The following is a 51556-nucleotide window of genomic DNA, read 5'->3' on the forward strand; positions in this document are numbered from 1 at the left end:
CATTATCTGTCCTCACAACACCAGACATTTTCAAACAAATGAGTTAATGTTTGCAGAAAGTCCTTGAGATATGAAGATTGTAGGCACAGTATGAATGTACAGCATTGTCCTAAAGCCTGAACAGCTGTCAAAGGGTCACAGCCTTGGAGAGCTTTCCTATGAAAATGTCAGATCTTTCAAGTCATGGAGATGGAGGCAGGAATGGAGCTGGTCAGGTCCAAAAAAGCCGTCTCTGGTTGGGGGATGGAATAGATGTATAATTCAGAGATGCCAAAGGGGATTCCACTGGCAACTCAGATCAATTATTAATCCTGCTTGACAGGCTGAGGAGAGGTGGATTTCAAAGCCTAGGCTCATTGGCAATGAGTAGCAACGGGAATGAGTAGCGATGTTTGCCATGTGGGTAGAACTGAGAGTTGGAAGCATATGTTCTAGGAATTCACCATTCTTGAGATCAGTGATTCTCAATCATGGCTTTATACTAGAATCATCTGAAGAGCTTTAAAAAATACTAATACCCAGGTGTTGCTCCAGATCAAATGAGTCAGAATTGCAGCAAGTGGGGCTTGGTCATCTATATATATTTTTTAAAGTGCCTGGGTAATTCTAACTGGCAGTTCTAATCGAACTCTAAGTGAGATTCAAGTGGTGAGTCTAACCTAACTATAATTGAGTAGCATTCTCTAGGGCAGTAGTTCTCAGCCTTGGCAGTACTTTGAGATTCACGGGCTCTATTAAAAACTTACTGATGTCTAGGTCGCACCTCATATATCCTGAGGTAATTGATTTGGGGTTTGGCCTAGGCTTTGGGAATTTTGAAAGCTATTGGGTGATATTTTTAATGCAGACCTTATTTTATTTTATTTTATTTTATTTTATTTATTTTATTTTATTTTTCCAAATATACGATTGTCTGGACCTGTTCCTGCATCTTCTCCAGAAGCTGGACACCTCTGCACTAGGTGTTTCTGGTGTAAATTATTTGAGCTCTGCGCACTGAAACTAGTTTGATAAGTCTGTTACTAAACGGCTCCTAAAAGGCTGCCCTGGACAGACAACTTTTAATCTTCAGTCTCTCAGAGACCTCATTTCGGGTTATAAGCTTAATGTTGGGACTTCCTTACTGAGTTTGTCACATGTAGCTTTGTCAAACAAGACGAGGTTATTGAGCTTGTCCCAAACTTTGCCTTTGGACCGCTTCTTCTTTCTGTCCTTGGAGCCACCAGATTTGTTCATTGGGTCTCTGTCTTTCTTGTCTGACTTTCCAGTGTCTTTCTTCTTCTTGTCGTCCTTGGGCAGCATCGCAATGCCCAGGGAGCAGCAGCAACCACTTCAACCTCGCTAAGATGTCAGACAAAAAGCTATTTAGTTTTAAGATCACTTTTAAGTTCACAGCAACATCGAACTGAAAGTAAAGAGGGGTCAGCTCACATATACCTTCTTTCCCCACCCCCAACCCTGCAGCCACCTCCATACACACAAAATCTCCCTCACTTCCAACATCCTGCACTGGAGCAGTAAATTAGTTGCGACTGATGAACTTCCACTGACACATCATTACCACTAAAAGTCCATAATGTACATTAGAGTTCACTTGCTGTTGTATATTCTATCGACTTGCACAAATGAATAATGACATATATCCATCATTATAATGTCATACAGAGTAGTTTCACTCTCTTAAAATTCCTTTATGCTCCACCTATTCCTCCCTCCATCCTCACTAACACTTGGCAACCACTGATCTAGTTACTGTCTCCATGGTGTTGCCTTTTCCGTGGCATTTATAGTTGGAATCATACCATATGTAGTATTTTCAAATTGGCTTCTTTCACTTCATAATGTACATTTAAGGTTCCTCCCTGTCTTTTCATCACTTTATAGATCATTTCTTTTTAGTGCTAGACAATATCCCACAGTGCAGAAGTCCAGATGTACCACAGTTTATTTATTCATTCACCTACTGAAGGACATCTTGGTTGCTTCCAAGTGTTTTGGCAACTATAAATAAAGCTGCTATAAGCAGCCTTGTGTAGACTTTTGTGTGAATATAAGATTTCTACTTATTTGGGTAAATACAAAGGAGTGTAATTATTGGATTGTATGGTAAGTGTATATTTAGTTTTGTAAAAAACTGTCAAACTGTCTTCTAAAACTGCATTCCCATCAGCAACGGATGAGAGCTCTTCTTACTCCACATCCTCACCTGTATTTGGTGTTGTCAATGTTAAGGACCTTGACCATTCTAATAGGATTATAATGGTATCTTGTTTTAATTTGAAATCTCTAATGATCTCTGATGTTGAGCATCTTTTAATATGCCTATTTGTCTTCTGTGTATATTTTTTGATGATATGTCTGGTCAGGTCTTTCACCCATTTTTTAATCAGGTTGTTTGTTTTCTTATGTTGAGTTTTGAGAGTTCTTTGAATATTTTGCATAACAGTACTTTAACAGACATGTATTTTGCAAATGTTCTCTTCCAATCTGTTATTTGTCTTCTGATTCCTTTTGATAGTGTCTTTCATAGAGCAGAAGATTTTAATTTTAGTGAAGTCCAACTTGTCAATTATTTCTTTTATAGATTGTGCCTTGGGTGTTATATCTTAGAAAGTCATCTCCATAGGTCATCTATGCTTTCTACAATGTTATCTTCTGGGAGTTTTATAATTTTACATTTCACATTTAGGTCAATGATCCATTTTGAATTAATTTTTGTGAAAGGTATAAGTTCTGTGTCTGGATTCTTTTTTCTGGCATGTGACGTTCAGTTTTTTTCAACATCGTTTATTGAAAAAAAAAACTGTCTTTTCTCTATTATATTGACTTTGCTCCTTTGTCAAAGATCAGTTGACTATATTAATGTGGGTCAATTTCTGGGCTCTATTCTGTTTCATTGATCTATTGTTCTATTCTTTCACCAATACCATATTGTCTTGATGACTGCAGCTTTTATAGTAAGTCTTGAAGTCAGACAGTGTCAGTGCTGTAATGCTGCTCTTCTCCTGCAACATTGTGTTGGCTACTGTGGATCTTTTGCTTCTCCATATAAACTTTAAAATCAGTCTTGACACCCATAAAATGACTTGCTGGGATTGCATCAAACCAAAAAGCTTCTGCACAGCAAAGGAAACAATTGACAAAATGAGAAGGCAACCTATGAAAGGGGAGAAAATGTTTGCAAATCATATATCTGATAAGCGGTTAATGTCCACAATATATAGGGAACTTAATAGCAACAAACAAACAAACAAACCCAAGTAGACATTTTTCCAAAGAAGACATACAAGTGGCCAACAGGTTTATGAAAAGGTGCTCAGCATCACTAATCATCAGGAAAATGCAAATCAAAACCACAATGCCGTATCACCTCACACCTGTTAGGATGACTATTACAAAAAAGACAAGAGATAACAAGCATTGTCAAGGGTGTGGAGAAAAGGGAACCCTTGCACACTGTTGGTGGGAATGCAAATTAGTACAGCCATTATGGAAAACAGTATGAAGCTTCCTCAAAAACTAAAACTAGAACTGATATATAATCTAGCAATCTCAATTCTGGGTTTAATACATTCAAAGGAAATGAAATCAGTACCTTGATGAGATATCTATACTTCCATGTTAATTTCAGTATTAAGTGTCCATTGACAGATGAATAAAGAAAATATATATATGAAATATTTTAAGTCATAAAAAATAAGTAAATTCTTCAACTTTCAACAACATGGGTGAACTTGGAGAACATTGTGCTAAGTGAAATAAGCCAGATACAGAAAGAAAAAAATACTGCAGGATCTCACTTATATGTAAAATCTTAAAAAGTTGAACTGATAGAAGTAGAGGATAATGATGGTTGTCAGGGGCCTGATGGTGGGGAAAATCAGGAGATGTTGGCAGAAGATACAGAATTTCTGATATAAGATAAGTAAATTCTGAGGATCTAATGTACAGCATGGTGCTTATAGTTTATAATACTGTATTGTATACTTGAAATTTGCTAAGAGGGTAGATTGTAAGTGTTCTCACTACACACATACACACACACACACACACACACAGAAATGGTAACTGGGGAGTGATGGATGTGTTAATTAACTTAATTGTGGTAATCAATTCACAATGTATATGTATATCAAATCATCACATTCTACATCTTGAATATATAAAATCTTTATTTATTCAGTTATACTTCAATAAAGCTGGGAAGAAGAATCCCAAAGTCCTGTGAGGAAGGGGAAAATGGGGCAAGAACTAAGGAGGCAATTGTATAATAGAACTACAGTTCTAATTTTTTATGGCCAAAATACTCATATCTGACCCATAACTTTATAGTTTATGATGAATTTTCATATGGGATCTAACTGAACCATCCCAATCTCGGTAGGCAGGTAGAGGTAATATTATAATCTCTATTTTACAGATTAGGAAACTGAGGCTCAGAGAGAAAAAGTGACTTGTCCAAGATCAGCAACCACGACCCAAACAAAAGGTTCTTGAGTGAAGCCCAGCACCCTTTCTGTTTCTTCAGTTATTCAAATCCTATGGTTGCTCAGCTACTTAAAGCTACTTTCTATGTACTTCACAGTTGTTATTTAATTCCCTGTGACATTAAGAACACAGTTGTCATTTAATTCCCTGTGACATTAAAGAGAGAATAATTTCCAAAGAAAAAAATTAATATTCACAAAGCCAAATGGGAAAAAAAAAACATCTACTTCCTGTCTATGGGAACTGTTTAGTTTGCTGTACCTTCAAACCTGTTTCTGAGTGTTGCCAGTGGAAGAGTGGAAGATGGGGAGCCATGGAAAGGGTGGTGGTTAAGGAGGACCCAGGGAGCCTCTGCAGCCCTCCTCATTATTTTTCTCTGTACCTGAGCCCAGTTCTCCCACCTGGTACGGCTCTACAACCATGAAACTCTGATGCCCTCACATGCGTAAGGAGCCCTGGAGCCCTGACAATGTGGACATTTCTCTCATTCTGCAAAATGAGACTCACGATGGCCTGCAGTATGATGCTTCTTTGGGCCAAAAAAAAAAAAAACAAAAAAAACACCCGATTGCCTTCAGGTTGCCTGACTCACAGGGCACCTTGATGCTCTGGCCAGGGACACTGAAGACTGAATCACCTAGCTTGCCTTTGCAGAAACTGTTTGCTAGTATGTCATTTCATTTCTGTCTTTTTCCAACCTTAAGCTTTGTGTGCCCCTCATCCACAGCATGTCCTTGTCCCCCATACCTCTACTCCCATGCATAAAAGGATGCGTAGGCAAATGTACATGGAAGTCTCTTTTCAACCTCTGCAGGGGATTGTAGGTGACGTATACTATTGCCCACACTTATGTACAAGGATACCCTATGATAAGCGTTATTGGGATTAAGAAATATTGAGTGGTATTTCTATCTCTGAAATTCTGTTGTCTCTCCCACTTAGAGAAGACTCTTACAAGTCAGCTACAATAGGACTTTTTTTCTCCAAAGTTGTGACATTGGAAATCAGGTCTCCCCTTACAAACCCAGGTAGCTGATTTGTTTAAAGGACATATAGTATTTTCCTAGAGAATTGGAGCAAGAACAACAGGGTAGAAGCCCTGCAGGCCTGTTTGAGTACAGAAGACACGGACAAAGCATATCCGTGTTCCCATCCATTGAACAGGCAGCAGCTAATAATGTAATGAATTTTTTTCTCTCATCCTAAGCTTTTGGTTGTCATTGAAGTACTCTTCTGAATTCCACCTATTGTCATTTAATGAGAGTTTGCTATGTTTCCGGCTCTGTGCTTTTTGTTACATCTGCTATTCATTCTCTTTCCAAAGCTGTAGCCCCACGGTCTCATAGTTAAATAATTCAGATGTTTTGACTTAAATAGGTTTTTACAACAAGACTTTTCAGAGCTAGTGGAAGGTCCATGTGTGTAGTGAATCTCTGGGAAGATTTATTTGGTACATATTATTTCCCAGATTTTTTCAAGGGCATCTCATAAGACATGTTTAGTTCAGAAGATGCTACTGAGGTCTCAGAGACTGCTATCTCTTTCTCTGTTATGAGTTGAGTTGTGTCTTCTTAAAAAAGACATGTTGAAGTCCATACACTTTAGAATGTGACCTTTTTTGGAAATACAGGCTTTACAGAGGTAATCAAGTTAAAACGAAGTCATTAGAGTGAGCCTTAATCCAACATGACTGGTGTCCTTATAAAAAGGAAGAAATTTGGACAGAGAGGCAGACATGAGGGAGGACAATGTGAGGAGACACAGGGAGAAGATGACCATCTACAAGCCAAGGAATGTCTGACGTTTCCTGAAGCTAGGAGAGAAGTCTGTAACAGATCCTTTCCCAGTGCCTTCAGAGGGAGCATGAGCCTGCTGACACCTCGATTTCAGACTTCTGGCCTCCAGAAACATGAGACAATATATTTCTGTTTTTCTAAGCTACCTACCAGTTTGTCGGACTTTGTTTTGGCAGCCCTAGGAAACTCATATATTCTTCTAGCTGGGTCATGGGTAAATCAGGCCCAGTTTCTCCCTTCTTTACTTCTTTATTTAAAAAAATGTATTTGAAAACTTCTATCATAAGTCTAAAATTAACAAAAATACCCATTTACCTCCTTTTCCATTGTAATAGAAGTATCCATTTTTATCTAGGCAAATAGCCAGCTACATTAGAAACAAACTTTTTCCACAAAAGACCACAGAATAAATATTTTAGGCTTTGTGCGACATGTAGTCTCTGTCAACTGTTCAGCTCTGCCATTATAGGGGAAAAGCAACCATACACAACATGTAAACAAATCAGTGTTGCTGTATTCCCATAAAATTCTATTGACAAAGCAGGCAGCAAACCAGATTTGTCCCGTGGGCCACAGTTTGCTGACCCCGGATTACTGAGCACCTACTATACGCCAGGCACTATTTTAGAATTTGGCAATGCAATAGTGAGCAGCATAGTCAAGGTCTCTGCTCTCATAGAGCCTGGAAAATCTTGTTCACAGCTGAGTCCTCAGCACCTTGTGCAGTGCATGACATACAATGAGCAATCCATAAATACTGAATCAGTGAGTGACTGGAAGTCCCCCGGGCAGGAAGAGAGGAAGAGATAAGCCAAACCTTGAGAGTACTAGGCTAGAGGAAAACTCTGGGAACCCTGGGATGCTAACTAATGCAAAACAAAAGAAGCTCCACTAGCAGTTTGATTCCTTGACAACAAACAAACAAACAAGCAAACAAAAATCAATGAGTTCTCATATGCACCGAATGCACCGAAAGACATGTACAAAAATGATCACAGCAACATATTTCCTAAGATCCCTGAAAACAAATAAGATCCCTGAAAACAACTCAAATGTCCATCGATAGAATGATGGATATTATTCTACCCCATTGCAACATTTCACACGCAAGTTTTGTGTTTTATTTTTATTTATTTATTTTTCATGTCAATGAATTCAAAGGAATCACACATAGGTTTTTGTATAGAAACAACACTACATTTCTGTAAGAGGTGCTTTTTCAAGACATCTATGTTCACTAGTTGTAGCCTACAACTAGAAGGCTCTGTGTCAAAATTTCCACTTGCTACTAATTCCTACCACACCCCTCTTCGTTCCCAGAATATTGTATCCCACATGTACCCCAGAACTTAAAGTATAACAAAAAAATAAAAATAATAATGAAAAAACTTAAAAAAAGAAAAAATGAAAAGAAAAAGAAAAGGAATGGTGACAGGAGATAACTTTGCTTTGTACACAGTCTTAGTGGGAAAGTTCCTAGTTCCTCACCTTTAAGTATTATGTTAGCTGCTTTTTCATAGATGTTCTTCATCAAGTTGAGGAAGTTCTCCTCTATTTCCAGCTTGCTGGGAGTTTTTATCATTAATGAGTGTTGAATTTTTTCAAATACTTTTTCTATATCTAGTGATATAATCACATGATTTTTCCTCTATAGCCTGTTGGTGTGATGGATTACATTACTCAATTTTCAAATGTTGAACCAGACTTTGATACCTGAAATAAATACTATTTGGTCATGGTGTTAAAAGGAAAAAAAAAAAGAAACCCAAAGACAGGAAGCCTTCAGTAAAGATTATGATATGATTGTTTAAGACTGGGGGAAACAGCAACACAGGACTTTGAGGTAGGGGGTTCAAAGGCTCTTGAGATACAAACTGTTGATGTTTTCTATTGAGGAGATGGTGGATCTTTCAGAGATCCCAACAATAAATAAAGTTATTTGCTTAGGAAAGAGTCTCCTGGAATAGTAAAACTGTGCTCAAGAAGAGTATGGAATAATAAAATCATGATAATGTTAACAGTAAGCTGTGGAGCAGTTTATGGTTTTGGTTCTCCTTGCCCAAGTTATGTGAGTCTTGGGGGAGGAGGGAGTAGATGGTTTGGGTTCTTAATATTTGTGGGATTCTTTCATGTATTGAATATATGACAGTTTATTATATGGACATCATCTATCATCTGAGACAGGAGTGGCCATTTCAATTGGCCCTTAGTCTTGCACACGAATCAAGGATATCTGTACACATGTAACAAAGAGGAGTGTGGTGAGAATTAGTAGCTAGTGGAATGCTTGACACAGAGCTTTCTAGTTGCAGGCTGCAACGACTGAACACAGGTACTTGAAATGGCACCTTTTGGGAACTGTATTATTGCTCCTATACGAAAATCTGTGTGTGAAATGTTCATAAGAGATCTACTGTCTCTGTCTCAAGGAGTTAGCTACGTTAGCTGAGATTACATCCAGAATTGGGGAGCAGTGAGGGAGGAGAGATTGTTTTGATTCTCCTTATTTATTTATTTAAGACGGATTCTCGCTCTGTTACCCAGGCTGGACTGCAGTGGTGCCATCTTGGCTCACTATAACCTCGACCTCCTGGGTACAAGCGATTCTCCTGTTTCAGCCTTCCCAGTAGCTGAGATTATAGGCATGCACCACCATGCCCGGCTAATTTTTGTATTTTTAGTAGAGATGGGGTTTCGCTCTGTTGGCCAGGCTTGTCTTGAACTCCTGACTTCAAGTGATCCGCCCGTCTTGGCCTCCCAAAGTGCTGGGATTACAGGCCTGAGCCACAGCGCCTGGCCTTGATTCTCATTATTTACAAGATTCATCCACATTGTCTCATGCAGCAGTAGTTTGTTCTTTTTAATTGCTGTATATTAGGAAAGTGTGTGTGTGTGTGTGTGTGTGTGTGAGAGAGAGAGAGAGAGAGAGAGAAAGAGAGAAAAAGAGAGAGAAATTAGAGCAAATAATTGATTCTAGGAAGTAACATGAAATCCAGCTCCAGAAAAACCTAGTGGACTTCTTTAACTACAATAATTAAAATATGTGTCTAAATTGGCCAGGACTTGCATACACAAACTATTTAATGTTAAAAAAAGGAGGGCCGGGTGGGGTGGCTCACACCTGTAATCTCAGCACGTTGGGAGGCCGAGGTGGGAGGATCACGACGTCAGGAGTTCGAGATCAGCCTGGCCAACATGGTGAAACCCTGTCTCTACCAAAAATAGAAAAATTAGCCAAGAATGGTGGCGTGAGCCTGTAATCCCAGCCACTCGGGAGGCTGAGACAGGAGAATCGCTTGAACTCAGGAGGCAGAGGTTGCAGTGAGCTGAGAAAATTAAAATAAGGAAAATCCAAGCTGTAGTACACAAAGCCCTGACAAAAAGCCAATGTTCAAAGTAAAGGTATGCCATTTCATTTTAAAATACAGAAAACAGATACATGGTTGATATTTGTAAAAAGTCTTACTTAGTGGCTAGTCTAAAGTAGAAACTGTGCACTTAACATTTCCCAAAGACACAATTGAAATTATGGGCTCCCATTATATTTTTAGCCTATGGTTACTGCCAGCCTCACCTGGCCCATCCCTTCACCTAATTGCAGGCATAATTATTCCCCCGTATTTACTGTAGGATGACTCCTCTGTCCAAGCACAAGAACAACGGTTTTCTTACATACTTGGGGAGTTTCCCATAAAGACTGCGGGCTGCTCCCTGAATTATTTTAGGACTGAATCTTTCTTCTCATCTCACTTTTGTTTTATTTCTAAAAGTAATACGTGCTTATGGTAGAAATTTCAGAAAGTATAGATAAGCGAAATGAATCAAGACAAAAATCACATTGAATCTGATTGAAATTCCTTTTCAGTAATATATTTAAATGGTATTTATAATATACATATACCTAGTAGAGAGAGATATAGAACCCTTCTTTTCTGTGTTTTCGAAACTTTCTCTTTCATGTAATGTTGTGCGGTTCATACATTTACCCTGATTTAACAGCCACTGACTACATTTATCAAATCAATTCCTTGTTATCAGAGATTTAGGCTCTTGTCATTTTTCCTGGTGTTACAAACAATACTTCCATAATTATTACTGGAAACTGAACTGTTGTGAACATCCTTGATGATTTTCTTAAAATAAATTTCTACAAGTAAAAATACTTGGCTAAAGGATGTGTAGGCTTTATATATTGTTGACACAGATCACCAAATAGCTTCTCTGAAAAGTTGCATCAAATCCCATACCCGTTCTTAACATGGGTAAGCGTCAGAGAAAACAATAAAAAAGATCTCACACACATACAAGAAACTCATACTGTGGTAAAGGTAACATTCTATCAATTGTCTGAGATTTCAATGCCTGAGATTTCCTTTATGTAGGAATGTATTTGTAAATTTGGTAACTATGGCAAATTGACACTCAGAGGCCGTGTGTACTATTCAAGTGATTCAGATTCTACAGTAATTTTTATTGTTTTAATGTTGTCAGGTAAGAATGAGCTGTTTTAGTACAACCCCTGAGGGAGTTTCCAGCCAAATTGAAAGGCCTAGAATATTACAAACCAGGAGTGTAGGCTATAAACAGAACTTAAGGAGGGTGTAAGGTAATTTGTGTAAGCTATTTCCTTCAGGTGATGACAATGTCTACTATTAAAGGATTCACAAACAAGGGGAAATGTTGAGTCACTCAAACTTAGGCTCTAGGATAGGGATGACTGAGGCTCTCAGGGGCCTGTCAAAGTCCCCATTAGGTGGGTGGAGTATCTGAGTGCCAGTGTAGGATAAGAGGAAGACTCTAGCCCCTGGGCCCTGGTGGCAGAGCAGGTAGATGAGGCAGAGGAGAGGAGCAGGGAGAACACAGTGTTCATGTTACACCGACTTGGATTCAAATCAGCTTTTTTTTTTTTGCTACAGTTTTTTTCATTTGCTAAAGATGTGGCCTTGGACAGATTACTTAACCTCACTGAGCTTTGAGTCTATAAAATAGAGAGAAGTAATACCTTCTAGGACTGCTGAGAGATTGCAGTGGAATAGTATGTGTAAAACTAATTACAGTAAGTGACATACTGAAGGGACTCAAGAAATGGTTGCTGTTATTATGATAATGGTTGATAATTATTATTGCCATGTCCTTTGAGGATAGATTTAGGAAAAAATGATGCTTATGACTGATTGTTTTGCCTTTTTTCTTGGATCCTGTATGCAGGAGATTTTAATCTGGTGTCCAAGAATTCCCAAAAGACCCCGTGGATAAATAACTGGGGGAGTGGGGTGTTAAATTTAGATGGGAAAAAAGTGTCATTTTTTACTAACTTATAACAAAAATTTAATATTTCCTTTAATTATGACTATGCAACAAACCAAAGTAGCATCCGTAATACTGATCATACTTTGATCTACAATAAAAATTTGCTTATGTTTTCATATCACATTAAATTTGCTGCAGGTATCTTGAAATATCATTTTAATTGAAATTGTATTTCAAAAGTACAGTAGTTAGGGGGCTGGGGGGCAATGGGAGGGAGGGCAAATACCTAATGCGTGTGGTTGATGATGGGTTGATAGGTGAAGCAAACCACCATGGCACATGTATACCTATGTAACAAACCTGCACGTTCCGCACATGTATCCCAGAACTTAAAGAAAATAAAAAATAATAATAATAAAAATAAATAAATAATAAAAGTGCTCAGCATATTGGCTAACTCTGCTCAGTAAACAAAAAAAAAAGTAGGATAGTTCTTAGACCCACTCATTAGAAGGCTGTTAGGACACACATTATTGCTGTTTGTCCACAGGTGTTGAAGTGACAGAGCTGGCTGTCAAGACAACTACACTATACATTTAAAAAAATTTTTCATAAAATATTCTAGTGTATTGTTTTCTTCATAATTCTATGCATTTTATGTATTTATGAACATTATTCTTCGAAGGTGTCTGTAGGTTTCACCAGCCTGCCAGTGGGACTATGGTACAGAATAGGCTGAAACCTTCAGTCAGGAGCCGCCCACTGCAGGGCAGCTTGACCATAGGAGGAGCTCTGCTGTCTAATAGCTGGTTATGCTTCTTTATAAATTTGCTTGTCTGTTGTCCAGACCAATGAACACCAAAAACAGAACATTTCTATAGAAAATTCCCAATAAGTCCGGGAATCCCGTGACTTGAAAGAGCCTAACCCTGTACAGTAAGGAGAAAAATGCCTGTTACCCTTCCAGGGAGGCTGATACCTGCAGCACCTGGTAGAAAGGACCACTGCCCAACTGGAGTGATGACCCCACAGGTACAGCAATGGCAATTTACAGACAGCAGAGAAAGAAGAGGAGAAAGAGGATGAGAGAGTAGGATAAGGAAACAAAAAGACAGGAAGCTGTTAGCAATAGGGGCCACATAACTTGCAAACTGGAAAAAAAAGGGGGGGGGGAGAAAAAAGAGAACTTTTAAGGACAATGAAACTAAACAACAACAACATGGTAGTGAATACTTTATTTTGTTGTAAACAAGTTAGTTTTGAAGGTATTTCCTCATGGTCCTCCTGCCCTCACTCCTCCCCGTGTTCCAATGATGCTGATCAACTGCTTTATTCAGTTTCCCATCTTTCTTCTTGCCCAGTCATCTTAGCCTTTCTTTTTTTAAACACATGATCCCTAGTACTCGTCTTTGGAGGACAAAAGGCTTTCCATATGTTAGAAAAATTTGAATCTCATAGTACTCACAACAACGAGCAGCATTGTAAGTTGTGATGCATTCATTTGGATTGGAACATTCTCAATCAGTCCTTCCACGCTAAGTAAATATTTGTTTCTCACAGAACACAAGGCAGTTCAAAGGGCCTCTTGTTAGAGATTTATAGGTGTATGAATGGGAAACATCATATAAGCAGTGAAAACAAAAATCTTTCCAGGTTGTCGGATTTTCTCTTCTTGGTCTTATAAAAAGCTGCTAGACATCTTTAATTTAAGAAATACATGCACATATATACAATAGTGATTGGAATGTTATTTTTATCCAAAACATTATAGAGTTTATCTCAGATATACTGAGGACTGTCACTTAGTCTGTAAATTACCCCCAGAGGGTGGTTTGTTTCCTCATTCCTTAAAAAAAAACAAAAACAAAAAAAGTTTACTAAATTTGAACACTGACGTCCTGTGAAGATGCCAGTCTTTATAGGCGTTTGTAAAAGTAGACTATGGGGAGTATATTACACTAATACAAAGTTTTACAAATGAATACAAGTGAAATATATAAATTACAATGAAATAGAGGAAGATTGTGGCTCTGTCCTGGGGTGGTTCTTTTAGCAGTCATATTGCTGTAAAGAAAATAAAATACCATTAGGTTATAATCAGGATAAATAATGATGACATTTTAGTCCTTTAAGTTCCTATTTTAAGCAAACATAAACAGACTGATCCCAGCTTCAGCAAAGCTTAGGCCAACCATACTTAGGGCTTGGACAATGCTCACAGAATGTTTCCTAAACAAACCCAGATCCCTTGTCTTCCATGAGTAAAGGCCGCAGAAAGGGCCCATAGAAACTGCAGGATACTGATGTTGGGTTGCTTTGAGTGCATTTGTGTGGGGTTTTAATCTTAGAGATTTAAAAGATAATGCCATGGAAGTTTCACACTGGTATGAGCTCAATGTGGGTAACCTTTCAAATTAAATGCTACCGAGTTAGGGACCTGACTCTTCTACATGAAAAGCCCTGCCCTTTCAAAGTGTCTTTTGTCTTATAAACAAAGGTAACAGATCTTCCCTGTAGTATCTGGGAAGAAGCCATCCCTACAGTGACCCTGCTGGGAAACCCGGTGTATTTACCACCCCAAATCAGAGGAGAGTCTCATTCCCTGCCAAATCACTTCAGCCATTTTGGTCATTGGCTCTTTATGTTTGTCCCCAAAATGTACTAAGTGAGTACATTTAGTACAAGTAATCACTTACTTTGAACTCTGCCTTGTATGAAATTCAAGGCTAAAGGTAAGCTGCATGACAGCAATCCCTAGAGGATACTTCTCTGCCCTTCCCCAACCATATTGCTTGAAAGAAGCTCCATATTGAAGGTTTCCCACTCCCTTATTTTCTTGGAAATTTGCCAAAGAAATTATTAATCTTGCTATACTGGCCTGATAAGGAAAACTAGATTTTCATTTTAACCTTCCCCCAAAATTACAGAGAGTTTCCTTTTATTTTCAGCAAAGTTTTTCATGGTAGCAATGGACTTTCAGTTTTCATTAGGTTTTTGTCTTATTTTTAAAAGAAAGTTAACAGATCTGGCACCAGAGGAGTAAATGGTTTGAAAAATATAAGACATAAAATAACCCTCTCAAAGATAGGATCAAAGCTGGACTTTCATCAATTCAATTATATATATATATATTAGGAGGATATAGAAACAAGAACTTTCACTGCTACAAACAAATGCATTTTTTTCTCCTAAATCATATCCCCAGGAAACAAGTGCTTCCTGGTTTTCTTTCACAATGAAAGGCTTTTCATGAGCTGCTGTTCAAAGATTGCTAGTGATTCTCCATACTTACTGCTTAGGCATTTTTATGACTCCTTATTAGGAAGGAATTGCAGAAAATCCAACCAAACAGCAAGTGTGGAATACAGGTTAAAAGTAGGAGCTTTTGCACAAAATGACTCAAGGTTTGAAGCCTGTTATTTCCTGAGTAGGTGATCTTAAGCCTATTGCTTAATATTTGAGTCATAGTCTCATCTGAAAAATGGGTTTAGCATAGTACCTGATGCATTGAATGGTTGGCTATTACTTATGTATACTAGTTGGGAATATAACAGCAGACAAAGAGCAGACATCTCTTTTTTTCTGTCTCTGCAGCGAGAGCAGAGGCAGTGAATTAGATCCTGAAGGGAGCGCTGTGTCTATGGGCAGCATGTTCTTGTGTACATAGAGCCAACTGCAAAGAACTAAGACAATCCTGTGACTGTGAGACTCGAGGAAGCTTGTTACTGACAGCTGAAGTGAATGCTATAATTGTATTGCTACAAAGATGATATCAGAATAAATGCTGGTAGGTCAAGCATGTTTGGTTTTGCCTTTTTCTTTATGATGAAAACAATGGTATATTAACACCAGGGCCAGACTACGACATTTTCATGCAGGTTCTTACCTGTTGGCGAGAGCAGCAAAAGCCACATATGCCTCCAAGCACTCCATTTATTACTTGAATAAGACACAAGATGAATTCAATTCCACCAAGAGCCAAGAGGATAGAAAACAGAGACACATTCCACTCCACAATGTGCTTGGGTTCAGTGCACTGGGACCATGTGGAGGTGTCCAGAAGGTACCTGCGGGTAAAAAGAGAAACTTCTGACACATGGTCATACTTAAGGGGTTACTTCATAAACTACTTTTGTTTGGTGGTTTTTCATTCAGAAAAAAGGAATGAATTATTCAATATCCTGTGTAAGTTTCTTCCAATGCATGTCATTCCACAAAATGGAGGAATTTAGCCCAGATCCTACTGTAATGATAAACATAAAATTATAGTTTATAATTTTTGACCCCAATCTAGGATTACATGGTCAGAAATTCTCACCTTATAATGATGTTTATATTCCCTAACAGGCATCTGAATTCTTATAAACAAAAATAAAAATGCAGAACTGTATTTGTGCTGTGTTTAAAGCTAGGTAAGATTCATGTATGTATATGGAAGTAAACTACGAGCAAATGCAGAAAAATGAAAATAATTCATGTGCTAAAGTAGAGTACGTGTATGTGTTTTTTAAAACTGTTTTCCAATTTTATTGTTGTTATTGGTATAAAAGATGGGTATTTGTATTGAATATTGAGTGAATACTTAGAAAATAAAATCTCTTTAGGCTAGTTTTTTTTTGAACTTTAAAATATTAATTTAGATCATTTTATTACATCTCAATTTGTCACTTTTGAAAATTATCCAAATTCTGGCAAGTTTGGATATTTAATATGCTGGAATTTTTCAACTGAGACCTTTGGAACAAAGCTATTTTTTGTTTTTAAGGAATAAATTAATTTGCAACATGAAGCAAATTCATGGGATTAAACCCAACTAATTTGATAGCTCTTTACTTTTTTTTGACATGGAGTCTGGCTCTGTTGCCCCGGCTGGAGTGCAATGGCGCAATCTTGGCTCATAGCAACCTCTACCTCCTGAGTTCAAGCCATTCTCCTGCCTCAGCCTCCCAAAGTGCTGGGATTACAGGCGTTAACCACCACGCCCGGCTGATAGCTCTTCACTTTCATGATGCTGTGCCCAAGTGTTGGTAATAGCATGTAGCGCACTGCATTCGCTCATTCAACAAAGATTATTGAGCACTCAGTGTGAGTCTGACACTGAGCCAGAGCTGGGGATATAATGGAGCACAGGGCACGGGCTCTGTCCTGAAAGAGCATAGCTTCTAAAGGCAGAGACGAGTCACAAGTAATCTCAGTGCAACAGATATGCTGATCGGTAAACAAAGTACGGAAGAGCCACAGAGGAAGGGCACCTAACCTAGTCCAGGGAGAACACCTGCTTATGTATCTATTCAGTAAGGCTGAGCTCCATGAAGGTAGGAGCCAGACCTATTCATCATTGTATATCCAGCCACTAGAACAGTATCTGACACACAATAGCCACTCAACACATTTTAAAAGCAGTTGAATGATAAATAACAACATGAAGTTGCTTTGTGAAATGTCAGCAAACCATACTGAGGTGATATCTGACTATAGATTCTAGGATTTAGTCGATTTTATAAATACCTGGATATTCTTCCAGTCTGAAAAATTCTACTTCTGATAGCTCTCCTAGAATTTCAGCCTTTGCTACAGAGTATTTGGATTCTTAACGAAATATAATACAATCATGTGGGAAAATCAAGGTTTGACTTAATTCCACAAAGAGGCCTGATATAATTCTTTTCTTATCACAACTTCCTGCCACAACAGAACAAAGGGGCTTGGAATTTGAGACCTAACTTTAGAATAGTTCATTGAGCCAATCAGAGATTATAGTTGTTGCTTTCAAAAAAAGTTCTGTTTTTGTGGCCCTTTCTGCATGTCAGCAGAACAAAAATCTATATCTTCAGGTTGCAATGTAAAAAAAATTCTTCAGCTCCACCTGGCTCCCAGGCAACTAACCTGTGGCTTGTGACTGTTAGTTATTTCCCATATTGAAATCCTTTTAAATGAAGAATGACATAGAAGAGGAGGAAGGTTTCTTGTAGAATCCAGGGTGGATAATGGGAGGGGCAAACAGTCAAATAGCTATAAAAAACATTTAGCGATACTACCACCTCTCCCTGCATTCTGGCTGCATAAGTCATGACTTTTCTTAGAAGTCTGTTTGTGCAATAGTTTTGTATGTTTGTACATATGTGAATAGCCATTTTCTACCAGTACATCCACTATGTTCTGATAAAAGCTGAGTCATGATTGATCACAGTTTTGAACACCAAAATTTCAAACTTCTGTAAGTATCAATTATCCTTCAAAGGCTACCATTGGGTTATGTTTATTGTAAGGTAGTAGATAACATTAACAGCTAACAGTGGCAGTTGCTCACAATGTGGCAGCCTCTGTGGGGAACATTTTACATATTATGTCATTAATTCTCATGACAATTGCCATTGATTTTATTTTACCAGTGGAGTAACTGAGATGCAGAGAGCTCAGTTCACCTTTTCCTATAGATAGGTGCAGAGCTGTGATTGAACCCAGCTAATTCAAATTCATGATCTCATAACTATGCTAAATTTGTGAGATTCATATATCCTCACTACATGCTTTAAATTCATGGGGACAAACATTCTTGATAATATAATTTGTTATTAATATTATTTTTAATCATGAATCTCAAAACTAAACCTTTCAAAATTCAACTTCAGAAAGTTGAGTAAGGAAAAGGTAAACTCAGAATCAACTCCTGCTCAAGGAAACATGTCATCCATTCATCACCACATACATCTGTTTCTATCAGCTGTGCTGTTTCTGTTCTTTTCTTGATAACTGATCAAAAAAAATAAGTATCAACATAGAATGGTGGAACAGCACAAATTATCCTGATATTATGATTGTGAATAGGCCTTACTTACATAGCTTAATAACTAAAAAAGGGGGCATTGTACATAGTTTGTATGTTTTATATGAGCGTATGTGTGTAGAGGGGTAAGGGCATGATTTGCCCTGGGCTTGGGTTAAATTCATATAGTTGCCATTCTTATTATATATGGATTCTATAATACTTTCTTATAAAATAGTAAAATGTATTACACTTAATCAGGCAATTGTTCTGGTATAATGTATGAAGTAATTGAGATGCACTATATGAACACAAACTCTACATCCAGACTGCCTGGGTTCCAATGCTAACTGCCAGTTTCTGGCAACGTGACCTTGGATGAATTACTCCATCTCTGTGTGATTTTGTTTCCTCATCTTTAAAACAGGAAGTCACTTCATAGGGTTATTATGAGGACTGAATTATTGAATCTATTCAAAAGCACTTTGTATTTGGGAAGCTGAGGAAGGAGTATTGCTTGAGCTCAGGAGTTAGAGGCTGCAGTAAGCTATGATTGTGCCACTGCATTCTAGCCTGGGTGACAGATCAAGACCCTGTCTCTGGGAAAAAAAAAAAAAGAAAGAAAGAAAGGAAAGAAAAGGAAAGAAAAGAAAAAAAAGAAAAGAAAAGAAAAGAAAAGAAAAGAAAAGAAAACAAGCATTTAGAACTTGTTTAGGTCAGGGACTGGGCTCCATCCTTGGATACCTATTGCCTAAACCATGCCTGAGTCAGTGAGAATAAACACTGGCTAGGTGGGTGGATGGATGGATAAGTGGATGCCTATCTGGTTTGATAGAGCTGCCACTATATACATGTGGTGGATAAAAATGTGTAGCCATGTAGAGAATAATTACATACTGGCCCTCGGTACTGGCAAAGGTGTAGTTCCACTGGCCGAGGGAATCAAGACATAGTGGTCCTTCTGCTAAGCCAAGGGCTGCCACAATGACACAGTAGCCAGATCCTGCAATTCCAATGAGAGCAGCCAGTACAGAAGAAAGCATCTAGGGAAAAGGAGAAACACAGGAAGTGAGCCACAGAGGCCACAGCTACATCTTAGGAGTCATTTTCACCACCAGGGCAGGAGGACCTACCGCACATCGTTTGCCACAGTTTTCATGGCCACAGCAGCCACAGCAGTCATCCTGTTCCAGCCCAATGAAGACAAATGCTGGCAGGAGCATCTGGTTAGGAAACAAACAAAGTCAAGTCATTGACTGGCTCAGGCTCATATGGGTCAGGTTAGGCATCTCTTGGTAAAATATATTTATTTCTAATGACGTTAACTGGCTTTGATTAGGTTGACCAGATATCCCAAAGACTGTAAACCTCTGAGGAGAAAAAGACCATCTAAATGTCATATCTGCTTGTTTTCATGTAATCTGTCAAAGCATTTTTTAGGATGAGGGTGTAACATGGGAGGAGTAAAATAATAAACTGTAAATGTGTTTATTCCTCAAGAGTTTATCACACAACCTCAGATACAAACTCTTGGAAATGTTAAACCCTTTTTTTAAATCTGATTTTTTCCCCTTGTAAAATGCAGAATATACCAACAAATCTTTAATAGAATAATTGAAACTTTTTTGTAAATGGGAGACATGAAAGCTATATATAATAAATATGAACTGCTTCCTTGATTATACAAATGCATAGTTTTAACTTAACAATATTAAGCTCTTAAAATATAGTAAATATGAAATACTTCAGGTTCAAGATCGAAAGAAACTTAAGTGTGATGTTATGTTTAAGACAAATAATCATGTTAACATGATAATAATGCTTAAATTTGAGGCAGACGGGCACTGTGGCTCATGCCTGTAATCCCAGCACTTTGGGAGGCCAAGGTAGGAGGGTCACTTGGGCCCAGGAGTTCAAGACCAGCCTGGGCAACATGGCGAAACCCCATCTCATTAGATAAAATAAAATTAAATAAAATCTCATTAAATAAATAATTTAGGGCAGATTTGCCATGCCATAATCCGTGTATTAGGTTTAAATGTTTTACTATCTTTTACTTGATTAAGAAAATTTATCATGTATGGTACCATTCCATAAAATTTCTCTTTAAAATTTTTAATCCCAGCACTTTAAAGTAGCAAACTTAAGTTTGTTCACATTCTTTCCATGCTGTGGTTGAAGCTAATGCTTTCAGCTCCCAGGTTGGCAGGGAAATTCCTCTCACTTCAATCAAAAACAAATCTTGGAAAAAACAACACATTCCACTATTAGCTTCAGACACCGACCTGCTGCTAACTGTAGGGTTTTTCCTAGACACCACACCCCAGCATTACATAAAGAAGAAAGCTTAGAGTTCTTTTAAAATAGCAATGCACTCACAATTCATTATTTTTCCCTATCACAGATGGCTGAAAATAAACAGCAGAGAATTTGGATTCAAAACTGTTGATTTAGGCAGAGAATCAGCCAACCCCTTCCAGCTCCCCAGAGCAAATGTTAAATGACTACCCGCTCTAGTAGAAACTCTATAGTCTCTCAAATCTGATTTAAAAGCGAATATCTGTTTCTTACCTATAGAGTTTAGCAAAAAGGCAGTTCACTTTTAGTTGAAAGAGTGTTTTGTAAAACAACATCTAATAAAATTACTACGCTATACTGTACCAATCTCGCTTTTGTATAATCTGCTTTCAAAGGAATGAACAACAACAAAAAAGTCACTTGATTTGGAAATATGCATTACAAAAAACTTTCCATGAAAATACATAATGAAAACATCTAGGAAACGGAGAGAATTCAGTAATAATCCTGAATGACTTACCAGCAGGCCCCCTCCTACGATGCCAGAAAAGAACCACACGAAGCGGCTGAGGTGGTTTTCAGAGGCGTACCTTGTTTCCCCATTGGGAAAGTAAAGCAGAATATTAGCTGCAATGCACAGGAGGGCAAGCCCCACCAGAGAATGTCCGATGCATCGTGCACACTTCCCGTAGCACATGGTGGTCTGCTAGGTTTTCTCCCCCTTCTCTTTGTCTTCAGCTCAGTGATACCGCAAATTAGATGAAAGTGTGCCCTTCTGGTGGAGAAAGCAAACACCACTCTCAGCCCATTCCTGCCACCTCTTAAATACTGCGATTCTTAGTCACTGAGTGGATGAGGTACTTTGCTTTCATTGGTCCTAATGGCAGGCTCCAGCTGTGGTGAGAAGAGGCAGGGGGAATGTCCCGCCCTTCAGACGAAATCCTTGGGACAGGCAAAACCAGGGGCAGGACGTGAGAAACAGCCTCAGTCATAGGCAACAGGGAAAATGATTAATCTTGAACAAGGCATTGACTGTGCAACTCCTCCACAAGATAAAGAATCAACAGGAAAGCCTAACATGACTTTCCAGTAACTGCCAAGTGTCCGAGATGCAACAGCCCTGGTTGAGGCTTTGAAAGACAGTGGGCTGTGCCCCTGCTCCATGCAGCTGTCTGGACAGCTTCCAATCTGAGAGCTCTGTGTTCATTTCTACCTTTGTGCTGATTTAATTTACAACCTGGGGCAAATCTCCTGAGCTCATTTCCTTGTCTATTAAATACAAGGTGTCTGAGACGTCACCCATGGATTTGAGGAGGCTGTTGGGAAAACTACAGAGCAAACTTCTTTACTCTGCCTACAGCAAGCTCTGCAGGATGGATTTCAGTGTTCAGCGTCCCTGGACATCTGCCTCTAAAACAAAACTGCACCACAACAGAGGTGGCGTCAGTCAACACAAAGGGCTCAGGTGCATTTTAAAAATTATTGAGTGTTGCTGTCAGGAAAAGCAATGCCAGGAAGGGCCAAGGAAGGCCTAAAGCATGGGACAAAAATAAAAAGAGGAAGAAGAGAGGGGGAGGAGGAGAATGGGAGAGAAGGAAAGAGGAAAGGAGGAAGGAAGAGAGGAAGGAAAGAAGAGAGGGAGGGAGAGAAGGAGGGAGGGAGGGAAGAAGGGAGGGAGGGAGGAAGGAAGGAAGGAAGGAAGGAAGGAAGGAAGGAAGGAAGGAAGGATAGAGGGAGGGAGGAAAGGAGGGAGAGAGAGAAAAAAATAAGAGAAAGGAACTTGGCAAGCAGAGTGGAGAAACAAGGTTCAGAGAAACAGAACTGGCTAGGAGTGTCAGAACCCACACGGAGGTAATCAGATGGTTTACCCAGCCAGATCCTGAGACCAGCTTCCACAGGCTCCCCACACAGGGCAGAGAAAGGGTGTTAGACTAACTTTCTAGGTGGTTACCTTGCAGAAGGAGGGGCTGGGCACTGAATAAATTTAAGCCTTGAACAGCAGATTGCACCAGCCAGTGGATGGCAGTGGGAGGTGGACAGGGTGGCTGGGTGGGGCCAGGCCTGAAGGGCCTTGTCACCAGGACAGGATCGAGAGTACAGAACATAGAAAAGGACCAAGGTAGGGAGGCATTAGCTTAGAAGAAGAAGGTGAATGAGGTTCGTGAATCTAGAGTCTGAAGGATTTGGCCCAAAACTAGAGGGCGGGACACATACAAAATTTGAGGAGACCAGCTGTGGTTAGTGATGTGGCATGGGACCGGAGGAGGGCCCAAGAAGTGTGGCCTCAGCACACTAACAGGGGTGAAGCCAGAATCCAGGATGGCCTGAGGAAATAAATCAGTGGAGTTGGGAAGCTGGAACCACCCACCTGCTCAGGCAGAGGCAGGCAAATCCTCACAAGAGCATCATTGGGTCACCACCATGTGTCCAACAACAGGGAATGTGTGTTCGGCCTGACGGCTTGGAGACAGGATTCCACTGGTGACAGAGCCTGGGCACTATGGGTGAATGACAGCATCCTTTGTTGAAGTATAATCATTGCAACCCTCCAGTCTGCTGATCTATCCCACCTGGGGCCAAAATGGGAGAAAGTGATTCTTAAACCACTGATATGGTTAGGCTTTGTGTCCCCACCCAAATCTCATCTTGAATTGTAATCCCCATAATCCTCACGTGTCAAGTGAGACACTAGGGGGAGGGAACCAAATCACGGGGGCAGTTTCCCCCATGCTGTTCTTGTGATAGTGGGTGAGTTCTCATGAGATCTGACAGTTTTATAAGGAGCTCTTCCCCCTTCTCTCGATGCTTGTCTTTCCTGCTGCTTTGTAAAGAAGGTGTCTTGCGGCCGGGCGCAGTGGCTCACGCCTGTAATCCCAACACTTTGGGAGGCCGAGGTGGGTGGATCACGAGATCACAAGATCGAGACCGTCTTGGCTAACATGGTGAAACCCCATCTCTACCAAAAAAATACAAAAAAATTAGCCGGGCGTGGTGGCGAGCACCTGTAGTCCCAGCTACTGGGGAGGCTGAGGCAGGAGAATGGTGTGAACCTGGATGGTGGAGTTTGCAGTGAGCTGAGATTGCGCCACTACACTCCAGCCTGGGTGACAGAGCGAGACTCAGTTTCAAAAAAAAACAAAAAAACAAAAAGAAGTTGTCTTGCTTCTCCTTCACCTTCTGCTGTAATTGAAAGTTTCCCAAGGCTTCCCCAACCATGCAGAACTGTGAGTCAATTAAACTTCTTTCCTTTATAAATTACCCAGTCTCAGGCAGTTCTTTATAGCAGTGTGAAAATGAACTAATACAACCACTTCACCCTCAAGTGCTTAAATTTCATTTTGTCTTCTTTCTCCCATCCCCAAGTCAGTAGGGCATGGAGAAGAGTGAGCGGCTTGGAAAGAGAAAGCCTGGAGTGAGACCCCCAACTCTGCTATATTCCAGCTGTGTGGACTCAGTCCAGTCACTTACATTCCAGGACTGTTTCCTAATCTATAAGACAAAAAGCAGGGCTAGAGGAGTGGTTCTTAGCAGGTTTTTGAGAATCTTAAAATAAAAAATAAAAGATTTTTTTGAAAATCTGATAATAAAACCCTCTCCCCAGAAAAAAGAAACATACGTGCTGCAGGATGCTGCTCATATGTAACTTTGTCAAAGAAGTCCTCTCTGCAGACCTATCTAGGGAAGATATTCCCCCTATCTCTAGTTATGCTCCATCACGTTACTCTGCTGTATCATCATCACAGAATTTATCAGCCTCTGAAGTTATTCTGTGTATTTGCTTGTTTCCTTTTCTGTTGTTGTCTCCCCTCCCCTCCCCACTGAGTGCAGACACCTTCTGCCTTGTTCACCATTGTTTCCCCAGTACCTGGAGCATGTCTGGTGCATAATAGGTGCTCAGTAAATAGTATTGAATAGTTGGATGACTAAAATAAGCGCATCTATGAGTTTTTAAGCCTCTTTTTAACCAGGCTGATGCTCCAGTCTCCCCACCCTCAATTTCATTATGCCTCTCTGTGAGCCCAAGATCTCCCAGCCACTCACACCATTGCTCCCAGGCCCTACCACTGCCTGGTTGTTTGATTTGGGGCAAGCTATTAACCATTGTGTACCGTGTACCTCTATTTCTATAATTCATTCATTCACCAACATCTATTGATTCCTACTATGTGTTATAAGTGCTGAGGATATAGCAGTAAGCAAAGCAAACAACAAAATTCCTGCCTTTAAGGAGTATCCACTCTATCAGAAAGAGAGAGGCAAATAAAAAATAATAAGTAAAACACAGAGGGTATTAGACGGTGATAAGAGCAGAAAAGGGGAATAGGTGAGAGAAGGAGAAGGCCTTACTGAGAGGACCTCTCTGACACAAATAATAAAATCTGCCTCATAGGGTTGTGGTGTGCAGAAATGAGTCAATGTGTGTAAAGCTTGAAGCATCTGGCATTTAGCAGTCACTCAAAAAAAGTTACCTATGATTATTTACTATTTTTATCAGCCCACTCTCTCAGAGGAGATGTCTCTATCTGTGATTCACTATATTTACTTTTCTGGGATTCTATCACTCCAATATATGTTGGATTCCTTTGTTATCTTTCGTGATAAATTTTAAAATACTGGACTTCCCCCGGTTATAGTAAAACTCATTTCTAGCTCCCTCATCCCTTCTGGAATCACCCTTAATCCATGATACCCTTGGAAGCAGTGGTTTTTACTGCATCACAGAACTGCAGGTTCCAGAGCATGAGCTGCTGGTTCTCAGCCCCATGTTTTGGATATGCCAAAACTGCCGGAAAGGCCCTACTATTTCTGCCCAGCCTACCCTACCCTGCCTTGTTACCGTGACTGAACTTGTTACTTCATCCATGATGCCTTTCGTCACACCCCTGCCTGCTTCCGCCACCACCCCACCCTCAGCCTGCTCATGACTCCCGCTTTGTTCTTACACACACCACACCTGCATGGTAGCCCCAATCTGACCACGATGCACGAGTGTGTATCCTCCTTAGCTTCCCCACCTTCACTGAAGTCTCAGAGAGCAGGGACCTTCTATTTTCTTCTTTGAGGGCACAGCAGCTAGCATAGTGTCAGGCATTTAGTTGGCTCTCAATTAATATTTGCCAAATTTTGTTCAGATGAAGAGGGAAGTTGAATATGTTGAGTTCTAAGATTATTTGTGTTTAAGCAAAGCCAAAACATCTTATGAAAAGTTAGGGAAAATTGACATTTACTATATTTAAGTTAGAAAATGTTCAATTTTACCTATCATTAACATAAGCAGCTGGTATATGCTTCTTAGGGTTAGCTCTTTCAACCTTTTCATGCACAGAATGTGGCTTCAAGAATAATTCCAGGGAAAACTCCTTTTCCTTATATCAAGTGCTATATAAGCATAGATTTTCATGCTGAAAGAAGCCTCAATAGAGTGAATGGAATCATTACGGCCATTTTATAGTTAATCCCACAGGGGTTAAAAACTCTTCCCAAGGTCATCTAGCTAGTTGGCAGTGGAACTGAGTTACCTTTAAGAATTAACATAAACAGTCTATGATTCTACGTGGTTATGAGATTCTAGGAGGAAGATTTGAACTCAGATCTCCTGCACCCCAGTTGTGTTTTTCCACATGTATTTCTCCTTCCTTGCAGTTTCTTACTCATTTGAACATGACAAATGTAATGATTCCTATATAGTAGCAATGATCATTAGAGCATTCCGATTATAGTAACAGAAGCCAGTTGAGTTACCTAAAACAAAGGGGCGTTAATTATAAACTTCAAAGGTGGAGATGCAGATAGGATGATGGAACTCATGGACAGGGGAACAAAGTTCTGGAAATTCGGAATGTCATACTCCACATTTTGCGTTTTTGACTCTTTCTATCCATATACTTTATTCTTCTTAGTGCAGTCTCGTTGTCTCTGGTTCTCAGTTCACACACAAAAAATATGGCTACTGACAGTTCTGAAGTTTATAGTTTTTTCAGTTCAAGAGATTCATCCCATGTCCAGATTGTGAGAGAAGGGACATGCATTGGACAAGACCAGGCCAGGTGCCCATGCCTGTGGGGCCAGGTGCCCATGCCCCTGGGGCCTGCAAAAACATGGCTGCTGGGAGCCATCCCTGCAACCAGGTACATGCAGGAGAAGTCGTTCTCAGGAAAAGGTGAGTGTGGGACCAGACAGGGAAGCCAGTTGCTGTCCTTTATTTGGAACTATAATCAAGGCAGACAACCACAGTAGAGAGATGCAGAGGCAGGGAGCAGTGTAAGACCACCTTACACACAGCTTCCTGGCTTTCCCTTCACTTTAGGTTGTAGCTCAAGTTATTCTTGGGCTAAAAAATAAGTTCTGTTGGCCCAATTAAACTAGAATTAATCACCAATTCCCCATCTTTATCTGCAACATTGCTCAGCTGATGGCTCATTGAGCCAAGAACTCTCCCAGGTCTCAGTTGCCATTTTCAGACAAGACACCTCCTGGAGTGCCTGCCCTATGGTCTGAAGCTCAAGATGTGGCTCTGGGTCTCCCCTCCTGAGGGCTAGCTACCCAGAAGGGCTGGTCTGACTTCCTGTTGAATGGGTGAGCTGAAGACATCCAGGGCACCTAAGACAACTAGTGCACAAATACTTGAAGGGGAAAGGACTCTCGTGTTCTGATTTGAGTATCATTTCCTTGGGTTGAATAATTAGAGCCTGGCACGTGAGATGTGGAGGGCTTCAAAGACCATTTGACTTTCAACAGAAAATGGTCTATGGTTTTCTAAAGCGACACACCCTGATTCAGCCCAAGGGAAACAGAATGTCTGTGGGTGAGGCCTGGAATCTGCATTTTAAGTAAGTCCTCCAAATGACTCCAGTGCACAAGCAGAGTTGAAGTCCACTGATGTAGGTGGCCCAACTTTCTAGTTTTATACATGAGGCTACACAAGTCCAGGAAGGTTCATTTCAGTTGAGAAGAAAACCGTTGATTAAAATAAAAAACTCTAAAAAATTTAAACTGATGAATTCATGTGTTTGCACCTTTTGAACCTGGTTCACCAAGTGGTTCTCTTTGTGAGGTAGGAGAAGTAGCAGTCCACTTGCAGCTCCTCTCTCTGTCTGATGGGAGACCAGGTCCTCCCTGGGAAAAGTGGCAAGTTCTCTCCTGCTGGCCTCCTTCCACAGATCACAGCTGCCTTTGGGGAGAATGACAAAAACTGTTCAGGGTTCCTGGGTAATACGTATCCAGTTTCTGTGCATTCAGGGGAAGAGGAGCGTGGAGCAGAAGGAGAGTGGGCACATGCAAGTCACTCTGATGCCGTAATTTAACTTTACAGCTCCCTTGTGCAAAGCTGTTTACAGGTGAGGAAACTGAAGCTCATCTGGATTAAGCATGTAGGCCAAAGTCACAAGGCTGGCGAGTAATTAGGCCTGGATTCCTCCTACGCAAGGCTCCCTGACTCAAGTACCCATGCTCTTTCCTTCACACACTGGGCTGATTTTACTACAATGTTGATCAGATTTGGGGACTGTTTCTTTGGCACTTCTAAATAACATAATTTTGAGACATTAATCGCTTGTATTCTTCTTTAATTTGACGAATGATTTCAAGGTTAACCTGATGTCTCAAAATTAAAGCTACAGCTCCTGTTCTACAAACTCGGTTTTATTGTAGCAAAATAGAACTATCAACAAACAAGAGATGTATGCAATTAAAAGTTTTTAAAAGAATTGTCTAGATTCAGTAGAGGAGAGAAATAATAAAGCCTATTTTCATTTCCTTTACCCAGCTCTAACTTGTAAAAGGATTTCCCTACCTGTGACACTGGTCATGATTGCAAGTTGTCCAGGTTCTTGGCGTTTTGAACAAAGAATTGGACAAAACCCCCAGCAAAGCAAAGAATGAAGCAAGAAAATAACAAAAGCAGGGATTTATTGAAAATGAAAGTACACTCCACATTGTGGAAGTGGGCTCGAGCACCAGCTCAAGGGCCCGAATACAGAATCTTCTTGGGTCCAAATACCCCTGGAAGTTTCTCATTGGCCACTTCATGCTCACCTCATGTAAATGAAGTGGTAGCCCACAATCAGTCTGACTGGTTGCAGAAAGCAGCCAACCAGATAATGAAGTGAAGTTACAAAGGTCACACTCCTGCGCAAACATCTGATTGGTTGCAAAAAGCAACCAATCAGAGGGTATGGTGAAGTTACAAAGTTATACTTCTATGCAAACTGAAGGCTCCGCCCACAATCAGTCTGATCAGAGCCACAGTCAGACCATTCAGAGTCTGGAGTGAAGTTACTAAGTTGGAAACAAAGTCTCTACCAGCAATCAGTCTGATTTGTCGCTTATAGATAATTTCCCAACTGCCACGCAGAAAAGGTCAAAAGGAGTAGCCTCTGGTCCTTTTGTTACTGAGGCATGGAAAGTTAGGGTTTTCCTTTCAATTTAGTTCTAGGAAGTCGGTGTGAAAAGCCTTAGGTTCCCTGCCTCCAGACTCTATTCTCCTGCCTCACATGGTCTTTTGACCTTATATGAAATATGCTTGCTTTTTTGCAGAAAGGTTGGGGTGAAACTCTCCACTCCTGCTTTCATACCATTTGAAGTTCAGACCAGTGAGATTTCCATCAGTTGGGAGTTGAAGATGCCACAAGGACAAGAACCGAGGATGGTTTGCTCAGAGCTTATTTTTAGACATCATTTTCCAGGGATCCCTGGTGACAGAGGAGCATTATTTTGTGTTTGAGTTCTGAATTAAAAAGTTTCCTACTATACATTTGTTTAGTCATTTCTATGACTTCAGCACTCTCAAAGACTTGGACCGAAGCATAAATAAGAGGCAGTATGAGCATTCTCCAAGTAATCATTCCAAGTTGGTGAGTTCATACTCCACCTAGACCTCATGGCCTCGCCACTCTCAGTCAGACTGGTTTTTGTGGCTGTCAAAGTCCAACATGGCAAATTTCCCACTGATACTAAGTGAGCTGAAAACTCAAGTTACAGTTGATTTTGCCCTAGGGAATTTTACCAAGAACAGCTTTACAGCAGTGGAGAGTTGAAACGTGTGTGTGTGTGTTTGTGTGTGTGAGAGAGAGAGAGAACGAGTGAGCATATGTATTAGAAAGACAGACACTCAAAAAAAGGTGACAGATTTGGTTTGGCTACACTGCTTGCTCTTCTGGCCCAGGTGGACAGTTCACCTTCCTTCCCCCTCCCTGTTCATAGTCTCTAACTGGCTTTGATGCGGGAGAACTGAAGTCCAAATAAGCATGACCCTAGCCTCTAATACAAACACCATGCTTCAGATTTCCTCCCCAGAAAGGGAGTTGAGATTCTAACTAGCTGAATCATCTAGTGACAACTCCCTTCATTGTGTTAGGTTACAAAAACATAGTTGTTCACTATGGGAACCCTGATGGGAAATCCATTCCACTTTCAGGTTAAACCGTTAGCCTGGCCTGTTTCAAATGACTGTAAGATTCTACAAGGTCTTGATTTTTCAATAATGCCTTCACTGTGATTTGGAAACTACTTTTTCAGACTTAGAAGGTGAGGAAAACTTGAGCAAGAATTGCAAAGGAACTGAAAAACCAATTTGAAACATAAACATTATCTGGAATGTTTATAATGCATTTATTACTTGCCCAGTAGAAACCAAATAAGCTTCTCTGATGAGACCTTTCAGAATAGCTCTCCCTAAGAGGAACTAAATCAGGAATTGGGGATAGCTGGCAAGAAGATATTATCAAAGCAAGCTCAGGATGTGGAATCCCTACATTGCCCTGGATCTTCTTTTGCAGGTGCACGTTCCTAGAGTTCTTATTCACCATCCTGAGGACACCAGGGGAATAAAAAGGATTGCAGGGCCTCATCCTTCTTGACCTTCTCCCCCTCTGATTTCCTGACTGTCTTCTCAATGGTCCTGATGTCTTCTATAATGACTTGATGTTTTTAGGAATCAGATTCCTGGACACAGACACATCCAGGTTTGGCACCAGGCTTGTGTGAGTTCTTTTCTATTTTTTTTAATGAAGAAGAAGGAAGAACATAAGTGTAAGTGGAAAGCATTTTTTTTTTCTTCTAGGATCACATATGTGGCATTTTACAGGGATTTCTTCTAGATTGTCAATATGTTAAAGACAACTAAAAAGATTATTACAGGGAATTCTTAAAGCCTTAAAGGAAGATAGTCTCACAGGAGGATGAGATCTCTGACAAATCAATATTTTAATTATTGTCTGAAAAGGATGTGGAGCAGGAATTTCCCCTCATTTTCATTCTTCAGTTAGAGCTTCTGATCAACATAAGGATCATTCACCCAACAAATATTTACTGAGCAATCACTGAGTGCCAGGCATGAGTCTAAGAGCTTCACACACATATCTTACTGCCTTCCACAGCAACCTTCTGAGGTAGGTGCTATTGTAAACACCATCACACAGGGTATAAAACTGTAAGAGCTTAAGTGCCTTTCCCAAGGCCTCACAGATTGTCCAGAGTGGCCAGGATTTTAATTCAGGCAATCTAGATCCAGAGCCTCTTAACCACTATACGGTGTTGCCTCCAACCTGGGGGAACTGGTCTGAAGAGAACAAGTATTACCATGAGTGTTAATACCATTATAGGTAAAATACACATAGTGCCCAGATATTGGTTTCTAAATACGATTCTCCAGTGAAAGGAACCAAGGCACTTTGGACTTTGGAGAAGTGGCTGACTTCAGGGCTGAAACAAGAAGAATATGACATGATTCTGGAATATTTTGTGCTGGTGTTGTGTTATTTCATGAGATGATCATTCAGGTGAGATCACAAGAGGACATACAAGGAGGCTTAGGAAAACGCAGTTTACTGTACTCACAGATCCTAAAGACAAGAGGCACAGGACACCACAAAGGGCCTCGGGGGAAAGCTCCGGGGTGGCCAGGAGGCAGAGGGGCAGGAGTGAGAGGAGATCCAGGCCCATGGCCATGGGAAAAGCAGGGCAAGGTGAACTGTTTAGGTTTGAATACTTTCCATAGGCTCTAAGCCATAGAGGTATCCCCTAGTTGCTTGGTACTTGGCCTTGGAATGACTAAAGCAGAGAAGGGTTACCTCTTGTGTGGATAGCCAAATAGAAGAGATAAGGATCTGGTCTGGTTAGTTTACATATTAGAGACATGCTCCTGGCTGAGAGGGGTGTTGGTCTTTCTCCCCAGCTCTAATGGGAAAGGATTCACTTTGAAGCTTACTCAGGTCGTTGGCAGAATTTATTTCCTAGTATTTGTAGGACTCATGCTTTTTCAAAGTCAGCAGGAGAGCAAGACTCTAGAGTGAGTCTACCAGCAAGACAGATCCTTACATAATGTAACACAATCACAGGAGTGACATCCCATCACCTTTGCCTTATTGATTAGAAGCAAGTCACAGGTCCTACCCACACTCAAGAGGAGGGGATTATATGAGGATGTGAATACTAGGAATCAGGGATTTGGCGGGGACATGATAAAGTTGGCCATGGTGATGCTGTGTTCACATTGCATCCTATGACATGGTTTACCATACCCCTTAGTCTACTACAAGTGATGTTAACTTGAATCACTTAATGAAGGTGGGGTCCACCAGGCTTCTACAGGGCACTTACTCTTTTATCCCTTTGTAAATAGTATTTTGTGGGGAGATACATTCAGACAATGTCAATATTGCTTTTTCATCAAACTTTTAGTTAATATCTCTATGAACTCATGAAGTCCTATTTTGTTCAATGAATTATAATCCATTACTAATGCTCAAATTGTCCCAGATTTGGCCTGTGAAAGCCCTTTAAAGCTGGCTCCTGTGTCCTTTTCACAGGATGTTATTCTTTGCCACTTCCTTACTTTCTGGATGTATTCTTTATATTTTTTATTTTCTGTATATTATAATGTTTTGATTTCTTAAAAATCTTGATTGTAACCCCATAGAATACCCAGCTAAACTGCCCAGTCTTGATCCACAGGAACGGTGAGATAATAATTATGTGTTGTTTTTAGCTGCTATGTGAAAATTGATTGACTGCAATGTAGAAAACTAATATAGTTGTTTCTATTTTATTCTTGCAAAAGATGCCTGCAATCTTCAGTTGCATCAAGATAACAAAAGTAAGGAAAGACTGAAGAAACTTGCTAGGTTGAAGGAGACTAAGGACATATAACCACACAATGCGAGATACTATTTCGAATTGGATCCTGGACCGGAGGGAAAACTATTGCTATTAAAGATATTACTCTGACAATTGGTAAAATTTAAAGTTGGTAGAATTTAAATATGGACTGTGGGTTAGATAACAGCATTTTATAAATGTTTAATTTCCTCATTTTGATTATTGTATGGTGGTTATGTAGAAAATTATAAAGTGAATATGACAAGATGTTAATTTGTGAATCTAGTAAAGGGTATATGGGAGGTATTCGTACTATTCTTGCAACTTGGTAGTAAGTTTGAGGTTATTTCAACATAAAAAGAATAATCCAGCCATATTTGTTTATACTTGTAATCCCAGCACTTTGGAGGCCGAGGCAGGAGGATCTCTTCAGCCCAGGAGTTCGAGAATAGCCTGGGCAACACAGTGAGACATCAGGTCTACAAAAAAATCAAAAAATTAGTCAGGCATTGTGGCACACACCTGTAGTCCCAGCTACGCAGGAGGCTTAGGTGGGAGGAATGCTTAAGCCCAGGAGGTCAGGGCTGCAGTGAGCTGTGATTGCACCACTTAAGCCTGGGTGACAGAGTGAAAAAATAAAAAATAAAAAAAAAATTCTAATGTTAGATTTTACTTTTAGAATAGTATTGGAAATCATTCAAATAGCTCTTTTGCCTCTGTGGGAACTTTAGGGACCTGGAGAGCACTAACATATAAGATACTCACCTACCAGTGTCACATAGGTATAAAGAGCATGAATGACACATAACCTTTTATCACATTATACAGGCTTCGTGTGTTGTCAGGAATTTGATGTCAAGACTTGCCCTTTATGACTAATTCTTATGTGTCATTCACCTAGAAGCAATAATCCTTGCATTGGTGTGCAGTAAATTTGGTGTGACAACAATGTCGTCATTGGTAGACCCTGATGGGACACAGTCCAGCTCTCTTTCTGGCCTGAGGCCCTTGTTCCTCCTCCTGTTGACAGCGTGCTATGAGTGTTAGCCATCCACAGCCCAGACTGTCTCAGGGACTGCCCTCCTCCGCCTAAGGAAGCTGCATCACCCAAGCTATGGCCCCTCCCTGAGGAGAAGCCACCTCTAACCACTGAGGAGGCAGACTATATCTGGCTTCCTTGCCTCAACTGACAAACTTGGTAGGGCCATCCTAGCTCCACAGCTATCTGTGGGTTGGCCGAGGCCTCTGTTGAACTGCATCAGAGTTCATCTGCTGCCCAGCCCCACTTCTCTCACTCCTCTCCCCTCATAGGGATGATCCTGAGGGCACTCCCCGAGAGACCGCCTTCAAGCTCATCTCCACCCAGAATCTGTTTCCCAGGGAAGCCCGTCTTCAGCACATGCCTTCTCCAAACCCATCACCTCACCTCCTGAACCCTAGGCTGCCCGATGACATTGCTGCTTCTTTCTATGGAATGCAGACAGGAACATTCCTGATCCATAAGGAACATGAATTTTTAAATTCTGATTAAAAAAAAAAACCCAACACATGTATAGGACCTAAAAGGAATGAGTTAGTTCAACTCCCTACTGCCAAATTTGGCAAAAAAAAAAAAAAAGGATATCTCTCAGACCTTCTTGTGATACAATGTCCCTTTTCAGGACAAATTGATCTTTAATGATTTTGTTTACTTAAAAAAAATTTAACATATACAAAATTAGAATAATATAATATAAAGCCCCATAGATTTCCCTCACCTGGCTCCAACAATTATCCGTGACCAATCTATCTGCTTTGATACCTCAACTATTCCCACATTATTTGAAGCACATTCCAGATATAGTATTAGTTCATCTGTTTTTTGGTATCTTTAGAAGAGAATGAACTCTTTGAAAAAACAGAATCCTCATAGCATTATGTAAAATATTACAAATTAGTAAAACAAGTTCTTTAATATCATCAAATATCTTTTCACTGTTGAAATTTCCAGTTGTTTTGTAAATATTATAAAAGTTGTTTTGTTTATACAGTTTGTGTATTTGAATCAAAATCCAAATAAGGTCTGCGTGTCATGATTGGTTGATAGTCTCTGAAGGTTCCCCTCCACCTACATCTTTTTATCTCCCTTTCAGTTTCTTTATTGAAAAAAGCTGTAGAGTTTCCCGCAGTCCACAGACTGGAAACCTCTTGTATTGCTTAACATGCCAATTGGCCGTTGGACCTGGAGGCTTCATCAGATTCAAAGTTTTTTGTTTCCTTTTTTTTTTTCTTTTTCCTGTATTTGGCAAAACAATCTTTATGTGGGTTTGCGCTTTTTCATTAGGATGCACCTAAGGCCAGATTGTTTTCCTTTTGGTAAAGCTCACAGCTGTGGGTGGCCAACGCCTAGGTACAATAATTCATTAGGAATTATGAATTTTCTCATTCTGTTTTAATTTATTAGCTGGATTACTTTTTATGAAAGGAAACTTCTCCTTGTCTATTATTTGATGACCTGGAGACTCAGTTTGTATTAAAAAGTCAGAATAGGGCCGGGTGCAGTGACTCACGCCTGTAATCCCAGAACTTTGGGAGGCCGAGGTGGGCAGATCACCTGAGGTCGGGAGTTTGAGACCAGCCTGACCAACATGGAGAAACCTTGTCTCTACTAAAAATACAAAATTAGCCAGGCATGGTGGTGCATGCCTGTAATCCTAGCTACTCGGGAGGCTGAGACAGGAGAATTGCTTTAACCTGGGAGGAGGAGGTTGCAGTGAGCCGAAATCGCACCATTGCACTCCAGCCTAGGCAACAAGAGCGAAACTCTGTCTCAAAAAAAAAAAAAAAAAGTTAAAATAAATGTTAGATTCTTTGCCTGGATTTACCAATTTTTAAAATAATTCGTTGGTTCCCCATGATCTACCCAGTATGACCAATTAATTTTCATTTTGTTTAATATTAGTATGAACTTTATGCATTCATAATGTATTTCATCATAGCCATTGCAGTTATTATCTTTATTGATGCTTAAGTTGCTCTGTCTTTGGTCAGTAGAAGCCTCTTCAAGTTAGTTTATGAGTCCTTTTGCCACGGCCCTAGTCGTCTTCATACCTTTCTTGCTATGCGGTGTTGATAAGAGGTGCCAGGCTCATCTTGTACATTTCCTGCCCCAGACCTGCAATCAGTCATTTCTCTAAGAAGTCCTGGTTCTTTTTGAATGGTATTTCAAAACCACCATATAGGCTCAAGGAGGAGTGCCCTGTAATTTTTTTAACTTTTATTTGAACTTTTATCATGTATATTTATTATTTTATTTATTACACACAAATTATACGTAAGTACACAGTTGAAAAAAAAGCCAAAGTAAAAAATTTTCCCACTCCTTTCCCATGCTACTTCCTCTGCCGGAGATAACTATAGTTAGCAATTTGTTGTGAATTCCTCTAGAGTTTTTCTTAGATAGTATTGTTACCTAAATAAGACTAAGGCACTTGGGATTCCAGATTATATTTTAATCTATTTGGAATATTCAAAGAAACAGAAGTCTGAGAGAAAAATACAATGGACTGCAATTTAAATCTTCTTTGGAATCAGCAGCCAGGGCCTCCACATTGCCAACTCCAGGGGGTGCTGTGTACATTCAGGTCTCTGTGACTGATGTCCCCTGGCGTTTGCAACACAGCAAACCTGCTAACAAACCAATAGGACAATGAGCAAGGGGTATGAACACACAGAAAAGAAGATGGTTCATAAATATATGAAAAGATGTTCAAATTTGCTTTTGACAAGAGAGTGCAAAATAAAACCACCAAAATATTATTTTTCATCTCTCGTATTGGCAAGGATTAAAATGCTTGTTAACATACCTTTATTCAGTGCTGGTGGAACGACTGCATTTTCAGCAGTTTGGCAATATGCATTCAATTATAAATGTATTTGCAGTTGCTAATTTAAAACACTTCTAAAACTATACCCTACACATATACTTGAGTGTTTGGGAAATGATGTATGTATAAGGCAGGGTTTCTTAACTCTAACTAAAATTTGTCATTTCCTTTAATTATGAAAGCATGCAGGAAACCATGATAATATCAGCCTATGCCTTTGTTACCAATAAAATCACAGATATTTTACATCACTATTGTTGCAGATATTTTGAAACAGCATTCATGCTCATTCATATTTTGAAATTACAGGAATTTGATCCACTGCTAGATCTTAATATGTTTTAATAAATAAGTACATATATTTCTAAATAAATGTTTATATAAAGAATATTTTGATACCTATATATCAGCATAATTGGTTTCCTTTTAATCCTGAGGATTTTGCATGCACTTGAAAATATTATATTAAGAAGAAACTAATAGGCTTCACCAAACTGCCAAAGGGGTTCATGACAAAAAATAAATTAAAAATTTACAGCATCGTGTATATAATAGCAAATGATCAGAAGCAACCAAGAGTAGAAACTGGCCAAAAACCATCTGTACCTTGCTATAGTGAATACTTTGCAACTGAAAAAAAAAAAAGAATGAAGAATCTGTCTAATAAAATGAAACAATATCCAAGATATTTTACAGAGAGTAAAGCAGGATACAAAATAATTTATGTAGCAGGCTGCTACTTGTTTAAAAAAAATGAAAGAGAGAGTGAATATATACAAATATCTGTTTGCTTGTATGTGCATAAAATAGCTCTGGAGGACACACAGGCAACTGATAATATTGGTGGCTTCTGGGGATGAGAACTGGGTGGTTTGGGGCTGGAGTGTTACGGAGACTTTTTCCTGATAAAACCGACAGGACCTTTAAAACTTTTGAACCTTGCAAACGTATAATCTATTCAAAAATTAAATTTAAAAAAGCGAACACTTAAGAACTCCTTATTGGAGTCTGTACAGGAGATTCATACACAGCCCCAAGGCAACACCTGGTCAAGTCCTGTCTCCCCTCCTCTGTGGAGCCTCAGCCTGCTCTGCAGCAAGCACTGTAGCTTCTATGCCCTCAATCTCTTATTCTGAACCCCCAGTCATAACTTTCTCTCTAAGCCTTCTTTGGCTCTTGCATTTCCCAACACCTTTAGCATTTTCTCATTAGCCTAGTCTAATGCAAAACAAGCACACTCTAGCCCTGTCTCTCTATTTTTGCTGCACACAAATTGTTACAAGTCAACTAGGCATTGGTGGAACTGTTCTTAATGGGCAATGAAGTATGTGAATATTCACAAGTTTTTTGTTTCAAATATTTTTTATGTTTTCATAATATAATTATTTTAAAATGAAATCCTGTTCATAGAATGAGGGTAAATTTTTAGTTTGTTGGTCACAAGTGGGGCCTAATCACTACTATTTGTAAGAGGGCATAAATATTATGGGATTACATCACTAAAATATTTCATCTTCCCAAAACTCCTCTGATAAATTTTCTATTTCAAAGGTGAAGCCAAGTTTCAGCACAGTACAGTGATGACCACCCTTGTCCAATACATCTTTGGCAATATAGGGTACATTTATACTATAAAAGTAAAATATTTTGAAGAAAACATTAATGCCAAGCCCTGAGTGATGATACTAGCATGAGTAATGATTGCCAAAATTATGCAAGTTTCAAAACAAATTTAAGCAGGGTTTATAAATATTTGTTTAGAGCCTTATAACAAATGCTGACTCTTCTTGAGATTTGGGTCAGCAGAAGGAAGCCTGCTATATTTTTGGAAAATATTTTGTTTAAAATGTTCTTTGTATGATCAACAAAACTATAGCAAGGTCTTTCCATAAGAATCTGCATGAACAAATAACTTAAAATTAAAATATAACCTTATTATTTTTATGGTGGACTCTGGGAAAATATCTGAGTTCCCAACAGAAACTGCCAGTTTGTTTTTGAGTGGGAAATGTGTTTTCTTTGGAGTCATGAACAGGATGAAGAAAACTGGGACAACTGCCAAGACTGTGCTTTGGGCATCTCCATGCTGCAGAACAGAACAGGGCAGCCAGTGGATGTGGTGGGGGTGGGATTTAGAGAGGAGAGGGATAAAATTTCCTGTGGCTTCTGAAGAGCTGAATAACAAGGTCAGTTATTAAGAAAGGAATAACTGGTATTTCCAGCTTCTTTTCTTATTCATGACACCTAGTACAAAAGTTTTCCCAGATTGCGTTCACAAAGGAGGGGCATGGAGGTTAAGTCTTTGGAGTTGAAGACACAGAAGCTACCTAATTTAAGGAAACATTTGATTTTCCTCAGGCTAGGAGTGGGGAGTGTGCACAGGAATCAGACAGGTTTCTGGAAGGGCCTTGGCTCCCTCATACATATGTGCTGGCCAGGAATTATTTTGGGATGTGCTTTAGAGGCTCAACACTTAACGCCAAGCTCACAGGAGACATTGAGATCCTGAAGGTCTCTGTGAACCTGTGTGTGGTCAAGGAGTGGACCACCATGAGGTGCATCTCTGGTCTGGCTGGAATATATGGCCTGTCCAATGCTTTCAAACACTGGTGAGCCACCGATGACTCTGACAAGGAACATGCAAGCTTCTGTCACTCCAAATACTAGGAGATTTTTGGATGAACACCAAAGCCCCCAAATATTACTGAGGTTGAATTTTCTACCGTCATATGAGTGAAAGTACAGAACTAATTTTTCTGTCACATTTACACACCAGAAAGTGGCACAGTGACATTCGTACCTGCTATATTGGAAGTATGTCTATGCAGTCAAGTTTAAAGTTCACCTTCCCTGGGCTACTTCTTCTCCCATACAAACACACAGGCACGCACACACTTCTATCAACATCTTAGAAGTCTAAGATCTGCTGGGGCTGGCTGACCTCCCTACCCTTCTTTACATACCCCTCAGTCTTCATGTTGCCTGTCTTATTTGTCTTCTTTTGCTTGTTGGCCTCGTTCACTTTTCATTCAATTAATTCTGCAGAAAATCTAAAGAACCTAATATATGCCAAGGGCTTAATCTCGGTCTCAAAATGGTCATGGTCTAGAGTTTGATGTTGAGTAGAGGGTAGAAGGGTATGGTGGGAGGACATGAGAGCAGTGCCTGCCCATGGAAGAAGGACAGGGGATTTTAGCAGTACAGAGGGGTTGGTAACCCAATCTGGAACAAGAGGAGGGGTCAGGTGAAAATTTTACAAGAAACTGATGACTTAGTATTAGCAGATCTTAAGTTGCAGAGAGTAAATAGGGACAAGAAGAGCATTCTAGGGAGATAGATTAGTCAGGAAAATGCTTGGGGACGTGAAAAATATGGTCTGCTCCCTGAACCTCAGAGTTTAGCATTGTAAAAATATAAGCTCCAGGGGAAGCAACCAAACACTCTTTCTCCCCATTCTTGTGCAGTTTCTAAACATGCTCCACAAACTGCCATTAACAGTCATCTAACTCATTTTTCCACCTCTCAAGAGTCTGCCCAGTGTGGATCCATGTAAGAAGCAGCAGCAAACCAAGCAAAATGATTTCTAGCAGCAAAACGAAAGACTAAACTAGACTGTTGGGAGAGTTTTATCAGACAATTCCTGAGCTCCTCCTGCTGTATAGGATTAATCAATATATATTAGTCAAATGCCTGGACCCTTTCGTTTGTGTACCTAGGTTAAGATTTGTAATATAATCGTTTTCTGAGAACAAGCATATATTAACATATGTTACTGCAAGAAATATATTATCTTATGTGAACAGATTGAATGTATAATGTAGTGCTTGTCAGTTGAAAATAAAATTATGAAATTATTTCATGCATAATTTGATTACCTAGGCTGACAGGACACAGAGAGTTAGGTCAGGGCATGGATTTTCACATAAAGACAAATGTTGTTTTCAGACTCAATGCAGAAGGCCTTCTTCAAGGTAAGATCTTATCGTTGGCTAATTCCTTCACATAGCTATTCCTTCCCTTTCCACTTTATTCTGTCTTAAACTGTCATTCCTTTCAGGAAATGTCCCATGAACCAAACTCAGTTTGTTTTCAGCACACCGCTAATTTTGCCAAGAATAAAAAGGGATATCATTTCTATGAATGTTTATTGCACATGTGCTATTTGTCAAGAATTCATTCAATCAAGTAAATAAATGGAAGAGATGATGAAATTAAGGAATTGTTGCCCTAACATCTCTCTTCCTTAAAAAAAAAAAAAAAGGTTTGAAAATTTTGTTCCTAGGGAATAATTTAAGATTTTCAGTGAATGTCTTTTTGGAGCAAGTTTTTAAAACTTTTGTTTGCACTGTGGACCCATGTGGTAGCAGAGTGATACCTGTACCCCTCTCAGAGTAATGTTTTTAAAGGCATAAAATAGAATACATAAGATGACAATTGAAATAGAAAAATAATTATATGGAAATACAATTATCAAAATGACTCTTAAAACTTCATTATAAAATAACGTATGTGTGTTTCTTAACATATTAAATAATAAGATCCAGCTGCAAGTCTAGAAGCTACCATATTTTGAAGTTGTGACGAGTGCAAAGGATAGTTTCAAGATACAGTAGTGCGTTGCTTGATGGTGAAGGATGAGGGTACATCCCAAGAAATGTGTCATTAGGTGATTTTATCACTGTGCAAATATCCACAAAGTGTACTTACACAAACCTATGATGATACAGCCTACTACACAACTGGATGTATAGTATAGACTATTGTTCCCAGGCTGCAGCAAGTTACTGTACTGAATACTGTAAGAAATTGTCACACAACAGAAGGTATTTGTGTATCCAAACATAGAAAATGTACAGTAAACATGTATAATCTTATGGGACCACTGTTGCATATGCAGTCTGTAGTTAACTGGAATTTTTATGCACAGCATTACTATATCTAAAATTATAATGTGATAGGAAAATATATTTTACTTATCTTGGTGACATACTTATAAGAACAGCTAATAATTGCCATGGTTTGGAGTCTAAATTCATAACTGAGAGAAATGCTAGAGGTTCAGGAAATCAAAAACAGGAATTTTTTTCTTCATCCAGGCCCATGGACTGCCTGAATTCTATCCCTGGACCCAAAGAACCCTTGTTTCCAGGGGCCCAAGATCAACATATTGACTCAATTTCTGCCATTAATATAGAGATGACCCTAATGAGATCAATTTCTTCATGAGAAGGCAAGGAACTTCTTAATCCCTGATTACAAGATATGAGAAAGAAGAGGAGGTTTACTATTGTGTTGCCCCTCTAAGATGCTTCATTGCAAACTCATTCTGCACTCTCTCCTACCCTAATCCATTCTAACTATTTTAGAATTTACTTTTTAAAAGGTTTTAACCCAGAAGCAGCCCAGAAGAATGAAACAACCATGAGCTTGACAGAGGCCTCTTAAGCCCCAGCCTCATCTCTTGTGTGACCTTGATATGTCCCTTAACTTTGACTGTCAGTTTATTCACTATAAAACAGGTGCAATTATGCCTACATAGCAGTGTCATAGTGATGTTTAAACATGATGACAATTATGAAACTGATTTGTAAGCTACGAAGAGCTGTGCAGTCTTTTCTATGTCTTTTTCTCACTATAGTACAGGACTATGGGATAAGAGAAAGGCAAAGCTAATGACAGTACATTAAGGAAGAAGAGCCCAGGTTAGATTGGTACAGAGCATGAGAAAAGCAGAGAATATTCTCTACACACTGGAGGATCTCAGAGCTTTTTTCCCTGCTACTTCATGGCTATATAAAAGCATTCTGCCCCACCAGCCCTCACAAGAACAACAAAAGTCCATGTTTGCTTTAGCCACCCAAGTGTTCATCCTTCCATCCACCCAGAGTCATGAGAGGATGATAGAAATGGCTTTGCAGGTGCCAACCAATTGGAATTACATGGGCAAATGATCTAAATAGCTATATTAATATCTCAAAAGACAGATAAATGACCACAAATATATATATTAAAAAATTCTCAACATCATTAATCATCAGAAATGCAAATCAAAACCACAATGAAATGTCACCTCACCCCTGTTAGAACGGCTATTGTGAAAACAACAAAAAATAACAACTGCTGGCAAGGATGCATAAAAGGGGGAACCCTTAAACACTGTTGGCGGGAGTGTGAATTAGTAAACCCATTGTGGAAAATAGTGGGGAGGTTTCTCAAAAAACTAAAAATAGAACTACTATATGATCTAGCAATTCTACTATTAGGTAGTTATCCAAAGGAAAGAAGTCAGTATATCAAAGGGATATCTGCATTCCCATGTTTATAGCAGTACGATTCCCAATAGCCAATGTATGGAATCAACCAAAATATCCATCAACAGAGAATAGAAAGAAAATGTGATATACACAATGGAATACTACTTGGCCATAAAAGAGAATAAAATTCTGTCATTCATGGCAACATGGATGAGCCGGGAAGACATTATGTTAAGCAAAATAACCCAGGCACAGAAAGGTAAGTACTGCATGTTCTTACTCATATGTGGGGGCTAAAAAAATTCTGTGCTAATAGAAGTAGAGGGTAGAATTTTGACCATTACAGGCTGGGAACAGTAGGGGGCTGGGGAGGTTGGGAAGAGGTTGGTTAACAGATACAAAATTACAGCTAGATAGAAGGAAGGAATTCTGGTGCTCTACAGCACTGCGAGGGGAATATGGTTAATGATAATTTATTGCATATTTTTAAAAAGCTAAAAGAGAGGATTTTGAATGTTCACGATACAAAGAAAGGATACATATTTGAGATGATGGATGTGCTAATTACCCTCATTTGATCATTATCCATTGTATACATGGGTATCGAAATATCACTGTATCCCATAATATATACAATTATTACATGTCAACTAAAAATAAAAGTAAAAAATAAAAATTCAATCATGTATACATAGCACTCAAGGGCACATTTGCTTAATCCTTAGAGTGACATTTTGTTCAGTGCAAAAGAGTGATGCAAGAAGTTAAAAGCAATGTGCTGGGTATACTCCTTACTAATAATACTAACAATACTTCTATTTATATAAACTTCTATGGTCTTCAAAGCCCTTCTAAATGTATAACCAAAATGTTGAGAAAAGGCTATATGATTGTTACATTTACTGACCAGAATGGAGCTATTTTGTTTGATGCTCAAAACAATGTTTGATATAGGTAGAGAAGGTGTTTTATTACTTCACCATTATTATTATTATTTTACGACTGGAAAAACTAAGAGAGTTCAGATGACTTGCCCAGAATCCAGAAAAAGTAGCAAGACTAGAAGCAAACCTATGTCTCCAATCCTAGTACCTTTTCTCTCCTAACATATCATACAGTTTCTAAGATAATTATGAAAGGTGACTGACTTGAAATCACTTGTTTACCTTTGAAGAGAGATTTTCTTTCCAGATCTCTAGTTGCCTGTCACCAACCCTCTGTCAAGACTCTTGGAGTCATGACTAGCAGGAGGGGAGCAGGTGGCAGTGTGGCCACCTGCCATGCAGAAAGACTGGGTCACTTTCTGTTGGTAAAGATTTCCTGGTTCAGGTTTGTCAGGCATTCTAAAATGGAGAGAAAAACAAATGCACCCCTAAAGCACATGGAAAAATAAACACCGAAGTCAATGTTTTTGTGTTCCAAATGAAAATGTCACTCTAAAGAGAATCAGCTGTTATTTTTAGAAAGAAAGAATAAAATTTCAGCTCTGTATACCAAAACTATAGCCTCATCCATTAGGGACACTGATGTAGAAGCAAGTAGAAACTATCCAAAGTCTGCAGTTCCTCCCTGACTAGGTAATGCTTAAATAAATAATCGGTTCCCATCATGCAACTCAATGTTTAGCTGAGTCCAAACATACTGCTGCCAACATTTTAAAGTCAACAACGATATCTAAAATAAACATAGGCTGACTAACACACACTGGTGCTTTAATGAAAATATATTGTGAAATAGCTCCTTGCCAATAGAAGTTCTTGGGCTCTTTCTTTGGATAACTGTGGACTATTCAAAAGAATGTTAAGCCACCTATATTTTTTAATTAATTAATTCAACAACCTCCCCCACTTTTTGAGCACTTACTCTTAAGAATTTGAAGGATCTGAGATTTTGTCCTATTTTATCCTATTTTGAAGCTGTTTGTTAGCTTGCCGGTTTCAAAGGAGCTGGTAGAAGTCATGAGATTCTTGGGTCAGAGACAAGTGACTTTGTTACTTACAGCAGTAGCAGTAGCCAGTGTCAGCATTTGAGAAGAACTCTAAGCTTAGGGAAATCAGGCCTTTTACACCAAACAGGAAGCATGCCTACTCATTACTCTTGAGACACTTTTTCACTCTTCCAAGGTGGTTTGCTAACAAACACCTTTGAAAAATAGCCCAGAACAAAGTCAGTCAATCCCTTTACTCATGAGACATGTAGAAATGTGAGAAATCCAGGGAGAATTGTCTCCAGACACTCACTGTCTACCAGACATTGTAATAGATGCTAAACATATGACGATAAAAAGAACACGCTACCTAATTCTTGATAAATATAATAGTGCTAATAAATTCAACTATGACATTAAACTCTCAAGTTCTGTCCACAGAAAATGTGGGAAGTTCAGTTTGTTTAGTAACCCTCTTTAAATTCTTCTAATCAAGAAAATTGGTGAAGGATTCACAAGGCAGAAAGCCTGCCTTTTCATCACCAGCTTGTTTGCCAGTGAAGTGTGAAAGTACTATGTGTTGGCAAAATGGAACTAACGCATTACAATTACGTTAGAGTCCAATATCTCAGCACTTTCCAAAGTTTTCAGTCTGTGGCATAATGATCAAGATGACATAAAGGCAAAGGTCACTAGCAGGGGAAGTAGATAAGAGAAAAGTGAAAGCCTATAGAAAAATATTATCAGGGAAACCTTTCTTAATTGTACTGATAGGACTTTGCTATAAAAGAAATTAGAATTAAGCTACACCAAAATTCAGACCAAAACAGCTGACTCTAGCAAATGCATGAGTTACAAATGCCTTTAGAATACAATTTAGAGGTGAGTTTTTCTTTTTTTTTTCTAAAAACAAAACAAAAAAAAGTGGGATACATGTGCAGAACGTGCAGGTTTGTTATGTAGGTATACATGTGCCACGGTGGTTTGCTGCACCTATTGACCCGTCCTGTAAGTTCCCTCCCTTAACCCCCCACCACCCACCTCCCACCGCCCAACAGGCCCTGGTGTGTGATGTTCCTCTCTCTGTGTCCATGTGTTCTCATTGTTCAACTCCCACTTATGAGTGAGAACATGCGGTGTTTGGTTAAAGGTGAGTTTTTCTATGGGGACTTGAGCATTCTTACCAGAATGAATTTAAAAATAAAAATTTAAAATTCCACCTAAAATATACAGTCCGAGCCTCTGAAGAAGACACAGACATGTTATCTAAATCATTTCAACTTCAGTTAATTCTTTATAATGTCATTTCTCCCATTATTCTGATCCAGCTCCCTTTAGGCTCACTCGGTTTTTAACAAGGAACTTTTCAAAAGTAAATTGACTTCCTAGGCAGACTTTTCCACAAGTGAGAGAAAATTCTGACCTGACAATATGGATATTGCAGACTCCTTAATAGCACTCTTTTTTTTTTTCCATTCCAAATTAGATAGTTGGCGATTTGATTTGTCAATACGGCTCTTGTGAATTTAGTCAGCATAAGCCACTTCCATCAGTCTTTCTCCTGGGGAACATGAAAATAACTACAGGATATTTTGAAGATGCAAACAAACTGTTGAGAAATACTTTGTTCCTAAGTGGGCTCATGCTGAGGCTCCACTGACAAGTGCAAGTCCTCTGGAGACTGAATGGCTTACCTGATGGCTGTTCTCCCTTTGATTTGTTTTTCAATATAATAATAATTTTGTCTTTTTCCTTTGATTTTTCCACGAAAGTTAAAATTTAAGAACCTGTTGAAGATCTATCTCTAGTATGGTACACAAAACACCATTTCCTACATCTGAGCTAATATCATTCTCTTGGGCTACCTACAAAACTGACAATTTCTATGTAGGGTAGCATACAGTCATGTCTGTAATTCTTCGATCTGTCACAGGTACAGGAGTTCCTCTAGGATTATAGATGTATGTTTATAAAACTGGTAACCTATACTACACTTGATTTTAGCCAAAAGGCTGAGAAATGATTTTATATATATGTATGTATGTATGTGTATGTATGTACACACACAAATACATATATGCATATATAGGATTGCCAGTATATATATAAATATAATATTTTGAGACATAGTGAAATAATACTGGATAACAAAGACCTAAGTGGAAATACAATGTATGTTTAGATTGTTTAAAATAATTTAATAATAGTAAATAATTATCTCCAAATTAATTTATCATCCTGAACTATTTGAATCATTTAGCACTTAGGAAATTTTTTAATTTCCCAGTGTCTCAGAAACTTTTTCCAAGAGTATCGATCCCAGTGTACTTTGATTGTGAGGAAATGCTGTGAAACAAGTCTTGTTATCTCCATATTCAGAGGCATCCAATGTTCTGATTGTTCTTAGAAAGATTGTAAAAGTCATAAAACTTACCACTGTGAAGAGAATTAATGAAATACTTTTATAATATCTATTGTCTGTGTCTGAAAGAGTTAGCACTAAGGGTAATGTGGCTGTTAGGTGGGGTTCTGAGGAAATGGTGGGAGAGGCCCTGGTGAGGCGTCTCCAGGAGAATCTGTCCCACAAACCCATTCACTTACCCATAGCAAGAGATTGCCAGAGCAAAACCTCCTTGGATGTGTAAGGAGGAAGGAAGGAAAAATCAAAGTGGAGCCAAATTGGCTTCTCTATAATTTCTTTTTGGGTCGCTATCAGTCAGAGATATGTGCCTTTTCCCAGCTGTCAATAACCTGAATCATAAGAGAAGGAAGAAAGCAGATCACCCAGAGGAGCTGATGAGCCATAGCCAATCAATTTTAGCAGGAAATGGTGTGGGCATTTGATATGAAGAGACATTAAACATGTGCACAGGGGCCACGGGGAGGTCTGGTGTCTACCCCCGAATGGAGTTTCCAAAAGTTGTATATTTTACAAACAAATGTGGCACATATTATACGGCTTAATGTTTTTAGGGAACAACTTTGATATGACAATTGTGAAGGCTATGATGAAAAGACAAAACAGAAAACAGTGTGAAAGTAGGAGCCTGACATTACAAAGAATGATACCTTTGTGTGTTTGCTCCCCCAACAGCCAGCACCAGGCCTTGCTTTCCAGCCAGCGCTACCGCAGGTTTGTACTCTCTGAAGTTAGACGTTGCTTATTCCCCCGAGCAAAGCAAGGGATATAAACAAAAAAGAAAAAAGAAAAGAAAAAGGAAGAAAAGAAAAGGACCCATCCACCTGAGTTAGAGTCTTAGCTGCCATTCTCTAACTTGACTTGGTTACTTGGCTGAGTCTCAGTTTCCTCACCTGTAGGATGGAGTTTTTTAAACACCTACCTCCCAGAGCACTATAAAAATTTAATAAAATAAAGTTTGTGTCTCAGCCTGGATTCCCAGAAGAGACCTGAAACTAGGACTTGAGTGCAAGTAGTTTATTTGGAAGGCAAAGGGAATGCTCAAAGAGGAGTGGGAGCTAAGATAAAGGAAAGGAAGGAGCTCTTCAAAGGAGCATTAGCCGAGCCTGGGCAACATAGTGTAACCTTGTCTCTACGAAAAAAAATAATAAAAAAATAAAAAAATTAGCCGGGTGTTTGGTACATGCCTGTAGTCCCAACTACTCAGGAGGCCAGGGTGGGAGTCTGACTGTAGCCCGGAAGGTAGAAGCTGCAGTGAGCTGTGATCCTGCCACTGCACTCCAGCCTGGGCAACAGAGCAAGCCCCTGTCTCAAAAAATTACACAAAAAAACTATTAGCAAGCCACCTTTCCCTGTGTGTTATTGGAGCTTAGAATATCACTAATAATTCTTTGAAAGAAGAAAAAAGTCAGAAAATATATATGCATACATACGAATACACATGTATATTTGTTCATGCAAAAAATATATTTAAACACAAAAATGCGTTAGAGAGGTTGCCTCTGGGGAAGAAAATTGGAGGAGAGGGAAACATGAGTATGAGGCATACTTAAATTTGCTCATATCACCACCCATACCTCAAATTTTCCGTGCTTATGTATACTTTTAAATTAAGAAAATTGACAAAGTTTGCTAATACTGATTTTTCCCTAGCCCACTCCCTTTTCTTCATTTATTTTGAAGTTCATTACCTGACAAACTCAGTGTTATAGAATAACTTTTAAAAGTTTTAAATGCGAAGCTGGGCTGAGTGGTTTGCATCCCGTAATCTCAACCACTCAGGAGGCTGAGGCAGACTTGCTTGAAGCTAGGAGTTTGAGAACAACCAGGGGAACATAGTAAGAGCCCGTCTCTATTTAAAAAAGGAAAGAAAAAGAAAAGAAAAGAGAAAGAAAAAGAGAAAGAAAGAAAGAAAGAAAGAAAGAAAGAAAGAAAGAAAGAGAAAGAGAGAAAGAAGAAAAAGAAAGAAGAAAGAAAAAGAAAGAAAGAAAGAAAGAAAGAAAGAAAGAAAGAAAGAAAGAAAGAAAGAAAGAAAAAGAAAAAGAAAGAAAGAAAGGAAAGAGAGGAGAGAGAGAGGGAGGGAGGGAGGGAGGAAGGAAGGAAGGAAGGAAGGAAGGAAGGAAGGAAGGAAGGAAAGTTCTATATGGGAAACAACCCAAATATCCATTAATGGATGTATGAATAAACAAGTTATGATCTATATAAGGGAATGTTATTTGGCCATAAAAAGAAATGGAGTACTGACACACAGTACAATGTGGATGAACCTCAAAAATATGCTAAGTAGAAGACATCAGACACAAAATTCACATATCTTATGATTCCATTTATAGAAAATATGCAGAAGGGGTAATCCACAGAGATGGAAAGCAGATTTGTGGTTGCTAGGCACTGGGGTTAGGGGAGAATGAGGAATAACTGCTTAATAGATATAAAGTTTCATTTGGGGATGATGAAAATGTTTTAGAATTAGAAGTGGTGGTTGCGAAATACTGTGAATGTGCTAAATGCCAGTAAATTGTTCACTTTAAATGGTTAATTTTGTGTTACATTAATTTCATCTCAATGAAAAAAATTTTGAAGTCTTATAATTCCAAAAGGAATAAATCGATGCCCACTTTAGGTTTAAAGAACAGAAGTTTAAAAAGAAAGAAAAGAGACACGAAAGAAGGAAGAAAGGGAAGAAGGGAGGGAGACACAAAGAAAAGGAGAAAGGACCACTCCTATTTCCACCACTCAGGGAAATTCATCATTAATATTTTGAGTTAATATTTTGGTATATCGGTATTACCTTGCAGTCTGATAATAATAGTCAAATATATTCCAGACGCACAATGCTTGATATTACATAAGCTTCCAGTCCTTTTTTCTCTACACAAATAAGGTTTTTTTAAAGAAAATAAAAAATGATATTATGTCATACATATGCTTACATCTCCTGCTTTGTTCACTTAATATAGCACAGGTTTTCACATCATTAGTCTTCCACATGATGTTTAATGCTGTATTGTACTCCAGAGCATAACATACTATAATCTATTCAACTAATCCTTTAATGTTAGATGTTTAGGCATGCAGAGTTATTGTTGAGAGATGAAAACATAAAGACTATAGTTATGAGACTGGTTTTTGTGTGTGACGTGGGGTACTAGTTTTTTCCCTGATATGTCACCTCATTCATGTAAAGTCAGCACAGCTCCCTCTACTTTCTCACAACTAAGGCACCCCCTACTTAGCCAAAATCATATATAGAGTGTTTTGTTTATAAAGAAGCGTTTCGTTAATACTGGGAAACTGAAAAAAAACCCAGTACATCAAAAATATTTCACAAATCATTCACTCATGATTATGACACTAATTGGAAACTGTGGAATTATCTTTTAAATGTCAAGATACAAGGAGGTGCTCATTTTATTTTATAGAAAGTATCACAGGGTTTGAGCAAACTTGCCCAGGAACCAGAACATTTGCAGAGCAGAAATGCAGAGAGAAAATGGAGCATGTTTATCAAATAATGTAAATAAAGTTATCAGTGGTTTGATAGCTTCTGAAAACAACAGACTCTTGCATTTAACAAAGTCATTTCAACCATCTGTTCAAAAACCACGATTCCATACAAGGTCAGGCTTCTAAAGGTACAAAGCTGAAAGGAACTTTATAGGCTTAAATTCTGTTTCCCACAATGTCTGTACCCTAGGGGCTTGGAGGGATGCTGCTGTCTACTGCACTGTCTCAGAAAGTGGGACTTGAGCAGCTCGGACCCTACCCTGTGGTTTGAAGACTTGAAGGCTCTGAGAAGTGCTTCCATAGCAGAGTAGTGACCTTGGGAGCTAACTGGCTAAATGTGTGATTAAAATCATTATGAAAATAATACGTATTTTTAGAAAACTTGATGTTACAATTAACATTGTCATATATATTAAATTTGACCCAACTGTTTGAAAATCTTTTGATATATGTCTTATACCTTAAATATAATGTTAATAGATGCTATTCATTCATTCAATAAATATTTATTTGGTGCTTGGTGCCAGACACCCTTCCCAAGAAAAGTGCAGAAAAAGCCCTTCCGTCATGAATCTTACATTCTCATGTTAGGGGCTGTCCATAAAATAAATAAGCCAACAAATTAATAAAATAATTGCAATAACTATCAATAAGTGCTGTGAAGAAAATAAACGTGGGCTGAGTTGAGAAAAATGAAGTGAGATGTCCTTTAGGTAGGCAGCCAGGGAGGAACTCTTAAAGGAGATGAAGTTTAACCTGAGATCCATCTCCAAGAAGAGAGAGAACTAAGCTTGGGAGTGTGGGAGGAGGGACATTCCAAGTAGAGGGAACAGCCTCCTAGGCCTCTGGCGATAGATCAGACCTGGCATATCTGAAGAACTGAAAGAAG

The 51556-nt window shown here is 39.1% G+C and overlaps 1 protein-coding gene, 2 long non-coding RNA genes and 1 pseudogene across 5 annotated transcripts; 1 reads left to right on the forward strand and 3 right to left on the reverse strand.

The window, feature by feature from the left end:
- Positions 1-884: 884 nt before the first annotated feature.
- On the reverse strand, positions 885-1302 carry LOC129466858 (small ribosomal subunit protein eS25-like; annotated as a pseudogene).
- Positions 1303-12754: 11452 nt separating this feature from the next.
- Positions 12755-21470, reverse strand: TM4SF1 (transmembrane 4 L six family member 1). 3 transcript variants are annotated; one of them, XM_055247576.2, is made up of 5 exons: positions 21119-21467; positions 19434-19523; positions 19198-19343; positions 15401-15601; positions 12755-13598 (listed from the first exon to the last, which is right to left on the reverse strand). In XM_055247576.2, the coding sequence occupies exons 1-5, from the start codon at positions 21293-21295 to the stop codon at positions 13493-13495; spliced, it is 720 nt and encodes a 239-aa protein (XP_055103551.2). In that variant the 5' UTR covers positions 21296-21467; the 3' UTR covers positions 12755-13492. The 3 variants fall into 3 exon arrangements, with proteins under 3 accessions (XP_055103551.2, XP_055103552.2, XP_055105734.1); XM_055247577.2 differs by having other exon boundaries at positions 15421-15601; positions 21119-21460; XM_055249759.2 differs by lacking the exons at positions 12755-13598; positions 19198-19343 and having other exon boundaries at positions 15421-15601; positions 21119-21470.
- A 55-nt stretch (positions 21471-21525) lies between these two features.
- LOC129466349 (uncharacterized) lies at positions 21526-29348 on the forward strand. Its single transcript, XR_008652129.1, has 3 exons — positions 21526-22063; positions 27759-27935; positions 29134-29348. It is a non-coding gene; the product is annotated as an uncharacterized lncRNA (long non-coding RNA).
- Positions 29349-36222: 6874 nt separating this feature from the next.
- On the reverse strand, positions 36223-46294 carry LOC129466361 (uncharacterized). The gene is made up of 3 exons (XR_008652135.1): positions 46165-46294; positions 43981-44157; positions 36223-36363 (listed from the first exon to the last, which is right to left on the reverse strand). It is a non-coding gene; the product is annotated as an uncharacterized lncRNA (long non-coding RNA).
- Positions 46295-51556: the final 5262 nt, after the last annotated feature.

This window comes from Symphalangus syndactylus, chromosome 17, assembly GCF_028878055.3.
Source record: "Symphalangus syndactylus isolate Jambi chromosome 17, NHGRI_mSymSyn1-v2.1_pri, whole genome shotgun sequence".
Classification (NCBI taxonomy): domain Eukaryota; kingdom Metazoa; phylum Chordata; class Mammalia; order Primates; family Hylobatidae; genus Symphalangus; species Symphalangus syndactylus.

Excerpts from the sequence above, each read along its gene's own strand:
- TM4SF1 (XM_055247576.2), bottom strand. The coding sequence starts at position 21,295 with ATGTGCTACGGGAAGTGTGCACGATGCATCGGACATTCTCTGGTGGGG. Across the intron at positions 19,524-21,118 it reads TCGTAGGAGGGGGCCTGCTG|ATGCTCCTGCCAGCATTTGT; the intron begins GTAAGTCATTCA and ends TTTCCTAACCAG. Across the intron at positions 19,344-19,433 it reads ACTGTGGCAAACGATGTGCG|ATGCTTTCTTCTGTACTGGC; the intron begins GTAGGTCCTCCT and ends CCTTTTCCCTAG.